Here is a 72,089-nt window from a genome sequence, read left to right as displayed (position 1 = left end):
ATCACCGAAATCAAAGAATTTGACATTGCAAAAATATACAAAAATCGTGCTTATCTCACCAAACCTAACCCAACCTACCTATACAACACCAAAATCAAAGATTTCGAGATTGTCAGATTTTCACAAAACTCGCTAACCTCACCAAACCTAACCCAACCTAACCTTACAATCATAACCTAACCTAACCTAACCTAACCTTCACCGAAATCAAAGAATTCGACATTGCATAAATATACAAAAAACTCGCTAACCTCAACAAACCTAACCCAACTTAACCTAACCATCACCGAAATCAAAAAATTCGAGATTGTAAGATTTACACAAAACTCGCTAACCTCACCAAATGTAACCCAACCTAACCTAACCTTCACAGAAATTAAAGAATTCGACATTGCATAAATATACAAAAACCCTGCTAACCCCACCAAACCTAACCCAACCTTTCCTATACAACACCGAAATTAAAGATTTCGAGATTGTCAGATTTTCACAAAACTCGCTAACCTCACCAAACCTAACCCAACCTAACCTAACAATCACCGAAATCAAAAAATTCGAGATTGTAAGATTTACACAAAACTCGCTAACCTCACCAAATGTAACCCAACCTAACCTAACCTTCACCGAAATCAAAGAATTCGACATTGCATAAATATACAAAAACCCTGCTTACCCCACCAAACCTAACCCAACCTTTCCTATACAACACCGAAATTAAAGAATTCGAGATTGTCAGATTTTCACAAAACTCGCTAAACTCACCAAATATAACCCAACCTAACCTAGCCTTCACCGAAATCAAAGAATTCGACATTGCATAAATATACAAAAAACTCGCTTACCTCAACAAACCTAACCCAACTTAACCTAACCATCACCGAAATCAAAGAATCTGACATTGTTAAAATATAAACAAATCGTGCTTACCTCACAAAACCTAACCCAACCCAACCTAACCATCACCGAAATCAAATAATTCAAGATTGTTAAATTTACACAATACTCGCTAACCTCACCAAACCTAACCCAATTTAACCTAACCATCACCGAAATCAAAAAATTCGAGATTGTAAGATTTACACAAAACTCGCTCACCTCACCAAACGTAACCCAACCTAACCTTACCTTCACCGAAATCAAAGAATTCGACATTGCATAAATATACAAAAAACTCGTTAACCTCACCAAACCTAACCCTACCTAACCTTACCATCACCGAAATCAAAGAATTCGACATTGCATAAATATACAAAAAACTCGCTTACCTCAACAAACCTAACCCAACTTAACCTAACCATCACCGAAATCAAAGAATTTGACATTGCAAAAATATAAACAAATCGTGCTTACCTCACAAAACCTAACCCAACCCAACCTAACCATCACCGAAATCAAATAATTCAAGATTGTTAGATTTACACAATACTCGCTAACCTCACCAAACCTAACCCAATTTAACCTAACCATCACCGAAATCAAAAAATTCGAGATTGTAAGATTTACACAAAACTCGCTCACCTCACCAAACGTAACCCAACCTAACCTAACCATCACCGAAATCAAAAAATTTGACATTGCAAAAATATACACAAATCGTGCTTACCTCACAAAACCTAACCCAACCCAACCTTACCTTCACCGAAATCAAAGAATTCGACATTGCATAAATATACAAAAAACTCGTTAACCTCACCAAACCTAACCCAACCTAAACTAACCATCACCGAAATCAAAGAATTCAAGATTGTTAGATTTACACAAAACTCGCTAACCTCACCAAACCTTACCCAACCTAACCTAACCATCACCGAAATCAAAAAATTTGACATTGCAAAAATATACACAAATTGTGCTTACCTCACAAAACCTAACCCAACCCAACCTTACCATCACCGAAATCAAATAATTCGAGATTGTAAGTTTTACACAAAAATCGCTAACTTCACCAAACGTAACCCAACCTAACCTTACCATCACCGAAATCAAAGAATTTGACATTGCAAAAATATACAAAAATCGTGCTTATCTCACCAAACCTAACCCAACTTACCTATACAACACCGAAATCAAAGATTTCGAGATTGTCAGATTTTCACAAAACTCGCTAACCTCACCAAACCTAACCCATCCTAACCTAACAATCACCGAAATCAAAAAATTCGAGATTGTAAGATTTACACAAAACTCGCTCATCTCACCAAATGTAACCCAACCTGACCTAACCTGTACCGAAATCAAAGAATTCGACATTGCATAAATATACAAAAAACTCGCTAACCTCAACAAACCTAACCCAACTTAACCTAACCATCACCGAAATCAAAGAATTTGACATTGCAAAAATATAAACAAATCGTGCTTACCTCAGAAAACCTAACCCAACCCAACCTAACCATCACCGAAATCAAATAATTCAAGATTGTTAGATTTACACAATTTTCGCTAACCTCACCAAACCTAACCCAATTTAACCTAACCATCACCGAAATCAAAAAATTCGAGATTGTAAGATTTACACAAAACTCGCTCACCTCACCAAACGTAACCCAACCTAACCATACCTTCACCGAAATCAAAGAATTTGACATGGCATAAATATACAAAAAACTCGTTAACCTCACCAAACCTAACCCAACCTAACCTAACCATCACCGAAATCAAAGAATTCGACATTGCAAAAATATACACAAATCGTGCTTACCTCACCAAACCTAACCCAACCTAACCTATACAACACCGAAATCAAATAATTCGACATTGCATAAATATACAAAAAACTCGCTAACCTCAACAAACCTAACCCAACTTAACCTAACCATCACCGAAATCAAAGAATTTGACATTGCAAAAATATAAACAAATCGTGCTTACCTCACAAAACCTAACCCAACCCAACCTAACCATCACCGAAATCAAATAATTCAAGATTTTTAGATTTACACAATACTCGCTAACCTCACCAAACCTAACCCAATTAAACCTAACCATCACCGAAATCAAAAAATTCGAGATTGTAAGATTTACACAAAACTCGCTCACCTCACCAAACGTAACCCAACCTAACCTTACCTTCACCGAAATCAAAGAATTCGACATTGCATAAATATACAAAAAACTCGTTAACCTCACCAAACCTAACCCAACCTAACCTAACCATCACCGAAATCAAAGAATTCAAGATTGTTAGATTTACACAAAACTCGCTAACCTCACCAAACCTTACCCAACCTAACCTAACCATCACCGAAATCAAAAAATTTGACATTGCAAAAATATACACAAATCGTGCTTACTTCACAAAACCTAACCCAACCCAACCTTACCATCACCGAAATCAAATAATTCGAGATTGTAAGTTTTACACAAAAATCGCTAACTTCACCAAATGTAACCCAACCTAACCTTACCATCACCGAAATCAAAGAATTTGACATTGCAAAAATATACAAAAATCGTGCTTATCTCACCAAACCTAACCCAACTTACCTATACAACACCGAAATCAAAGATTTCGAGATTGTCAGATTTTCACAAAACTCGCTAACCTCACCAAACCTAACCCATCCTAACCTAACAATCACCGAAATCAAAAAATTCGAGATTGTAAGATTTACACAAAACTCGCTCATCTCACCAAATGTAACCCAACCTGACCTAACCTTCACCGAAATCAAAGAATTCGACATTGCATAAATATACAAAAAACTCGCTAACCTCAACAAACCTAACCCAACTTAACCTAACCATCACCGAAATCAAAGAATTTGACATTGCAAAAATATAAACAAATCGTGCTTACCTCACAAAACCTAACCCAACCCAACCTAACCATCACCGAAATCAAATAATTCAAGATTGTTAGATTTACACAATTTTCGCTAACCTCACCAAACCTAACCCAATTTAACCTAACCATCACCGAAATCAAAAAATTCGAGATTGTAAGATTTACACAAAACTCGCTCACCTCACCAAACGTAACCCAACCTAACCTTACCTTCACCGAAATCAAAGAATTCGACATTGCATAAATATACAAAGAACTCGTTAACCTCACCAAACCTAACCCAACCTAACCTAACCATCACCGAAATCAAAGAATTCGACATTGCAAAAATATACACAAGTCGTGCTAACCTCACCAAACCTAACCCAACCTAACCTATACAACACCGAAATCAAATAATTCGACATTGCATAAATATACAAAAAACTCGCATACCTCACCAAACCTAACCCAACCTAACCTAACCATTACCGAAATCCAAGAATTCGACATTGCAAAAATATACAAAAATCCTGCTAACCTCACCAAACCTAACCCAACCTAACCTATACAACACCGAAATTAAAGAATTCGAGATTGTAAGGATTACACAAAACTCGCTTTTCTCACCAAACGTAACCCAACCTAACCTAACCAACACCGGAATCAAAGAATTCGACATTGCAAAAATATACACAAACCCAACCCAACCTAACTTAACCATCACCGAAATCAAAGAATTCGACATTGCAAAAATATACACAAATCGTGCTAACCTCACCAAACCTAACCCAACCTTACCTAACCAACATTGAAATCAAATATTTCGAGATTTTAAGATTTACAAAAAACTCGCTCACCACACTAAACGTAACCCAACCTAACCTAACCGTCACCGAAGTCAAAGAATTCGATATTGCATAAATTTACACAAATCGTGCTAACCTCACCAAACCTAACCCAACCTACCTATACAACACCGAAATCAAAGATTTCGAGATTGTCAGATTTACACAAAACTCGCTAACCTCACCAAACCTTACCCAACCCAACCTAACCATCACCGAAATCAAAAAATTCGAGATTGTAAGATTTACAAAAAACTCGCTAACCTCACCAAGTGTAACCCAACCTAACCTAACCTTCACCGAAATCAAAGAATTCGACATTGTATGAATATACAAAAAACTCGCTAACCTTAACAAACCTAACTCAACTTAACCTAACCATCACCGAAATCAAAAAATTTGACATTGCAAAAATATGCACTAATCGTGCTTTCCTCACAAAACCTAACCCAACCCAACCTAATCATCACCGAAATCAAATAATTTAAGATTGTTTGATTTACACAAAATTCGCTAACCTCACCAAACCCAACCCAACCTAACCTAACCATCACCGAAATCAAAGAATTCGACATTGCAAAAATATACACAAATCGTGCTAACCTCACAAACCTAACCCAACCTAACCTAACATCACCGAACTCAAAGAATTCGAGATTTTGAGATTTACACAAACCTCGCTAACCTCACCAAACCTAACCCAACCTAACCTAACCAACACCGAAATCATATATTTCGAGATTTTAAGATTTACAAAAAACTCGCTCACCACACTAAACGTAACCCAACCCAACCTAACCGTCACCGAAGTCAAAGAATTCGACATTGCATAAATTTACACAAATCGTGCTAACCTCGCCAAACCTACCCCAACCTAACCTAACCATCACCGAAATCAAAGAATTGGATATTTTAAGATTTACACAAAACTCGCTAACCTCACGAAACCTTACCCAACCTAACCTTACCAACACCGTAATCAAAGAATTCGAGATTGTAAGTTTTACACAAAACTCGCTAACTTTACCAAACGTAACCCAACCTAACCTAACCTTCACCGAAATCAAAGAATTTGACATTGTAAAAATATACAAAAATCGTGCTAACCTCACCAAACTTAACCCAACCACCTATACAACACCGAAATCAAAGATTTCGAGATTGTCAGATTTACACAAAACTCGCTAACCTCACCAAACCTTACCCAACCTAACCTAACCATCACCGAAATCAAAAAATTCGAGATTATAAGATTTACACAAAACTCGCTAACCTCACCAAATGTAACCCAACCTAACCTAACCTTCACCGAAATCAAAGAATTCGACATTGCATAAATATACAAAAAACTCGCTAACCTCAACAAACCTAACCCAACTTAACCTTACCATCACGAAAATCAAAAAATTTGACATTGCAAAAATATACACAAATCGTGCTTACCTCACAAAACCTAACCCAACCCAACCTTACCATCACCGAAATCAAATAATTCAAGATTGTTAGATTTACACAAAACTCGCTAACCTCACCAAACCTTACCCAACCTAACCTAACCATCACCGAAATCAAAAAATTTGACATTGCAAAAATATACACAAATCGTGCTTACCTCACAAAACCTAACCCAACCCAACCTTACCATCACCGAAATCAAATAATTCGAGATTGTAAGTTTTACACAAAACTCGCTAACTTCACCAAACGTAACCCAACCTAACCTTACCATCACCGAAATCAAAGAATTTGACATTGCAAAAATATACAAAAATCGTGCTTATCTCACCAAACCTAACCCAACCTACCTATACAACACCAAAATCAAAGATTTCGAGATTGTCAGATTTTCACAAAACTCGCTAACCTCACCAAACCTAACCCAACCTAACCTAACAATCATAACCTAACCTAACCTAACCTAACCTTCACCGAAATCAAAGAATTCGACATTGCATAAATATACAAAAAACTCGCTAACCTCAACAAACCTAACCCAACTTAACCTAACCATCACCGAAATCAAAAAATTCGAGATTGTAAGATTTACACAAAACTCGCTAACCTCACCAAATGTAACCCAACCTAACCTTACCTTCACAGAAATTAAAGAATTCGACATTGCATAAATATACAAAAACTCTGCTAACCCCACCAAACCTAACCCAACCTTTCCTATACAACACCGAAATTAAAGATTTCGAGATTGTCAGATTTTCACAAAACTCGCTAACCTCACCAAACCTAACCCAACCTAACCTAACAATCACCGAAATCAAAAAATTCGAGATTGTAAGATTTACACAAAACTCGCTAACCTCACCAAATGTAACCCAACCTAACCTAACCTTCACCGAAATCAAAGAATTCGACATTGCATAAATATACAAAAACCCTGCTAACCCCACCAAACCTAACCCAACCTTTCCTATACAACACCGAAATTAAAGAATTCGAGATTGTCAGATTTTCACAAAACTCGCTAAACTCACCAAATGTAACCCAACCTAACCTAACCTTCACCGAAATCAAAGAATTCGACATTGCATAAATATACAAAAAACTCGCTTACCTCAACAAACCTAACCCAACTTAACCTAACCATCACCGAAATCAAAGAATCTGACATTGTTAAAATATAAACAAATCGTGCTTACCTCACAAAACCTAACCCAACCCAACCTAACCATCACCGAAATCAAATAATTCAAGATTGTTAAATTTACACAATACTCGCTAACCTCACCAAACCTAACCCAATTTAACCTAACCATCACCGAAATCAAAAAATTCGAGATTGTAAGATTTACACAAAACTCGCTCACCTCACCAAACGTAACCCAACCTAACCTTACCTTCACCGAAATCAAAGAATTCGACATTGCATAAATATACAAAAAACTCGTTAACCTCACCAAACCTAACCCTACCTAACCTAACCATCACCGAAATCAAAGAATTCGACATTGCATAAATATACAAAAAACTCGCTTACCTCAACAAACCTAACCCAACTTAACCTAACCATCACCGAAATCAAAGAATTTGACATTGCAAAAATATAAACAAATCGTGCTTACCTCACAAAACCTAACCCAACCCAACCTAACCATCACCGAAATCAAATAATTCAAGATTGTTTGATTTACACAATACTCGCTAACCTCACCAAACCTAACCCAATTTAACCTAACCATCACCGAAATCAAAAAATTCGAGATTGTAAGATTTACACAAAACTCGCTCACCTCACCAAACGTAACCCAACCTAACCTAACCATCACCGAAATCAAAAAATTTGACATTGCAAAAATATACACAAATCGTGCTTACCTCACAAAACCTAACCCAACCCAACCTTACCTTCACCGAAATCAAAGAATTCGACATTGCATAAATATACAAAAAACTCGTTAACCTCACCAAACCTAACCCAACCTAAACTAACCATCACCGAAATCAAAGAATTCAAGATTGTTAGATTTACACAAAACTCGCTAACCTCACCAAACCTTACCCAACCTAACCTAACCATCACCGAAATCAAAAAATTTGACATTGCAAAAATATACACAAATCGTGCTTACCTCACAAAACCTAACCCAACCCAACCTTACCATCACCGAAATCAAATAATTCGAGATTGTAAGTTTTACACAAAAATCGCTAACTTCACCAAACGTAACCCAACCTAACCTTACCATCACCGAAATCAAAGAATTTGACATTGCAAAAATATACAAAAATCGTGCTTATCTCACCAAACCTAACCCAACTTACCTATACAACACCGAAATCAAAGATTTCGAGATTGTCAGATTTTCACAAAACTCGCTAACCTCACCAAACCTAACCCATCCTAACCTAACAATCACCGAAATCAAAAAATTCGAGATTGTAAGATTTACACAAAACTCGCTCATCTCACTAAATGTAACCCAACCTGACCTAACCTGTACCGAAATCAAAGAATTCGACATTGCATAAATATACAAAAAACTCGCTAACCTCAACAAACCTAACCCAACTTAACCTAACCATCACCGAAATCAAAGAATTTGACATTGCAAAAATATAAACAAATCGTGCTTACCTCACAAAACCTAACCCAACCCAACCTAACCATCACCGAAATCAAATAATTCAAGATTGTTAGATTTACACAATTTTCGCTAACCTCACCAAACCTAACCCAATTTAACCTAACCATCACCGAAATCAAAAAATTCGAGATTGTAAGATTTACACAAAACTCGCTCACCTCACCAAACGTAACCCAACCTAACCATACCTTCACCGAAATCAAAGAATTTGACATTGCATAAATATACAAAAAACTCGTTAACCTCACCAAACCTAACCCAACCTAACCTAACCATCACCGAAATCAAAGAATTCGACATTGCAAAAATATACACAAATCGTGCTTACCTCACCAAACCTAACCCAACCTAACCTATACAACACCGAAATCAAATAATTCGACATTGCATAAATATACAAAAAACTCGCTAACCTCAACAAACCTAACCCAACTTAACCTAACCATCACCGAAATCAAAGAATTTGACATTGCAAAAATATAAACAAATCGTGCTTACCTCACAAAACCTAACCCAACCCAACCTAACCATCACCGAAATCAAATAATTCAAGATTTTTAGATTTACACAATACTCGCTAACCTCACCAAACCTAACCCAATTAAACCTAACCATCACCGAAATCAAAAAATTCGAGATTGTAAGATTTACACAAAACTCGCTCACCTCACCAAACGTAACCCAACCTAACCTTACCTTCACCGAAATCAAAGAATTCGACATTGCATAAATATACAAAAAACTCGTTAACCTCACCAAACCTAACCCAACCTAACCTAACCATCACCGAAATCAAAGAATTCAAGATTGTTAGATTTACACAAAACTCGCTAACCTCACCAAACCTTACCCAACCTAACCTAACCATCACCGAAATCAAAAAATTTGACATTGCAAAAATATACACAAATCGTGCTTACTTCACAAAACCTAACCCAACCCAACCTTACCATCACCGAAATCAAATAATTCGAGATTGTAAGTTTTACACAAAAATCGCTAACTTCACCAAACGTAACCCAACCTAACCTTACCATCACCGAAATCAAAGAATTTGACATTGCAAAAATATACAAAAATCGTGCTTATCTCACCAAACCTAACCCAACTTACCTATACAACACCGAAATCAAAGATTTCGAGATTGTCAGATTTTCACAAAACTCGCTAACCTCACCAAACCTAACCCATCCTAACCTAACAATCACCGAAATCAAAAAATTCGAGATTGTAAGATTTACACAAAACTCGCTCATCTCACCAAATGTAACCCAACCTGACCTAACCTTCACCGAAATCAAAGAATTCGACATTGCATAAATATACAAAAAACTCGCTAACCTCAACAAACCTAACCCAACTTAACCTAACCATCACCGAAATCAAAGAATTTGACATTGCAAAAATATAAACAAATCGTGCTTACCTCACAAAACCTAACCCAACCCAACCTAACCATCACCGAAATCAAATAATTCAAGATTGTTAGATTTACACAATTTTCGCTAACCTCACCAAACCTAACCCAATTTAACCTAACCATCACCGAAATCAAAAAATTCGAGATTGTAAGATTTACACAAAACTCGCTCACCTCACCAAACGTAACCCAACCTAACCTTACCTTCACCGAAATCAAAGAATTCGACATTGCATAAATATACAAAAAACTCGTTAACCTCACCAAACCTAACCCAACCTAACCTAACCATCACCGAAATCAAAGAATTCGACATTGCAAAAATATACACAAGTCGTGCTAACCTCAACAAACCTAACCCAACCTAACCTATACAACACCGAAATCAAATAATTCGACATTGCATTAATATACAAAAAACTCGCATACCTCACCAAACCTAACCCAACCTAACCTAACCATTACCGAAATCCAAGAATTCGACATTGCAAAAATATACAAAAATCCTGCTAACCTCACCAAACCTAACCCAACCTAACCTATACAACACCGAAATTAAAGAATTCGAGATTGTAAGGATTACACAAAATTCGCTTTTCTCACCAAACGTAACCCAACCTAACCTAACCAACACCGGAATCAAAGAATTCGACATTGCAAAAATATACACAAACCCAACCCAACCTAACTTAACCATCACCGAAATCAAAGAATTCGACATTGCAAAAATATACACAAATCGTGCTAACCTCACCAAACCTAACCCAACCTAACCTAACCAACATTGAAATCAAATATTTCGAGATTTTAAGATTTACAAAAAACTCGCTCACCACACTAAACGTAACCCAACCTAACCTAACCGTCACCGAAGTCAAAGAATTCGATATTGCATAAATTTACACAAATCGTGCTAACCTCACCAAACCTAACCCAACCTACCTATACAACACCGAAATCAAAGATTTCGAGATTGTCAGATTTACACAAAACTCGCTAACCTCACCAAACCTTACCCAACCCAACCTAACCATCACCGAAATCAAAAAATTCGAGATTGTAAGATTTACAAAAAACTCGCTAACCTCACCAAGTGTAACCCAACCTAACCTAACCTTCACCGAAATCAAAGAATTCGACATTGTATGAATATACAAAAAACTCGCTAACCTTAACAAACCTAACTCAACTTAACCTAACCATCACCGAAATCAAAAAATTTGACATTGCAAAAATATGCACTAATCGTGCTTTCCTCACAAAACCTAACCCAACCCAACCTAATCATCACCGAAATCAAATAATTTAAGATTGTTTGATTTACACAAAACTCGCTAACCTCACCAAACCCAACCCAACCTAACCTAACCATCACCGAAATCAAAGAATTCGACATTGCAAAAATATACACAAATCGTGCTAACCTCACAAACCTAACCCAACCTAACCTAACATCACCGAACTCAAAGAATTCGAGATTTTGAGATTTACACAAACCTCGCTAACCTCACCAAACCTAACCCAACCTAACCTAACCAACACCGAAATCATATATTTCGAGATTTTAAGATTTACAAAAAACTCGCTCACCACACTAAACGTAACCCAACCCAACCTAACCGTCACCGAAGTCAAAGAATTCGACATTGCATAAATTTACACAAATCGTGCTAACCTCGCCAAACCTACCCCAACCTAACCTAACCATCACCGAAATCAAAGAATTGGATATTTTAAGATTTACACAAAACTCGCTAACCTCACGAAACCTTACCCAACCTAACCTTACCAACACCGTAATCAAAGAATTCGAGATTGTAAGTTTTACACAAAACTCGCTAACTTTACCAAACGTAACCCAACCTAACCTAACCTTCACCGAAATCAAAGAATTTGACATTGTAAAAATATACAAAAATCGTGCTAACCTCACCAAACCTAACCCAACCACCTATACAACACCGAAATCAAAGATTTCGAGATTGTAAGATTTACACAAAACTCGCTAACCTCACCAAATGTAACCCAACCTAACCTAACCTTCACCGAAATCAAAGAATTCGACATTGCATAAATATACAAAAAACTCGCTTACCTCAACAAACCTAACCCAACTTAACCTAACCATCACCGAAATCAAAAAATTTGACATTGCAAAAATATACACTAATCGTGCTTTCCTCACAAAACCTAACCCAACCCAACCTAACCATTACCGAAATCAAATAATTCAAGATTGTTAGATTTACACAAAACTCGCTTACCTCACCAAACCCAACCCAACCTAACCTAACCATCACCGAAATCAAAGAATTTGACATTGCAAAAATATAAACAAATCGTGCTTACCTCACAAAACCTAACCCAACCCAACCTAACCATCACCGAAATCAAATAATTCAAGATTGTTAGATTTACACAATACTCGCTAAACTCACCAAACCTAACCCAATTTAACCTAACCATCACCGAAATCAAAAAATTCGAGATTGTAAGATTTACACAAAACTCGCTAACCTCACCAAACGTAACCCAACCTAACCTTACCTTCACCGAAATCAAATAATTCGACATTGCATAAATATACAAAAAACTCGCATACCTCACCAAACCTAACCCAACCTAACCTATACAACACCGAAATTAAAGAATTCGAGATTGTAAGGATTACACAAAACTCGCTTACCTCACCAAACGTAACCCAACCTAACCTAACCAACACCGGAATCAAAGAATTCGACATTGCAAAAATATACACAAACCCAACCCAACCTAACCTAACCATCACCGAAATCAAAGAATTCGACATTGCAAAAATATACACAAATCGTGCTAACCTCACCTCACCTAACCTTACCTAACCTAACCTAACCTAACATCACCGAAATCAAAGAATTCGAGATTTTGAGATTTCCACAAAACTCGCTAACCTCACCAAACCTAACCCAACCTAACCTAACCAACATTGAATTCAAATATTTCGAGATTTTAAGATTTACAAAAAACTCGCTCACCACACTAAACGTAACCCAACCTAACCTAACCGTCACCGAAGTCAAAGAATTCGACATTGCATAAATTTACACAAATCGTGCTAACCTCACCAAACCTAACCCAAGCTACCTATACAACACCGAAATCAAAGATTTCGAGATTGTCAGATTTACACAAAACTCGCTAACCTCACCAAACCTTACCCAACCTAACCTAACCATCACCGAAATCAAAAAATTCGAGATTGTAAGATTTACACAAAACTCGCTAACCTCACCAAATGTAACCCAACCTAACCTAACCTTCACCGAAATCAAAGAATTCGACATTGCATAAATATACAAAAAACTCGCTAACCTCAACAAACCTAATCCAACTTAACCTAACCATCACCGAAATCAAAAAATTTGACATTGCAAAAATATACACAAATCGTGCTTACCTCACAAAAACTAACCCAACCCAACCTAACCATCACCGAAATCAAATAATTCAAGATTGTTAGATTTACACAAAACTCGCTAACCTTACCAAACCTAACCCAATTTAACCTAACCTTCACCGAAATCAAAAAATTCGAGATTGTAAGATTTACACAAAACTCGCTTACCTCACCAAACGTAACCCAACCTAACCTTACCTTCACCGAAATCAAAGAATTCGACATTGCATTAATATACAAAAAACTCGTTAACCTCACCAAACCTAACCCAACCTAACCTAACCATCACCGAAATCAAAGAATTCGACATTGCAAAAATATACACAAATCGTGCTAACCTCACCAAACCTAACCCAACCTAACCTTTTCAACACCGAAATTAAAGAATTCGAGATTGTAAGGATTACACAAAACTCGCTTACCTCACCAAACGTAACCCAACCTAACCTAACCAACACCGGAATCAAAGAATTCGACATTGCAAAAATATACACAAATCGTGCTAACCTCACCAAACCTAACCCAACCTAACCTAACTATCACCGAAATCAAAGAATTCGACATTGCAAAAATATACACAAATCGTGCTCACCTCACCAAACCTAACCCAACCTTACCTATACAACACCGAAATCAAAGAATGGAGATATTGTTATACGAAATACAACTTTCCAAATGCTACAAAAATGACAACCTACTTGCGCTAAATATCAAGAAAATAGAGAAAAAAAAATCACGTTGTTGAGACATCACTTTTAATGGATACCGATATTATTGACTTATGCAATAGATCAGCTACAACCATATACACAACGAAAGAATTTAAATTGCAATTACCGCTTGAGTTAGTTCGTTTAGATAAAAAAAATAATTGAGATAAAAATTAATCCTAATAAACGTGGTGAAATAAAAAAATTGCCAAATAAATGAAAAATAGCATGGAAAAAAATACTTAAAAAAATATATATTTTTGACTTTTAAAATTCGCTAGACAATTAATTAGAAGTATTTTAAAGCAATGAAATATAACAATTGATCGGAAAAATATCTGTCTATTGTTTGCAATACTCACTTTGAGCGTAACAATCCGTTATTTTGAGTTAAAAACCGCCAAAGCCAAAAAACTGTAAAAATCGAGCATTTTTTTAAACGCTTATATCTCGTAAACTCAGTATTTTTAATATAAACCGCTTAAACATGACAAAGCTTAAAGTAAACATTTAATTAAAAAAAAAAAATTTAAAAATTAAAAAAATAAATAAAAAAATAAAATAAAATAAAAAAATTAAAAAAAAATCAAAAAAAATAAAAATAATTTTTTTTTTGCCTTCTAGGGCTTTGCCCTCGGCACCCATCTGAGCCTTTGCCTTCTAGGGCTTCGCCCCTCCACGCCCCCATGAGTAATTGCCGTTTAGGGCTTCGCCCCCTTAGCTGATGCCTTTTAGGGCTTCGCCCCTCCGCGCCCCCATGATTAAATGCCGTCTAGGGCTTCGCCCCCCTTAGTTTTTGCCTTTTAGGGCTTTGCCCCTCCGCGCCCCGATGATTAAATGCTGTCTAGGGCTTCGCCCCCATGATCAGTTTCCTTTTAGGGCTTCGCCCTTCCGCGTCCCCATGATTAATTGCCGTCTAGGGCTACGCCCCTCCGCGCTCCCATGATAAATTGCTGTCTATGGCTTCGCCCCCCTTAGTTAATGCCTTTTAGGGCTTCGCCCCTCCGCGCCCCCAAGGTTAAATGCCGTCTAGGGCTTCGCCCCCATGATCAGTTGCTATTTAGGGCTTCGCCCCATGAGGCTGCGCCCCCCTGCGTCCCCTTCGGGGCCCTATGCGGCTGAGCTCCATAAGGTGGCGCCCCATAAGGCTGCGCCCCATAAGGCAGCGAGTTTTGTTGGTTCGAGATCGTTTACAAGATATGAGCGTTTAAAAAAATGCGCAATTTTTACAGGTTTTTGGCTTTGCGGTCTTTAACTCAAAATCTAGTTTTGCTGTGCTAAATGTGAATATTGGAATCAATAGTCAGATGTTTTTCCTATTCTATGTTTCATTAATACGTAATTAGAAAGACTTTCGTTGTGTACACATTTGTGACGCTGATAGCGTTAGTGCAAGCGAGATGGCATGTAGTCCACCTCGCAGAGTAAGGCGGTCGGATTACATATGTATAAGAATTTTAATAATCGATACTAAGTTTCAGTTCGATAAGCCGAACGAATCAAAAAATCCCCAAAATACACTGACACACATACTAACACACAGGCACACAGTCACACACACACTCACATTTTCATAGATCATGAAAACGTGATCAATAATTGCTTCTGAGTTCAGCCAGTCAAAATCTAGAGTTAGAATTTTCGCATGATCACAAAACATGCATTTCTTCATTCTTCTTTCTTCAAATAGGCGTCTTTCTCGACGGTTTTAATTGTTTTATAAAACTTTCAGGTCAGTTCAGTAAAGATACACCTTAAAGGACGATGCACTTTGCTGATTACAAAGATTTACTGGTAGGTAGCGTCTACTCTCTGCATAATCGTGATCAAAACAATTTGACAACAGTTTAGAAAAAAAATAGCGCTTAAATTACAGTGAATTTCTTTTCGTTTTTCGAATTATTTATATCAATCAGTGCTTCCTTAATTTTATGGCATCCACACTTTAGAGATAGAACCGCGTCTAATCTTGCAGACCATCTTGTACGGGACATACTTTTTTTACTGTCAATTTTGTGTTGCAATTGAAGCTTTTTCCAGAAAACATTCTACATATCAATGAGTCGAAGCATTAAAGGAAATTAATAAGTTTTAACCAATAAAAAACATCCAGTTGCACTAGTACAACTTTCTGCTCTAAAGTTATCAATTAGGCTCATTGGAACAAATATACATATGTCGGGCTAAGCATTTTAATGCGACTTTGCAAGCCTGTGTATCCCTAGGCATGCATACATACATATATGCTATATTGTCGTTTGACTGTCCTGTACAAAATTTGATAACAATCCACATAATTTTTAACTTTGTAAATACTTGTTCTTCTAAATATGTAGTATCGTACTTTTCAATGGGCAAAATACCTATGAATCTCTCAGGCGTCGAATCTACAATAATGATGTAAAAATTTGAGCCAAAACAGAGTCGCTAATTAGTTCTATAAACTCGTGAGATAAATAGTTGACATTTCTTCGTCCACGATTTTCATACATTTCCAAATGTAATTTTAAAAATTTATCATATTGTACTGTTGCAGTAACTTGGTGAGTACAGGGCCTAATATTCAATTTCTTCATAAATGAGTGGAATGATAGAAATACCATATATGGAGCTTTTATATATATGTTATTATTTACTACATTTACTACATTTATTTATTTTGAGAAATATTTCGCCTTACATTAAATATAATGTTTTACTTTTAACACTATGTATTTAAAAATACTGATGGCTTGTAATACGTTTATTCTGCTTTTCCGAGATTCTGGAAATATCGAGTTAAATTAAGTGATAACAATTTGTGAATTAAGTCAAACAGAAATAGTGTTTTTGGTACTGAAAATATATACATACATATGTAGTACATATTCAAATCAAAGCAATTAAGAGGATATTATATATTTATAAAGCAATTAAGAGGATAATCTAATGAATTTTTTTTGTCATGTTAGTGACATTTGTACATTTCACGATTTCAATCAATTGACAATTTTGGTATATATATAATTTATTACAATACATATGTACATATTTTATATTTAAAAAAAAAATTCTTGTCTCGACAATAAACTTTGATTATTTATACGTTTCAATATATATGTAAAGATATCTCGGAATTATGATTATTTTTATCAATGTATGAAATTAATGAGAACGATTCAGCTAATTTCCGAAAACGTAAAATAAAATGATTGAGTTATTTTTTCATAACGACATTATTTTTAAAATTAATAGGTAATTTTATGATCGTGCATAGAAATCAATAACAAGATCGAGGAAATTTAAACTACATCTTGTTAAGGGACATCTGTTGATTGTTTTAAAAATTCTGTTAGACCAACTTAGTAACATGTGTTGTTTTGAGTTAGATTACTCATGGGCTATAAGTAATCAGTGAAAAGCAGAGTTTTGTTGGGTGTGGTGCCATCGATTGTGGAAATAGCAAGATTTCATATATTTTTGGAAACGCTTAGTGTGTAATATGAACCGTATTTACTGATGGATAGGTATTTAACATTTTATATATTTCATTAATCATTTTATCATTAGCGCTCAATGTTAGCGCTTTTATACTTGTGTGACGAGTTTTGAGGTTAATTTTTTTTGTTTTCATTTGTAACGATTTTGTTACAGAAGGATGTTATTTTTTTTGTTATTTTGTATTTTTTTTTTTTTTTTTTTTTTTTTGTTACAGAATAACGCTTTTATACTTTTGATGATAATTTTTGACGAGTTTTGATGATAATTTTTAATTGTTTTCATTTGTAACGATTTTGTTACAGAATCACACCCAAGAAGGATGGAATTTTTCATCAATTATGATATTTTAATGTAATTGTTAAAAATAAAAAGAACGCAAACCAACAAAGAAAAAGAAGAAAATACATATATGTATATGAATATAGGGAATATATTACAAACAATATTATAATACATCATGAAATTCGAGAACGAACAAGTCAATCAAACAGAACATCCTCAACCATCGGGAAGTTGGCTTCCTAGAGAATTCAATGAAATACAAGACAGACTACTGGTATTTGTGGAATACTTTGTGGAAAGACTTGAAACACAATTGGATATTCTTCTTCGTCTATTAGAAGGAAAAGAAAATGACAGCAAAAAAAAGTTCGAGAAATATTCTAGCACTGCTGGAAAAACTACGAATGAAATTTTGAGTGGTGCTATGATATATTTACTGGGACCTGCATATTCAGTTCCTGCTAAATTAGTCGGAATACTGGCGGAAAAATCAACAGCGGCTTTAGCTGATTATTTCAATGAAAAGTATCAAAAGAAAGAAGCTGTTAAATTGTCAGAATTGGTGTTCGCGTTCAAAGATTATAAAGCAGCACTAAGAAAATTTTTCGTTGAAATTGCCGTTAATATATTCAGAAGTTTTGAAATTCAATTCATGGGTTTTCTGAATCCTAGAAAAGCCATGATGAAGGCAGCATACACGGCAGCTGATAGGATTCTCAGCTGTGAAAAAAATACGGATCTTATAAAAATGGCACCCGAAGGAATTTGTGACATAACAAATAAACTGCCATATATCGGTATTCGTTTCCCAAGAATTATGGGATCAAAGGTGAAATTGGACAATGGGGAATGGAATATTGCGGATATGTATGAAGAAACTGGAATATCCATTAAGAAATCTGACTCTGAAGATGACTATGAATATTATACAAAGAATGGAAAAAGTTCTGATGAATTTGGGTACCGTCGACCGTTCTATAAGGAAATTGAATCCACATTGAAAATAACACATCGATTAGTGAAAAAAAATACTAGTTATTTTTTAAAGTTTAAGTATGACATAGGCTTTGATTACGAAAAACAAATAGATGTGATTTTAAACAAGATCAATGACGAAGATGAAAGTTTATCCGAGGAACGATTAAAAAAATGTTTTAACTATATGAATAAGGATTTGCTGGATAATATTCAATTGTTGATGAGTGAAGATCTAATGACTGATGAGGAATCAAAAAATCTGAAATGCTTGTATGACATGATTAAAAATGTGTCAGTAGAAGTATTAAGTCAATTATCCGCGATTTCCGAGAAAACGACCGAGATATTAACAGTGGTTAAAACTATAGATAAGAAACTAAATAATAAATGTAGAAATGTTTCACCTAAAAAACCATTTAGGTTTGGTTTGATTCACCCAGTGAAAGCGTTTTCTGGAAGAGAAGATATGCTGAAGGAAATACATCTAATGTTAAGTAACAACATTAACAACATGACTGTTATATCTCAAATGGCGAGTGTAACTGGACTAGGAGGAATCGGTAAAACCGAACTTAGTCGAAAATATGCTATGGAATATTCAAACTTTTACCAAAACATTGCATTCATCAATAGCGAAAACAGAGAAAATATAATAAAAGATTTTAGAGAATTAGCTGACCAACTCTATATTCCCATATTCGAACCAGAATATAAATACAGACAAGACAAGGATATTTTCAAAATCATTCATGAAATTTACACACTTTTCGAAAATGATCAACAAACTTTACTAATTTTTGACAATGTAAATACGTACAACGATATTAAAGATTTTTTTCCAAAATCATCCATTAGTAACAAACCGTTCATCTTGATAACTTCGCGCTGTCAGGATTGGAATGTTGAAGACGAAGGAAAAATCGAAAAGATCTCTCTGAAAGAATTTGATCACGATGATGCTATCAAATATGTTAAAGCAGCAGTGGAAATGGAATGTGAAAATGAAGATGTAGAAAAGTTGGTGCAACTGTTGCATTTTTTCCCCTTGGCGTTGAAACAAGCCACTGGTTATGTCAATCAAAAAAACACTAATAAAGAAAAAGATCATTTTAAAATACGTGATTATTTGGATTTGTACCACGAGAAACAACAACAATTATTTAACAAAGATCAAGACAAAGATAAAGAAAAAGAAAAAGATCGATATCGTGAGACCGTTTTAACGACTTGGTCAGTTACGATGAAAAAAATCAAAGAAAATGATGATTGTGGAATGCTCGCAATGCAGTTGTTCAATTTTATGGCTTATCTATCTCCTGACAGTATAGATGTGTATACAATATTTTCGAATTTGGAGAAAAATAATGTCGGACTATCGAACTTCTTTATAATTTATATTTATATAATTTATTGTAGAGTCTATCGAACTTCTTTATAATTTCTCAATGATAAATTTCAGCGATGGTAAAGCGACTGTTCATAGATTAGTGCAAGAAGTCACAAGATTTAATCTGGCAAAAGAAAACAGGGAAGAGAAAATCCTGTCGAAGTTGTTGAAGATTTTGGAAAAAATCCGTCTCGAAGAACACATTGTCACGGTATGGGAATACGTGTGCAACTATCCAAAATTAACGAAAAAGTTCTACACGAAATATAACGGCAATACCCCATTGCATTTGCTCGCGAAATACAGAAACGATACCACAGCATTCGAAAAGATACTCGAACACGTGAATCGTCAAGAAGTATACAATATAAATTGGATACGACATAATACTTTGACTCTAGCTGCAGAGAATGGAAATATTGAAATTGTTAAATTCATACTAGGGTGCGGAGCTCACTTGAGAACAGTACATTTTTCGCCAATATATATTGCTGCTGCAAATGGCCACGAAGAGGTTGCGAAATATCTGATGGATACACCAATATTTTATAGGGGACGTGAACGAAATTTCAACATCATAAGTTATGTTGAAAGAAGACGGCAACTTATCGTAACAAATCGTAATAGGAGAATTTTGGCAGCATGTTGCAATTTACCAAATTTCAATCGAATAAAATTTGGGCCGAGACTGCGCAAACGTATGGAAAAAGACAAAAGTATATTGCATGCAGCTGCACAATATGGCGAATTAAAAAATATTGATTTTTTTATAGAGTGTAAAGTTGATAACAAACGTGAGAGTGAAGTTGATATAGTTAACAAAGGTGATTTTTTAAATAAAACACCGCTTCATTACGCCGTGTCTAAGAGTGATATTGACATTCAAAACTTTCTTTCAGCTCTAGGAGTTGTCCATTATAAAAATTATCAGTACGAAAATCCACGTACGTATTTTTTTATTGTTTGTTTTAATTCAAGAAACTTATGGGAGCCCATGAAAATGATTTTTCATAAAAAATCAAAAAGTAACGACAAAGAAAGTGATTTTAAACAAAACCAAAAAGAAGATCCAACTTTTATCATGCCAAAGATCGATGAAAACATTGAAGCAATCCGAGGATTACTGGTCAATGAAGCAGATCCAAAAGCAGTCGATGTATTTGGACGAACACCCCTTCATATAGCGGCTTCTAAGTACAAGCTCGAAGTAATGAAGTTGTTACTTGAGAAGGGTGCGAATCCTAATTCAAAAAATTGTAATGGCGAAACTGCACTACATATAGCTGCCGCTGTAAAATTTTTAGATGGAGTGATATTGCTATTAGAAAAAGGAAGTGATCCTAATTTGATCGACAAGCATGGGGAAACACCTTTACATTCTGCGGCATCAACTTTCTTCATAAATCGTGTAAATTTTATGTTGAATGAAGCGAAAACATCGGATACTTCAAAATTTTTTTATTCACCTAAAAGAAAGCATTGGATATTTAATACGAAGAATATCTATAAATTGTTAGCTTATTACAGAGAAAATATTCTAATAAATATACTGAATCGTGGTGGGAAAGTTAACGCTCTGAACAGAAAAAAAGAAACAGCATTGCACAAACTTGTAAAACAAAACAATTCCATAAATGCTTCTATCAAAATACTGTTAGATAAAGGAGCAGATAGCTTTTTGAAGGACTCTAATCATAGAACGCCATTTTCATACCTCACGAGATACAGACGTGTGAAAAACTTATTGTTGAACTATATCCCAATACTAGATGTTATGGGTTTCTGAAAGTTTAAAAAGTAATATATTTTATTACCATTTATGAATTGTATTATTTTAACAACATCTAACCTTTCATTATTTCTCATTCCAGAAAATTGAACAATATATAAACATGTATTGTATGTATGTATCGATGCAACTACATTTTGGAAAGTCTGAAAAGGTATTTTTTTTATTTCTTGTATTCAATGTTTTTATAACTACCAATATTATTTTATTTCCAGAAAATTCTAATGGAAATTCTAATGCCAAAAACATTCTGCATCATTCTTCTGAAACGCGCTTTACTATATATAGTTTAAAAAAAATTATTAATGTATGTTCATTATTCATGCATACGTACATACATATGTATGTACCTATTAAGTATATATGTAAGTTTTATTTTTAGAAATTTATCGATTGTTATAATAATGATAAATTTCAGCATCTATTTTAATTAGATATAATTTTCACAATAAACATAAATTTTAATATATAATAAGCTAATATAATACATGTATTTAAAAATAATATAAAATGATAATTACATAAATATATGGAATTTTTCCAAAAACTAAATTTAATTCAAAATTTAATGTTACATGAGATTAATTAAACCAAAAATTGAACAGGTTTCCACAAAACGCCTTTAAGTACATATGTATGTATGTACATAAGTGCGATGATTTGATACCACTTAAAATCATACTAATTTTATTACAACAGTTATGTTTGTACATAATAACATTATGGAATCCTTGCATTTGTTTAATTTTTGTGACCATTTTTTACATTTGTTATAAGTTTTTTAAAAATATGCTCATAGATGTCTTTCTAAGCATCAAGCCTCTGTTGATATGAATAATAAAGATATGTTGTTAATAAAAAGTCTGTTTCCCTTACATATTATATGTATGTATATGTCACATTTTAAACATGCTACAAATGTACATTGAAGACCTTACATTGAGCTATGAATTATCGAAATGTGATTTTCTCACGCATAAACATCTAAATTGGGAATTGTTTATTGCAATATATCGCCAAGTGCATAAGGTGAGGGCTAAGCTAATGAATATACAATATGTAAAATATTTTGTATACATTAATATGTATGTATATACAGATTTTGTGGCGGACTGGGTCTGAAATCAGTGCTTGCCAGGAATCAAAGGGGGCCCACCCAGGGTTAAAATAATTTGTCTCCCCCCCCCCCCCATATAACAAAATTTTCTTCTTTCCATCACGCTAAAAATCAAGGGTAAAATATAAATAAAATTTTCAAAAATGTTCGAATCAAAATTAAAAGTGCAATTATATTTTACAATTTTTTTTATTTTTATTAATTAGAATATACAAGTACTACGCATCTTACTGGCAATCAACAGAAATATAAAATTTATATAGGAAACAGAAATACAAACTTGTAAAAATATATCGATTAATATTAATCAAAAATCCGGCTTTTGGGGAGGGGGCCCCTATCCTATATTTCTATATATGTATGTACATGGATGTGTCTAGATTAGGAATAGATTTTATATTCGGAAACTGTTTAAAATTGTGTATTTAAATCTTGCTATATTTTCGAAGTATAATCAAATGCTATTTTGATAGTATGAAATAAATTTAAATCGCTGGTTGTTGATGAATCGTCCTATCAAAATTTACATTTCCTTGGGCTGTAAAAACGGGTATTAGTTATTTGTGTATATCGTAAGAAATTTTGTTTTGTTGAAATACTCACAGTGCAATATCCTGTAAAATTTTATACACGTAAAATGAAATAGTTATAAAGTTATTTAATTTTACTGAGAGCCAATATTTTCTAACAGATTGCGGGGCCCACTTGCCATCAGGCAATGTCGTTTGTATGGCCAGTCCGCCACTGCACAGATTCCTCTAAGAAAGTCAAATTATAGCCAATTATATTTTGAGTATTTGATATTAAGTTGAAATTTTACCTTGGGGTTTTTGCTGTTGAACCAAACTTTGATTACTTCAATTTGCAATACAGAAAGATGTCACAGAATTTCGAAAATTTTTATCCATGTTACAAAATTAATATGAACAATTTTTAGATTTGGCACAAATATTTCCAGCAATGGAAATTTTTTTTTTAAATAATTTGTTTTTTTCGAGTCGAGACTATATTTTTTACAGTTATTTAATAGTTTTGACTTTGACAGCTAATTCTTTATTTATTATAAAACACACAATTATTTATTTATTTATAGTAGTTTATTTAATTAATTATTAATTATGTCATCTTCATTAGAATCAAAAAAAGTTTATTCCATTGTGGAATCAAACAATACAAGAAGGATACACTCACTTCATAATAGTTTCATCCAGAGGCGTCTTTTCCCGGCGAAGGGGGGCGGGGCAAAAATGTTTGCATTTTGATCAGTAAGGGATGACTTTCTTGGGGAAGGGTGGGTGTATTATATTAAAAATATCCTCCTCAAATGACGCCCCTGGTTTCATCGTAGGATATATGTACATTCGCTTTTTTAAACCATTTAAAAAAAATGTTTGGATTGAAAAACGTTTATATATTTTTCTCGGGATTCAAAATAAGAATTACCGGGACACGGGACACAAAAAATTCCGCTAGTTTCTGTCCCGGGTCGAACCGAACATGAAGTGTCATGAAATTTTGCTACACTGAAACGTCGCAGAAGTGGTTCCCTTTTGATTACCGTGTAAATTACATCACAAACCTTATTTGTCTTTGTTTAAAAATATTGTTGTAATCGTAATTACGTATATTATTTTTTTATGTATTATGTTTTCAATTTGAATGCTTCCTCCCTTGACCATTTCCTGGATCCGTCAGTGATGCACGCATACACACAGATGCATACTATGAGAACGTTCTCGAAAACATTTGAGCGCTAGCGTACGGAAAATCAAACATATTGGATTTTCAGTGAGATTAAAGCTCAACTTCCAGTTGTCCGATTATATTTATAGTTTTTTTATTATTATAAAAATTATATTTACAGAATTAAGGTCTGTTCATGCTTAACAGCACTGCACGATTCCGTTTCAAATATGTCATTTTATTACATTTCTATTCATATCTACCTACACGTCGCGGTCACGTCACGTTTACAGCACTTTGGCCGAGTGCAAGGCAAAATCGGCTTACTTATACATTACAGGCCATGACGATACGGCGCAATATTGCTTACGTCGTATTGTCGAGTACTTACAATATGAATGCATACACGTGCATTCGTAGCTACGCGTCAGAATACAAGTCATCAAAAATGTTTCGGCGTTTATCGAACGAAAAATTATGTATAATCGCGTTTTTGTTGGAAGAAGAAGCTCAAGAAGGCAATAAAAAAGTAAGTTTTATTTTAAGAAATTTGTTATAATAATGATGAGTTTCATCATCTATTTTAATTAGATATAATTTTCAAAATAATAAGCTAACATAATACATGTATTTCAAAATAATATAAAATGATAATTGCATACATATGTATATGGAAACAAACAATTCAATTTAAAAAATTAAAGCTCAATGAAATGAATTAATACCAAATATTGAACAGGTTTCCACAAACGCCTTTTAGTACATATGTATGTAAGTGCAACGATCAGATACCACTAAACACTATAATAATTTTATTACAACAGATATGTTTGTACTTAATATGAAATACTTGCATTTATTTACTTTTTGTGACCATTCTTTTTAAAAATATGCTCATACATGTCTTTCTAAGCACCGAGCCTCCATTGATATGGATAATAAAGATATGTTGTTAATATAAAGTCTGTTTCTCTTACATATTATATGTATATGTCCCATTTTAAACTTGCTACAAATGTACTAAAAAGTTCATCAATGTTCCATTCCATAATAAATGAGCAAAAGGAAAGGAACACCTTACATTGAGCTACATATGTATGTATTATCGAAATATGATTTTCTCACGCATAAGCATCTAAATTGGGAATTGTTTATTACAATATATCGCCTAGTGCTTTGGTGAGGGCTAAGCTAATGAATTTACGATATGTAATATATTTTGTATACATACATATGTATGTACATATACAAAGATTCCTCTAAGAAAGTTAAATTATAGCCAATTATAATTTGAGTATTTGATATTAAGATGAAATTTTACCTTGAGGTTTTGACTTTTGCATAAACAAACTTTGATTACTTCAATTTTCAATACAAAAAGATATCACAGAATTTTGAAAAATTTTATCTACAAAAATAATATGAACAATTTAGTTTCATTTATGCAAAATTAAAAAAAAAATGTGGTTGCCATTGAATTATGTTTTCACGATCACTTAATTTTTTAATGTACAATGTTTTTTTATTAATAATATGATGATCGTGCATAGAAATCAATATTGAATTGAGAAAATGAAAATTTCAACTTATTAAGAGACATTCGTTAATCATTTTAAAAATATCATGAAATCAATTGAGAAGCTAAATGTTATTATCACTTTTTTGGGAATCTTTACTCGTTACACGTGTGTAATATGGACTACTGAGATACTGATGGATATCATATACCATAAATGTACAATATGCATATAATTAATAATTATAAATATAAAATTTGTTTATTTCAAAAAAAGTTAAGAATATACCTATTAACAGGAAAAAATGTAACTATAAAAGTAAATTTATTTGAAATTGCTTGTTAAGAATACTGAAATATTTAAATTTGAATCATATTTCTAGATTAGGCACAAATATTTTCATCGATGGAATGTTTTTTTTTAAATAATTTGTTTTTTCTCTTGCCAACAAGAATACTTTCGTTTCTTTAACTTGTTTTTAACTTTCGTTTCTAAATCTTGACCGTGCATACCTCTATTGCAAGTTTTTATTCTTTTCAGCGCAGAAAAAGAACGTTCTGCTGAAGCTCTACTGCTTGGTATCGTTAATATAAATTCTCCCAGTTTAAACACCTCTTTAAAACCAGATTCGACGTTATTTTATGTCATGAATTGTATTTATTCATGAACAGGTTTCCCTGAAAATTCAGAGCTAGAATATAGCACAATGAGTTCGTTTTTCAATCGAATATAATCAAACAGTGATCCATAAAAATCTTTTAATTTATTAATTAAAACATTTGGAAAATTTTCTTTATTGTTCATCATATTTTTCATTACAAAGAAGGTGGAAATATTCTAATTTGGAAAGTGAAGAAAATCTACATTCGACTTGTGCGATTATGCTATCAACTATTTTGAAATATAATTGACGAAATGAAGTTATATCTTCTACTTCTGAATAATTTCTTAATCTTTGTGGCCTGCGATCATGATCATCATTTTTTTCATTTAAATAATAATTCCATAACATTTCAAAATTATTATCCCTTTCGTATTTCAGTGGCTGCAAAACATCATTCATTTTTGTACAACAACAATATAAAACGTCCGAAGATTTAGATTGAAGAATGTTATACAAAACATCAGTTATTCCAAACAGTTTTTGTTATGTTAACCACTATGAACTTGGACAGTATTAGCAATTAACTGTGAGATTTTAAATCGTTAAAAATTAAATAAATAAAAATAAAACTTTGAACTGAGGTATGTATGTATGTACATATGTGTGGTTCAAAATGCCGGCCACATATTGATATGAACTATCATCCTTTTAAGGCCTTGCTCTTGGCTTCATAACATCCTGTATTATTCACATTTTTTTAAATTTTACATACTTGCGCGATTGTTTTTTATACAACCCTTAAGACGAACAAAGCTTATTCAAAATGGAAGTGACCCTTTACGGTATTATCACAGCAAATCCCCATTTTATTTTTCAAAAATGTATCAATGCAAAAAATAATTCATTTTAAATTATGCTCTAGTGCTTTTAACAACATATTTTTTACGTATTATGTTTTCAATTTGAATGCTTCCTCCCGTAACCATTTCCTGGATCCGTCAGTGATGCACACATACATACATACAGATACATACTGTGGCATACGCCACCGGATAAGAGGGCTGTACACCCGAAACCTTAATTTTGTTACCGTTCCTTTCTTCGATATATATATTGAGTGAATGCGACAATATATATCAATATATATATTGAGTGAATGCGACAGTTGCGCTTCGACCAGATAAAACGTGTTGAACGATAGCTTCAGCAGCTGTATGTGTGTGTGTGTATGGGGTGACCAGTGGCTGTGTATGTGTGTCGTCGTCTCTCGTTCAGCTCGCTCTGGAGAACGTGCTGGAACAGGGCGGGGTGGGGAATTAGACACGTCAAGTCAGTTTATCCTTTTTTATTAAGGAGTAGATGGCGAGCCGGGGAGTTTCTCGGCGCTTCTCGCCTCTCGCCTCTCGCCTGTGCCCCTTTATGGCGGGGGCTGTGGATGAGTACTGGCTGGCTGGCTGCAGCTGGTCACTGGTCACTGGTCACTGGTCAGGCAAGGTAGACCAGCCACCAGCCACCAGCCACCAGCCACGCCAGTACCGTCTCGGCCGGCGGATGGCGGGCGTCTCGTTTGACAGATGAGCGCGCCTCGTAAAATGAGTGCGCGCCCGTAAGAGCCCAAAACACGGCCATGTGGGTTTTTTGGCTCGGACACGTGTTTTAAATTGACAAAATCGAGGTTTCGTATTCTACTATTTTCTCCTCCAAAACTGGACCAATTTTAAAAAAAAAAACATCATCGGTATGAGAAAAATATTTTCTGTGCATCTATCGGCGTATTTTTTTTTAAATCGACCGTTAAATAACCACGCTAGACTCTTTTCGTGGGTGTAAAAAAGAGGCGATTTTATAGATGTTTGGCGGCTCCTAGCTCCTATAAAAAATAATTAATCAAAAAAATAAAACGATAGATGCACCCCAATGGTGGATATCCATAGCATATTAAAAAATAATTTCTCTAGTGCCATAATTGAGGTAGGGAGAAGTATAGTACGTTTGTATGGACAAGGCGCTGCTGTCCAGCCCTCTTAAGTGCAATTGGAATTATCAGGCGGCTTACGTGCTTTCGAGGGCAACAATGGAGACCCTCAGATTAGGCTGAGTAGCATCTCCGCTATTTCCCAGAATCCGGACGAGCGTGAGACGATGCGTACGTGACTATAACAATTGGTAAACAAACGTGTCGAGGAAGATGCACTGAGCGACCTGCACTGGACGGAGCACTGACTGTGCGTGTATCTCCGTAATCACCCAATAAATGCTGTGAAGCGACTTTGACCTTTCATTTGGAACCTCCACCCACCCCTACGCAACAATACTATGAGAGCATTCTCGAAAACATTAGAGCGCTAGCGTATGGAAAATCAAACATATTGGATTTTCAGTGAGACTAAAGCTCAGCTTGCGGTTATCTGATTATGTCTATATTTTTTTTATTATCATAAAAATTATATTTAAAAAATTAAAAGGAGATACGATAAATTTAAAAGGTCGAAAAAAAAACAATGTATTAAAAATAGGAGAATATATAATTGAACCGATATATATATTTGACATTTAGATAGGATAAATTTAAAAAGTCGAAATAAAATAATGTTTTAAAAATAGGAGAATATATAATTGAACCGAATATAGTTCCGAAGGTTTTTGCGAGCCACTGTATGATACCAATATTAGCTTGGCTTAGTGGAATTCATGCTATTGCAGCATTAGGAACTTTAATTTGAACTGAGCATCTGTCGTCTAAATTTGGCTTGGTGATTACTAGTCAAATGTGAACCGGTCACAGGACAACCGGTCGCTCTAGATCGGTCACACGTGATCACCCGTCACACCAAAATTGGTCACACCCTAAAGCTGGTCACGAAAAAAGTGGTCATACCCAAAAATTAAAAAATGGTCGAATTTTTGGGTGTGACCAGTTTTTTCGTGACCAATTTTCGGGTGTGACCAGTTTTCTCGTAACCAGTTTTAGGGTGTGACCAGTTTTCGTGTGACGGGTGATCACGTGTGACCGATCTAGAGTGACCGGTTGTCCTGTGACTGGTTCACATACATATGACTAGTAGTCCGTTTACCCGTCTAAATGCAGCATTATGGTCGAAAATAATCATACAACTGGCAGCACTGGTTCTCGCCGGCGAGGTTAGGGCACAAGTGTCAACTGTCAACTGTCAAAATGTACCCAGTAAGTTCGCAGAATAAATACTGGACCTTCGGCGATGAATCAGACGTTGCAAAGCTCCGAGAAAAATGCAATCGCCAAATGGTGGCCCGTCATGGCGCTCACATGGACGAGGCCCATCGCAGACAATTCTTCCTCACCCCGGACGAAGAGCGTCTCCTTCTCAAGTTCTATGAGCTACAACTTATGGACTTCTGCAAAAGGTTCGTGCCAGCAATGCCCAAGTTTGTAATAGGCACGGCCTTTCACTATTTCAAACGGTTTTACTTATACAACTCAGCCATGGACTACCATCCCAAAGAGATCCTTGCCACTTGTGTATTCCTCTCGTCCAAAGTCGAAGAGTTCATCCTATCTATCGGCCAATTCGTGTCGAACATTAAGGGAGACAGGGAAAAGGCGGCAGATATCATACTCAACAATGAACTACTCTTAATGAAGCAACTCAACTATCACTTGACCGTCCACAATCCGTACAGGCCGGTCGAAGGATTTTTGATCGACATCAAAACACGCTGCACACTCTCTAACCCGGAACGGTTGCGTCCGGGAATCGACGAGTTCTTAGAAAAGACTATTTTAACCGATGCCTGTCTTCTTTATGCACCTTCACAAATAGCGTTAGCCGCAGTTTTACATGCGGCGAGTAAGGAACAAGAAAATTTAGACAGTTACGTTACGGATACACTTTTCAAAGACGCCGGAGATGATAAGTTAGGTATACTGATCGAAGCCGTGCGGAAAATTCGTTCTATGGTGAAAGCTGTAGAAATTCCGCCCCGAGATAGAGTTAAATTACTTGAAAAGAAGTTGGAAAAGTGTCGAAATCAAGAAAATAATCCTGATAGTGAAATTTACAAACAGAGACAACGACAAGCACTTGAAGACGAGGACGATATACCTACGATAAGTTTGTCAACTCCGGAAAGCGGCATCACACATTTTACCGCACACAGAACCTGAATATTTCACATGTGAACTTACTTAACTCATTTCAATTGATCCTTTTAATTGATGATAAAATTGCATTGTGATTTTGTGTTCTATTGATGTATCAATTAAACTTTTTTTTGTAATAATTTCAATCTCATTGATTATATGTATGTATGTATGTCTGTAAAACAATTATCGGGTGATTTTGTAATGTTATTTTACGTTCTCTAGGTATGTTTTCATAAAAAAAAATTTCTGTAACTCATTCGAATACTATTCAATGATTTTCTTGTTTGTTTTTCTATCAAAATATAGTGTTTTGCAAAAGCTTTATCAATATAAATACATCTCACACGTCATTGTTGAACTTTACATAGATAACATAAATACAATTCATATATAAATTATACACTATTCAACATCTCCCCGTGAAAAATGATTACTGACCAATCAAATGTATATTCAATTGAAACAAAAAATTTAGTAATAAAATCTGTGACTCTGCGAGTCTTTCAATATTTGTATCTGCATTTTTTAAGCATATTTGTTTTTGTTGAAATTTAATTTAAAATGTTTATATTATAATATGACGTGTAAGCAATACATAAATTTAATATATCTTGTGTGGTGTTTAATACTACACATGTTAACGGGGAAAATATCAACATATGTATGTATGTATGTAGTTATAGTAGTTGCCTTAGTCAGCACATCAATTTTAGGAATCCAATGGATTCCTAATGGCACTGAAGTACTACTGAGCCATTTTTAATGTGATTTAAGTTTTAAAAACTTTTCTTCAAAAATCTTAAATATGTTGGAAATGTACATAATGGCATTATTATCTATTTTTTCTCTAAAAATTCTGTATTACATAATTTTTAAGAATTGTTTTTTGTAAAAACATTGTCTGGAATATGTAAAATATTTTTAATAATAAAACAATAAAATATTATTTATTTTTTATTTTATGATATGTATTAGCACAACTACAATTCTGCTTAGCACATTCAATAATTATTGTACACTGACTTTTTGACTTCAAATCAAACACCTTCAAACCGAACTAAAGACACTTTGGATTGAAAAATTCAAAGAGATCACTATCGAAGATAATTTTTATACATACATATGTATATATATTGCATGTAACAAAATAAACTCAAATTCTGATTCATCAATTGAAACGATGGGCCCTCTTACTAAGGTCTCAATCCGGCTGAAAAACTAGTATAATCATGTCATGCAAATGGCCGCCAATTTATATTCATATTACGTGGAAAAAATATGAAGTAGTTGATTCCAAAAAATATATAAATATGAGCTAATTCCTTTAGGTAAAATTATAGATACATATTCTTCTCTCCCGTTTTACTTAACCCTTTGAATGCTGACCAACGCCAACGGTCTGAAAACCGAAATAAGAATATTACCAGGTAAGCCTTTCCGGATAGCTTGAAAAAAAAATGCATTGATCATGGGTCGTATAATCCGTGTCATTCAATTGTCAACGTTTATAAAGATTCGTTTACACCGAAATTTCTGAATTTATAACCATAGCAGAATTACCCGTTGGAAATCCCTAATTGCTGAGTATTTTAGATTGTGGCTTGGCATTTAGATTGTGAGCATTACATTTTAACAACAATGAAGAAGATGGAACTAGTTTTGGAAAAATACATTCATTAATAGACTTCTTTTGTTTATTTTATATTGTTGCAAGATACATATATTAGAGAGTCTAAACACACCTTTATAAAACTCGAAATCCTCGGCGGTAGTTAACTAGGGTTTGTTTGGATTAACTACAATTTTTATACCTGCTTTATATTGGATTTCTAAATAATTCTAATTGGAAATGTTGGCGAAATTTTCAGCGTGGCGGGTTTTCAATAGAAAAGACGTCAGAAACTCAAAGGGTTAACACCATTGATGTATAATGTAAAGTGTATTATACATCAATGGTTAATACTGCGCAAATGAATGATCATTCCTGTTATCTGGGATCTGGTGGACGATCTGCGTCCACCAGATCGTCCACCACTCCTCACGCTAGTGGTATAACTATGAATTTTGGGCCGTCATGATGAAATAATTAGATTAGATGAAATAATTAAAATTGTTTGTTGATTCATATTTTAATTGGACCATTCGTATAATAATTATAAAAATAAATAAATTTAACTTTAACTTCTTCTTTCTCGATTTAAGGTTTGCAAAATTTTGTCATTAAGTATTTTTTTTTAATATTGGCGTTACGTGATAAATTATCCCACTTGAACCCAAATTTTTATGGTCTGCAACTATACAAAAATAAATAGTTGCTTGGATCTTTTCACATATCTGGGTCGTAAAATGTAGGTGAAGCAAAATAATAGTACATATATACGTACAAGTGTATGACTCGAGCCATTTTTCTTGCTTTCGATATTTCGATATTTTCGACAATGCTAATTAATACTGAGTGGAGAAATGTATATATGTATTATATAAATTTGGACCCCCTGTCATGTTGGGTTCGGTGATTATTCCGTAAACAGCGATCTCGCACACTAAAATCTCGATCGCTGAACATCTAGCACCCAAAAACTACATCAATCGAAAGCTACCCACGCCAAATATTGTATTATTGATAACTCGAGTGCCAGATATTCCGTATTCGCGATTAATCATACTCAAATAGTGGTGACATTAAGAGGGCTGGACACCAGCGCCTTGTCCATAAAACGTATTACACTTCTCCCTTCCTCAATTATGGCACTAGAGAAATTATTTTTTAATATGCTATAGATATCCACCATTGGGTTGCATCTATCGCTTTATTTTTTTGATTAGTTATTTTTTATAGGAACTAGGAGCCGCCAAACATCTATAAAATCGCCTCTTTTTTACACCCACGAAAAGAGTCCAGCGTGCTTATTTAACGGTCGATTTAAAAAAAAATACGCGCATAGTTGCACAGAAAATATCTTTCTAATACCGATGATGAATTTTTTTTAAAAATTGGTCCAGTTTCGGAGGAGAAAATAGGAGAATACGAAACCTCGATTTTGTCGATTTAAAATACGTATTATCCTGTCGAAGCGAAACTGTTGCATTCACTCAATATATATATTGATATATATTGTCGCATTCACTCAATATATACATTCACTCAATATATATATTGATATATATTGTCGCATTCACTCAATATATACATTCACTCAATATATATATATATATATATATATATATATATATATATATATATATATATATATATATATATATATATATATATCGAAGAAAGGAACGGCAACAAAATTAAGGTTTCGAGTGTACAGCCCTCTTAATAGCGTATATCGATGTTTGTAATTGGTTAGGAAAGCGCATTGGCGTTTAACTGTTAGGCCTTCCTGGTATATACATATATGTATGTATGTTAAAGACAGGCAGAACTGATGATGGGCTATGAAAGTTTACATGAAACACATTTTAAGGTCTAAAACACATATTTTGTTGTTGCTACGCTACAAATGACAATTTTTGATATTCATAACCACATATTGAAATACAAATTAATGGCACAACATGTCGAAAAGCGCAATTTTCATACTCGTATCAGTTTACACGACCGAAAATTGAAATATCCAACAATACAATCAGTGTGCGACAAAAGTTGTTAAGCATATGTATGTACAATGAAACTCGACAGAACCGGAACTCGGCGAACGCGTGTAATATTTCCGGCTTTTAACATTTCGAAAAAATATCGGGATATTCAACTTAAGCCACGTTCGTGCGTGACTTTCGAGCGAATCGCCATTGACCTTCAGCAGACCAGACTTGGAAGGTGACAGACTACCCTTCGGAAATCCCTGATGATTCAGACACCATCGACGATTTACGCTAAAATCAAAAATTTATAGATTGATCAACGCACTGACGATTCTTCGTACCGGATCTGACTAACAAATGCGAGGTTCTTTGCGCTGGCATTTTCAGTTTACAAATGTTTATAAGCATGTAGTTTTTATTGTATAATAATAGAAAGCCAAATTTGTCATTGACATGATTGTTCTTTCCGTTATATTTCATGTGAAATAATCGATTCAGTATTTCTGCAATTCTTCAAACAAGACCTCTCGCATAGTTATAAATGCTTCTAAAAATCGAAAACCATCCAATTGACTTTTTAATAATAGTTTTGTTTGAGTAGTTGATATAATGGATCAAGTGATGATGTATGTAGTTATAAGATTGGACAAGAGATGCTCTCGAATGGTACCAAAAGAGTGTAAAAGGATGCTAGGAAGGCCACAAGTGAGATAAGTAAGGAAAATTTTAGATCGGTGAGTGCTGCCCATAGCAAAGATAGCTGAAATGAAGAAAAGATGCAGATGATGATGATGTTGCTGCTTTATCATATCTAAGACTGGGGCTAACAGATTATAAAACATACAAATAGGTATTTAGCGTTTAGTAATTTGTCAACAGAATATTAATTTGTTGTTAATAACAATGGTACGTATAGGTAAAATATTTTTATGTTTTAAAACCAGGTATAAAAATTCAAGTAAAATTTCGAATTAGAATCTTGTTTGGACATTATATGTATAACAATGATTTGAATAATATGAGTAAATAAAGTATTTGAAATTGAGATGAAATTTCACCATTGCATTGTATGTATGTATGTACATATGTAGAAACATACAAATATGTATTGTTGCGTGGTGGTGGTTTCAGGATCCAAATCACTTCACAGCGTTTATTCGACGATTCAAGAGGTCCACACGGATCCACCGCTCACTCCAGAATAATCTGATCTACCGTGTGTACCTCCTTATAAAGGACAAGCTGCTCACCACAGCTTCCCCGATCCATGTATGTATCTATCGTCTAGGCACGTAAAGGTCTACCGTGGTCTATTTTTCTGTGATAACTCCAGCGTATCCTTTGTTCGGGCACTGAGTCCTGTTGGCCTAATCCGGGGCATCTATTGTTCACCCACGAATGCACTTAGACAGTGGATACTCTCTCTCGAGTTCCCACGGTAGAGTATATACATACATACTGTAACGGTTACCGTATATACATACGTTACATTACAGTATGTACGTCGATCAGTTCGAGTTTGAACACAAATAAAATCTGAAAACTTGTAACGAAGCTATGTATATATTCCAATGAAAGCATCGTTAACTGTGTAGCATTTTTACTCTCCTCTACATTTATTAATTTTCCCTTTCATTTAAATTTCATCTTGACCCAATTATTTTGCAGTTCTCAGAATAAATCTGCCAGCGAAAATAACTCATTATAATCTTAGTACATGAACAGATTTTATCTCATTTGTCTGTAATGAGTTCAAAGTTCCATGATTTATTGGGTCATCATATGTATAGGTAGATAAGTTGGTACGATTGAAAATGTGTACGCACTTTCCTCTATCGGGGTATTTTCGCCTTGGGGTCTTGACCGCTGAATAAACGACCATGAACTTTGATTATTTCACATTTGCGTGAAATAATCAAAGTCAATATAATAAGATATCTCAGAATTTTAGATATATTTATACATGTTACGAAATTAATAAGAACGATTAAGTTCGTCGAAACGGGACGATCGCTGACATTGACTCTTTCCGCATATCCGGCGATTTCACGGTTGAGGTATTTCCGAAAAAAATAAAATAAAATTCAGTACATATTCAGTTGTGGTTGCAAAATTAGAATAAAACGATTGAATTAAATTTTATTGCGGCATTATTTTTAATCTGTGATGAATTAATAAGTAATATGATGATCGTGCATAAAAGTCGATAATGGATTGAGAGAATGTAAATTATACACAATCCATTCTTGGAACTCTACATATGTAGCTGAAATAGTAAACTCGATAAAACGTTATTTCTTTACAAGCGTCCAGTGTTCCGTTACATTTGAACTCGTTGATTAATTACGAACGGTTCAGGTCAACGATCACAAACATTGGGCAATTGAAGCTGTGCTATGCTATGGATTGATCTGGACAAGATGCTTTCTTTAATGGACAAGAATGTCACTCGCCTTGCTGGTCTGCAGCAAGTGTGTCACGGTCGGTTGATGTGATGACTTTTCGGAATCGGCTCAAAACAAGACGCCATCAATCTACGGCATAAAGTGTTTATTTAATTGATGATTAATTATAATAATGTATGAATAATCGGCGATGAAATGCTATATGTATTTAAGTGAATAGTTACTCATCTACTATTTTATAGTATATTATTTAAAGGTAGTATGATTTTTATTACATGCGTAATTGTAGATACATATTGTGTTTGGGGATTTCCTATTTAAACGTTGTTAGTGCACTGACTAGACATGTTCATGTAATGTTTATATTACAAATTATGATAGAATGAGTATTATTTTTACAGTATTTAATGGGAGAATGACACAGGATATGCGCGTGTGTGATCCACTAAAATGCATTGACTTTTTGTTTATGAAATGCATGCTTATATTCAATTTGACGATAAATTACGACAATATATTGTATGTGTCACTTTAAAATACATAAGAAAAAGCTACCTAGTAACACTAAATATATTAATTATCTTACTCTTATGGAGGAAGATAAAAATCTCTGCTCCCTATAATAATCATAAGGTTACTTATTCCAAAGAAATCCTTTTAACCTCATACATCTTCAATCCTAGTAATATATTGTAAATCATTCGATGAACTGCAATATTATTCTCAAGCAAATAATAAATATTGTATTTTTATTTGATAGTGCAACTGGTTGGACTGGAAAATGATCTAATACTTGGCAGTTAGACGTAATATTAATATAGCAGCGTAGACATAATATTGTAAACAATTTTATATGTACATACATACTCGAACTAACATTTTTAGAAAAATAAATGAGTTCTTACAAAATTGATACAAATATGATGGACCAGTAGCGTAACTATTAGGGCGCGAACACACAGCGAGGGATGCGGTATCTTGTACGTGGGATATTTTTTTGTGGGATCACTGTCAAGCTCCGTCCGAGGGGTCGAATTGGTATATATCACCGTCAAGTTAGTGTAAACAATTCTATAGAATTTCAACGAGACCGCTCCAATGAATAGACGATCCCATGTATATACTGCACGATACCGCGTATACGACGCCGTATACGCGTGTTTTTTTTTTTTGTATGTTTAAAACAATCTAAAAAAAAATATCCCACGTACAAGATACCGCATCCCTCGCTGTGTGTTCGCGCCCTTATGATGCGGGGGTATGCGGTACGTGCAGGCCCTTGGGGTCGTTCCCCGGGAGGATTTCTAAATATTAATACTTAAACTTAATGAAATCAATTCACAATAAATGAAATTCAATAAACAAAATAAATGAAATTCAAAGCACAATTGTATGGAAAGCGAATTCTGTGAAGTGCATATTACGATTTTTTTTTCACTTTGCCAGTTACTGTCGCTAGTGTAGAATGAAGATTTAGCTAATTGAAATTAATAAAAGGCTGTAGAAGAAATTCAATCAATCCAGAATTCAGAATCCAGATTCCAGAATCTTAATGAACTTAACTTTGGAACATGAAGAAACTCAGAAACTGTCTTTAAAAGATGTAAATTGCAAAATTCGCAAATTTGGAGGCGTTGAAGGACATTTCAAATGTATATGTTAAATTATTTAATTCATAAATAATAGTTCCAATAACTTATTATGCCAATTTTTTCTAGTTACGCTACTGGGATAGACGGATACCGATGCGGAATATCAAGGTTTAAAATGTACGTAAATTAATTGAAAAGAGCAAGAGATCCTTGTTCCATGCAGCGGTCTCCAAGGAGCAATTGCTATGATGGTTGCAGTAGCGTTGCAAGGCCCGTGAGGGGAGGGTGGTTTGCACCGGGTGACACTAAATTGTTCGAATTGAAAAAAGCTAATTTGAGATATTCGTTGTATGATGGTCCTCTAGCGGCTAAACGCCTCATTGCAAATTCTGTATGTATACAGCTTTCTGTATTTATACAGCTAACGCGAAATCCTGCTGGTGCAGCTATATATAGCATCAAATATGAGCCATAATTGGCTTTTTTTCGAATTCTTGAGAAGTCAGTGTACGTACCTAAAGGTTAGAAGGTCATCTGATTCAGTCAGACGGAGACGCAATCTAGAAATAATGTGTAACCTTAGCTTCTCTTTTGACGCTTCTCTCTCGTAAGTCAGAACAATTAACAAATATTATTCTAATATATAATTTCGAAAGAGACTTTGTAACTATGTAAGGTTTGGGTGTGAAAATCGAAAACAAATCAAAGTTTCTATAACGACGATATCGATATCGTTGAATATTATTTTGTTCGATCCAAATAAATTTAATAAAAAAACAAATTAATGTTTATTATTACATTAGCCATGTTTAAGCGGTTTATATTACAAATACCGAGCGAAGCCGGGTAAAACCACTAGTAATTAATAAAAAAAATTTGAATATAAAGTATCGTTACTTTTCATTACATATTTATACTTTTTGGCTCAATTGCGTGAACTTTTTTTAACTATTTTACTTCAAGTACGTCTTAAAGATTTCCTGGAGTGGTTTATAAAGATTGTAATACATAAATTTTTGAAGAGAATATTAAAATTTTTGATGTTTTCAAATATTTTAGCTTTTTTTTTCAATTTTTGTTTTATTGCTCCGGGTGAAACCACCCCTAGCGACGCCACCGGATGGTTGCAAACCTTCATTAGATACACTAAAAGAAGAACAACTGCTATAAAGTTTCAAAAATATATCGTAGCCAATCCTCGTATAACACTACATATAACCAGTGTTGTAACTACTATGTAGTGGGGGTAAGCAATGCTTACGGGCCCACGGAGATAGGGGGCCCTACATCGAGAAAATAACTATTCAAATTAAGACACGTTTTGTGGGAATGCAGGTAGTGAAAAACTATTTCGGTTTTCTTGAACCTACGAAAATTATTAATATGCCGGAAAAATATGTATATTTCAGACCATTGTTTGAATCTCAGAAAAAAATATCCAGCAGTTTTCTCAGATCAATTCGAATCTCAATTTACACATGTACTTTTATTAATAAAGAAAGATCTTTCTGAAACTATAAGGCAATTTTCATAATTACTTATTACCGAGTTCAATTGTTTGGAGAGTGATTTTTCAGAAGTGAATACCACGTTTATTTTATTTTTTACTCTTCCGGTAACTTTGGTTAGTGTAGAGAGAACATTCAATAAATTAAAAATAATACAAGATTACAAAATAAATTCTGTCAATGAACTATATTTGCTTATAATTGAGCACAAAGAAGCAACCAAAATGGACCTCAAACAACTAATTCATGATTTTGCAAACAGTAAGGTTCGAAAGAAGAAATTTTAAAATAGGCGGGTTAAATTAAGAAAATTATATTATGTACTTACATATTAACTATAATTGTATTTATATTAATACTGATTTAAAAATTCGAGGGGGGGGCCTTGATAATTTTTTGCTTACGGGCCCAAAATTCCTAGTTACGCCACTGCATATAACATCGGTTCAATAAAAACAAAAAATTAAAATATATCAAAATGCAAACTATTCTGCATGACTTGCTTTTTTCTTTCTCCGTCTTTCTTAAATAATCTATCTGAAAGGAATAATCTGTTAGAGGGGGATTGCTGTGATTTAAATGTGTATTGTATATATGTATGTAGATATTAATACTTCCCAAAGAAGATTGAAGATGAAATTTAATAAGTACATATAGTGCAAAATCGTGTAGCATGTAGTAGCACATCAATTTAACCGCAAAGGCGCTAACCAATTAGATAAATAAATAGTAGACCCTCCCCAGAATCGTCTAGTTTTGACGTCATCGCGGTTTTGGCCGTTGCACAACTCGGAAGGCGGGAGTTTCTGGTGCACGGCCATGACTGCCGCTGATTCAGACGACTTCCATTCGACCATTCCGAAGTGCAACGCCGTATAAAAGTGTTGTGGGGGACTCACCAAGCGCCATTAACAATTTAAGTGTCGAAGGTGTTCGACGACAAAGGTCGACGAGGACTCCCCTACCTCCTTCTCATCTTCAGAAGACCGTTCGCACGGCTGCAGTGGCCAAGCGACCGCTAGGTGAATTTTTTTCTCTATTGTTACTTGTGTTTGGCACGTTGCTGTCGAAGGTCGCGTCGCTAATTTGTTCGCTCGTCCATTGAAAATGTGTGTAATTTTTTTGTCGTCTATTATTGTCCACTATCGTTCGGACGCGTCGGCGCGAAGCGTACGAATTTCGAATAATTAAATGTCAGCGCGCTGAAATATAATTTTTTTCGATATATTTAAATAATTTTAATTCCGTCGGATTTTATCGTTAAATAATGTTCTGCCGTTTTGGAAATAGCCGGGACATGATGCGTCGCGTTACGACCAAACACGTTTGACGTTTGCTGACGCGCGCCATTTTAAAAGTTCATTTATTTTCATATTTTTATGAATAATTTTAAATTTTAAATAATAATTGATTATTTTTATAATCTTACCTAAATGATGTTTAATTGTAAACACGTACATATAAATAATATAGTGCATTATTCTATTCTATGCAAATTAGTCATGAAACGATGAATGTATATAAGGGTTGTCAACTGTGTTTAAATCTGAAACATTTTTAGTGGTTTTAGTTTGTACATGAGGGTAAATTAAGTAATGTTTAAAGGTATAGTTTGATCAATGAATAGTCATGGTTTTGCGAAAATTATCCAACCAATGCGAGTCGTTTTTTGAAATAGTAACTTAATAAACTTTTTTATGTTATGAAATAAAATAATTTTGGCAATTATAGACAATGTTAAACAAAGATTATTTTTAAGGTAATTTTACAAATTTTCCTGTATGTAAAAATCATTTTATGTAAAACCAAAGAAAGGTTTTGATGATTATATTATTTTTTCTAGTGGATTAAATATTTTTGTTAGAACTTTTAATAACGAGTTCATTTAAGATTTTAAATATGTCATTTTTGATGTAAGTGCTACATTCTGTTATTATTTTTAAATACTTTCCTGTCTTACTTTTTCTTTTTCTAAAAAGAGGACATACATATGTATGTACATATATATACGTATGTACAATAGACAGAGACATACTACATAAATAGTTAAATATTAATATTTAAATATCAACTAATTTTATATCGTTTACAAGTATGTACATTGTATGTGTGTAAATAATTATCGTAAAAATACTTCAAGCTTCATACAAAATTACTATATTAAAAAAAATAGTTAGGTTACGAATATTTTAAGAATTTTCTTTCAAAAACAGTCAATATCAAAATGTTAAAAGAGAATTATTTTGTCTTTTTTTCTTTTTTTCTTTTAAGAAAAGTCTTTTTTTGTTTTATATTAATAGGTCAAATAAAAAATGAATAGATTTATAAAAAAATATTTTTTCTTAAAAAGAATTTCCAAATTTGATATATACATATATATGTAAATCAAAATGCATATTTTTTTAAAACCATAAATAATAAAGACGACCGCCACAATAGTTTGGTGACATTTTTAATCGACCAGAACACTTTTCGCACTATCGAAAAGCAATCAATTACGCACATGTAAATTTTTATCGCAATTGTGAAGGTTGGCAACCCTAATTGAAATGCACCCATTTGCACAATCGACACATAGAAATACATGAAAATACATATATTATACATTGTAACTCTCCTGAATTTATTGTATGAAATAATTTTACATGCAAATTTGCAGATTTTGTACGGAGCGATAAGTATCAAAATCGGACATAACGATTAACACATGCTGTTCGGCCAGTTCGACACTTTGGCGATCGTTTGCTAAAAAGTGTGCTGTTACTTCCTGTATTTTATTCAACTAGTCCGGGTGTGTTCGGTTGTGTGCCAAAATGCTGAAAAGACTGATCTGCTGCTCCCTGCTAGCTCTACTCTCTAGTTTTCCACTGATGAATGGACAAGGTACGTTGTTTTTTATCGGCAATAATTCTTCGGAAATTGTTTTATGACATCATTGATGGCGATATTATGGTATCGAATGTTACTATCCATTAATTTTAATAACCATCTGTATCACTAAAATCGTTATAAATAAGTACATATACATACATACATATTTTAATATCGTAGTTTTATCGTTTTTCGTAAATGAGTGTTTATATAAATGAACGTGATACAGTCTTACTTACAGGAACTGTATTTCATACAAAGAAGAAAATAAATAAATATGAAGTTCAAATATTGACTTGCAACTTATTAGTCAACTTCTAAGATTCCTGACTTCATCGGTTTATTCTTCTAGTTAGCGATATTATACGTATATATGTACATACATAGTACATACACATACTAAAAGAATTGTATTTTTTTTATCATATCTCGTATTTATATAAATCGATTATTATGTATGACAAATATAGCTGCAGTTGTTATTAGCATGACAACTGCAGCTATAATTTAAAAGGGTTTTTTAGGTTTTCAAAAGAGACCCAACCTGAATTTAATAACGATAGATATACATACATACATATTTACTTACATGATAGATTATTACTTCAGTTGTATACTGATTATTTCTATTTGTCAAAATATTACCCACATAATTTAGATTCGTTTTGTAAAACTATGTATGCCTATATATCGACCACTATTATGTATGTAGTATGTACTGAAAATATTTATATGTATATATGTATGTATATATTTAGACGGTAGTAGTGACATTGAAGTGTTGGACGTAAATAAATATGCATTGATATCTTTAGTTATTAGGGTCATATTTTTATCGGAAATATGTAATTGTGACCTATTTAGTTTCGGAAATACCAGCATCCGTTCGCGATAGCACGAAATCTAGTTGCACATTTCGGACTAAGCTTTGGGGAATGTGTTTCTGGTCGAAATTGATGATTGTCAAGTTCGAGATGAGGTGACCAAGTCAAGGTTTCGACACAACGGCATTTTTTCGACACTTCTGAGGTTGTTCATTCACCTCTGAAGATTTACCTCATTCTGGACGATCAGCCTATGTACATGTGTAATAGCGAAGAAAAAACTGAGTGTTGTTTGACCAAACACTACGAATGTATAACTGAACAGAATCCGGATGTAGCTCTTTGACAACGTATAATTAACCCACTGTTGTGTGAAATACTAAGAAAAGAGTCATATTTGGAAGATTGATTACCGTAGAAGTAACAATGACACAATAACACAAAAGAATTGAATATATTTGTAAAATCGAAAAAAATATTAACAATGTGGCGATATCCATTTTTGACCTTTGCGTCAGGTCAAATTTGAGTAGGTTATCTGATTTATCAATTCTTGGATTTACTGAAGGTTCTTCATAACATAACTCAAGATTTTGAAACTCTGAAAAATAACGTATTCAATCAACTATTTAAACCATCACCAAATGCATTCAACTATTATGTACATATTTTTGACAGTGGCGTAGCTAGAAATTTTGGGCCCTCATGTAAAATCTATTCAAGACCCCCTCACCCCCCCCCCCCCATTAACTTGATTTTTAAAAATATTAGATGAAATGACGGGCTGAAAACCAGACTGGTACAAGTGTCATTTAAAAAAAACTGGTTCAAGTGCTAAAATAATAGAATATATGAAATGCTATTATTTTAGCACTTAAAGCAGCTTTTTTTAAAAAATGTCACTTGTACCAGTCTGGTTTCCAGGCCGTCAAATAATTCAAATTGTTGATACATTAGTATAATAATTCTATAAAAAAAAAATTTAACTTAGCTCACCGATTTCGAAAATTCGTCTTTCTCGATTTGAGGTTTGCAAAATTTTGTAATGAGTCTTATGGATATATTTCCAATTGAGTATTATAATGGCGTTTCGTGATTAATTATCCCACTTGAATACAAATGGCTTTTTTACAAGGCTATTCTATATTTCACTTCGCTCATTGGTCTGACAACATATTATATTATATCCTACATTCTTCTGGTCGTTTTGAAACTTTGCCATTTTGCGCGGTCTGGTCAACGATATATATTTAAATCAATTCCGCCAATATTATGGTGAAAAAAATCGTGATAGATACGTTTTAAAATACAAACATTTTGGAAATGTTGACGTTTAGTGGTCAATAGCCCTTATACATATGTTTGACTTTCCGCCACCCTCTCGTTTTGTCAGATTTTAATTATGTTTAAGCGCCTATAATTATGGTCTGCAACTATACAAGCCAAAAAAGAGTGCAAAATAATATTATATACGTACATACAAGTGTATGAATCGAATCATTTCCATTACTCTCGATATTTCTATATTTTCGACAATGTTAAATTATATTGATGAGTGTATCAATGTATATATAAATTTAGACCACCTGTCAAGTTGGGCTCTCATGCTTTGCATGACTTTGCTATGAGGTAATTTACCTTCGTATCATACAAGAAGTAAGCGATTGATATCATTGATGTATATGTAATACACTAGATGGGCCCAGACGTGTTATTTTGCTCGGAGATCTTGTCTTCACTAACTGAGTGGTGCGGGGGGTTTAACTACCGGGGAAGTTGGTTTTTTTTCCCTACGACGCAGCGGTACCTACCTACCTACTAAGGGAAACTGTGCATGCGCCATGTATTTTGCATGCGCCAAAAGGGAGACAAGTATAACACGTGAGGGCGGATCTAGTATATTATACATCAATGATTGATATGTAAAATCTGGTATAGGATTGCCTCCGAGCAATGCCTAGTGCCCGCAACAATCATCATAATTAGAAATATATTATTAATTTGTCTACACGTACAATGTCACAGTTTTGGTGTCAATGCTATTCCATATCTGCCAAAAATCTATCTACTATTTCAACTCACCATCAATATATCAACATATGTAGATATTCTAATTGGATTTTAACCAATAATAACCTTTGATGCATTTTGTCGAAATAAAACCGAGAGCAAACAACACTTATCTGTCAAAATTGATCAGTTCACGTCCCGATTGTCAAATGGAGCGATTCTAATCTGGGTGATAGATTTAATTGACGTTTTACCTGTATTTAAACGTAGAACTCCTCACACCCGGGTTCAGTTCAGTGCTCGTTCCTTGTTCGGTTCAGTTCACTCAAATCCAGAATGACCGTGGAGAAGATATGTCTGTTGCTAAAGACCATGCAGTACATAATCGTGATAGCCCATAAGAAGCAGTTGTGTGACGATATCTGTCCCATGAAGTGTCAGTACAGACCTGTGTACGGTGGACATAGTCCAGGTCACGGCTATGGAGGATATGGTCATATGTACCACCAACCCAATAGTTTCAATGTGGATATTGAAAGCTTGGCCAGAAGTTTGGGTGTTCCCAAAGACACGTTTAACGATCTGATGCCAATTCACAATACCACTGTGGTAGTCAGTCCGCCTACTAGGAGTCCTAGAGGAAGAGCGAAGACTGCTTTGAGAAACTCCAGGCCACCCGTTGAGAAGGATGCAGTTCAATTTATAGACACAGGTGTATTCAAAGAATATTTTGAAACAGTATGGTATTATAAAGTCGAGGTACTTTGGCATTGTAATCACTGAAGTCAAATGTATAAATGATTGGATAAATGATTCAAGCAACTTGGTCTTAGGAACTTTTTTTGTATACTAGTATCTACATAGTTGTAATATTTCATTTTGTATAAAGATTAATGATATTGCGCTAGTTGAAACGGTGACCAGAAAAATGCACTCGAGATAGTTGCACTCTCGAGACATCCAAACTTTCAAAGATGCTGAAGGAGAACTAACGCAATAGAATTTCACAAAAAAGCGTCAAGGGTTTGTTATCCGAGGGTGCTAACTCTTTTTTGTGGAATTCTATTGGGTAAGTTATTTTTGAGCGCCTTTGAAAATTAGGACTTCTCGAAACTGCACTACTATTCACTGCAGTTTAGTGCATCTTTCCGGGAACCAGTTGAAACATTGCTCGTGTAGGTTGGATCCTTTATGCACGGATGCATCAAATTGGGCCTAAATTAGTATCTTTTGAATAGTAAAGCCGCGAAATACACATTCTATTCACTCGCCAAATTTCTGATAGTTTCAAGTTTCTGATATTCTGTAAAAAGACATATTTTGGGTGAAGTTAAAGCCTTCACAATAGCTGAAATTGTCAGCTAAGGCAAACCTGCTTCGAGAGCTTTAAACAACAACAACAAAAAACACATTATAAATGTGATTCGATGTGTAATTACGTTGGAACTCATCATAATCAGTCAGTGGTTTGAGTTCCATTTAAGATGAGTCAAATTTATGTGCTATATAAATGAAATAAACGCAAGAGGAAGGCTATAGAAAGTGGGGGGGTATTACTTTCCATCGCTTTTAACGAGATAGTTGAATTTTGAAATATGTATACTTTGCATGTAATTATATATGTACATACCATTAAAGTTGCACGTCGCCAAGAACACGTCTCGCACTCTGCATATGTGAGAGCACTGAGTCATCAATTTAACTATGACGTGCTATGAATTAAAAAATGAGTATTATTATAACATTAGGGTGGTATCACGCAGATTATCCGGATCAAGGTTTTCGATTCTCTTACACAGAAGACCGATGCAACACTCCCGATGGACGAGTAGGCGTGTGCTACAACATCAGAAGATGCGAGTCCTTGCTGAACATGCTGAAGAATCTAAGGTCGTCTACAGGAGCTCTCAGCTATCTTCGAGAATCCGTTTGCGGATATGATGGAGCTGACCCCATAGTGAGTACTATAATCTTAGTGAATACTGTATTAATAGTGGATAAAAAAAATGCAGTATAATGCCTACCAGATTTAACACTTGCCTTACTGTGCTAAAAAAATCCACTAGCCACTGTGCTGGACGCCAAAAGTCCAGTTTAAAATGTGAGTTTTAATCAGAAATTACCAAAATTTACCGATTCCAACTTGTACGATTTTAGTAAGGTCGTTTTTCTTGGCAAAGTGTAAAATTGTTAGTACAAAAAATAAGAGCGATTTTAAATATAAAAATTAAAGGAATTTAAAAAATCACTAAAAATTGACTGTTCGGTGATTTTTGCCCAAAAGTCACTAAAATCTCTAAACGGAACATCTGGCAGCCGAAAAGTTCATCATACTAACGATAACTATCATACTAACGAGAACACGAGTGCCAAATATTCCGTATTCGTGATTTTCATGGCAAAATTTTCTTTTGTTTGATCCGAATGTGCGTAATAATCCGATTACCGAATTTCATACACAAATAAATCAATGAGTAAAAATGAAAATAAAAAAGTATGAGACGGTGGAAACAATCAGTTTTGACCACAAAACATCAAAATAGATGTAATTCAACGATTTAATTTATTACTGGATGTACTTTAATAAAATTGGCAACTCTGGTTGACACATACTGTAATACTGCATATTAACTAAAGAAAATAATAAAAAAAAGGAGTCGAAGTTGGTTGATTTTTTACGACTCCGACTCTGATTGAAATGCTTCCATTCCACTACACGATTCGAACTCCACAGCCCTCGTTTTGAGTTGAAATAATGCAAAATCTGCGAGTTTAATTATTGTAATTAGCTATACAAACCATTTTTATCATGTATCAAACGTGGAATAATATAAAATAAGTGCAAGAAATAAAAATAAAAATAGCGGCTGAAATAGAGCCGTCATTCTAAGGCAGATATCATTTTCACACTGGCCGTTGAGGACGGCGTACTGAAATTCCCCTCTCTTTTACATCTGTTAGGCGGGCTATCCAGCTTCCCGCGAAAATAATTATTTATGTTGATATTGATCAATATTTTTATTTCATAATGACATAATTCAAATCATATAGGTTATGATGGAGAATACATAAAATATGAAGACCCTACCTTCGGTATATTTGGATGAATAAAATAAAATATAAGTCCTGGTCACTCGCTATCCATCACAGTGCGCTATGTGTTAATATATATACAGTTCCATTTACGAAGGCCCACCTTCCATCCCTTTACATAAAAAAAAACTGCATCCATGTATTTATATATATCTAAAGTGACAAACTTTTTGCAGGTGTGTTGTCCTGACCCTTTCGAACAACAAGTCACAACTGCTCCGGTCAAGCCAACTTACTCTCTACCCACTCTGGACGACAATTGTGGTATAAATAATGGATCTTTCGCCAAAAGAGTTATCGGAGGTGTACCGGCCGCTTTAGGTAGGGTCATCTGAAACGCACTACTGCTTTTATTTCAGGAAATCGTTTATTGTACGCGACAAGGTCTTTTAAATTGTTTTTTTTTCATACTATGCATAATATCAGTGGAGGTTTGACCTTAACCGACGATGTCCTTTGATCTTGCGATTCAATTGTTCATTGCGTTATCCTTGCAAGCTCGTAAAAGCAGTTTTCAATGTCGACACACGATTTATATGTGCAGTACAATTTTAAAGAGGTCGTTGCGTAGTAACATTTAATAACAAAATGGACGCATTCAAACGATACTTTTACAAAAATGCATAATTATACTGAATATTTTCTAGTCGAAAGTTTTTAGAGCAAGCTTGTATTAATAAAAATCTATCACGATGGCTTCGATAGAGGCATGAACCTCTTTTTTCTGGGTTTGGTGCAAATGATCGACAAGCGCCAGACAGACTGAACCACAGATTAACTGGATGGCTGCTTTAAACGCAATTCTCGAATGATAGATTGCACATCAGATGACGATGACATCAGATACCTTTTGATGTGCACAGATGCAATTATTAAAATGGTTATTATTAAAATTGAGTTGGATCTTTCTGGCGAGTTTAACCGCTTAGCTGCCCAAAGCGCCTTAAGGCGCAAACAGCCGTATCTATTATACGCTTAGCGCGTCGGCTGGGCGTCTAAGCGGTTAATAAGGCAAAATTCGGAAGATATTTGAAGATATTCAGAAGATAAGGGTAGGTGTATGTTGGGACTTCGGGTAGATTTCGCTTAGTTTAAGTGCGAGCAGTGCGCACGCATAAGGTACACGTGTCGTTAATCTGTGGTTCAGTCTATCTGGCGCTTGTCGATCGTTTGCACCGCATCGCTTTTTTCTACATACATGTCTTCTGAACTGACACACATCCATAGGACCTATTATACATACAATTCTGAATGTCGTTTCGTTGTAGGTGCCTGGCCATGGATAGGAGCGTTGGGTTACAGGTCTCAGAGAAATCCTGGAACAACTCTGTGGCAATGTGGTGGAACTCTCATCACCAGGAGACACGTGCTGACAGCAGCTCACTGCATCCACGGCCATGAGAATGATCTGTAAGCATACATTTACTCATAAAAGTCAATAAAACACACCTATGTAATTCCACAACTAGCACTTAAGACATGTGGGGACACGTGCAAGATCAATTATGTACAAAAGAGCATCAATAATAAAAGAGGCGTGTTTATTCACTACTAATAAATAAATATGTAGGTAATGTGGGTATCCTTGAAGCGTTCGAAGCAATTGGTAAGGTCAACGCATCGACTGTGACAATATGGTCAACGATCATCAGAAAAAGTGCCTCTTGATGTTCGACAGTGTCCGTTATGACCGATCTGATGACGTCATCAAATTTCCAGATTTATTTTAAATGCTACTGACGTTCTATTGTTCGAATCTAAATGTCCTCTAAGCTAATATATTTAGTACATGTGCTTGTGGGTTAATTTTAGGTACCTAGTAAGATTGGGAGAGTTGGATTTGGAGAGCGACACTGATGGAGCTACGCCCATAGACGTTCCAATAGAAATGCAGCTGAAACATCAGGAATACAATTCGAATCAGTACTCGAATGATATCGGTGTATTGAAGTTGTCCTATGATGTTCCGTTGACTCGTGAGTATTATTTCAATAAACATTTATTATGTGTTAGTATTATTTCAGTAAACATTTCGCTTCACTAATCGTATTAGAAGTGATTCTGTAATACCATGACATAAATATACCATATTTCAGTTATCTTGACAATAGGCAAACTCTAGATTTTTATTTATACTGTCCAGAACTCTTGGCTGACCAATTGGAATCGTATATTTTATCTTTCATTGCCAAGTTAACTTAAATGAACATAGTATGCTTTGTTTAACAAGCTGCATGTACATATATTAGTATGTATAGTAGGCCGTTAAAAGTAGACTACATACAAATCGTCTGCAATACTATACATGATAGAAAACTTTTTATACTTATTGAATCCATTCTGACTGAAGAAATTATATATAATATTCCTTTTAGCATAAAATCTTTATACCGCAGCTCTCATGTAGCAGAGTATTTTGACATGTAATGGTTACCTTTTATCCAAAATTCAATTTAAAAAAATTGTATACACAAACACATTAAATTTACTATACATATAATATAAACTGTCACTTTCAGCTCTAATCTGGCCAATCTGTTTGCCGACTTCTCCGGAACTAAGAGCAAACTCATTCGAAAGAAACATGCCTTTCATCGCTGGTTGGGGTGCCCTTTCTTTCCGTAAGTTTTCTGTTGATTTGCTGCAAGTTATGTAAAAATACAAGATGTTATAAATGAAACAATACATATTGGATTCTAATAAAATGTTTCAGAGGGTCCGACAGCTTCACGTCTCCAAGAATTGCAAATTCCAGTTGTGACGAACGACGAGTGTAAACAAGCATACACTCGTTTCAAATCTCAAGTGATCGATCAGAGAGTTTTATGCGCTGGATATGCCAAAGGTGGTAAAGATGCTTGTCAAGGTGACAGCGGAGGACCCCTTATGTGGCCATCGGTAATAAAACATTGAATTTTGTAAGTGTAATGTGATAAATAATAGGGTTTACTAATATTCGTGAACTTTTTACACTTTCAGTTCCCACCTGAACGGGATAACATCTACTTTTATTTGATTGGAGTCGTATCCTACGGATACAAATGTGCCGAAGCTGGCTATCCCGGAGTGTATACTAGGGTCACCGAGTTTATACCATGGATCGAATCTCAGTTGAATGTGTAAATTTTTACTGTGTAATGATATGTATTTAAAGTATGTACTTAGATGATCGTTGACGATCATTGTTTAACTTATTCAATGTGGGAAGCTTTAATGATTATTTATATTTTACCATCTCACATTATGTAATGTTGATTCAAGAGGCAATGAACAATTAGCTTTATAATATTAATAAAACAGGTTTATTTATTTTGTATGAAAATGTGATTTTATAGATGTTTTGTACTTATTATTGAAAATTTTAATAAAAAACTGAAATTTATTCTCAGTAATTTAAAAAAAATCAAGTTTGAAGTGAGAAAGATAATGGTGTATAAATAAAGTGAGATATACATATATTGAATTTAATTTATTCTTACAGTTATTTATGATACAATTAACATGGCAGGTATTATCGACTCGCAACACGCCATCAATTGATTTTCTATCTAAATAATCACTAGAAAGCAAATTGGCAGGAATCGAACGACCAATTCAATTTTTAATATTTACACATGGAAACATTTATCCAATCAGTCTAAGTTAGTCGAGGAACTTTGAGTTCTTTCTTACGATTATTACAAAATATTTAAATTAAATTATTCGCTCGTATTTATATTCATAGTATGAATTGATAAGTTTAAAAATAAATTCACAGTTTAACTGCCATTTGTATTAAATATGTATATATATAAATACATACAAGGTGTCTAAAAAGCTTGGAATATTGGTTGTAACAATTTAAATATCAATTATTCAATAAAGAGTTTAGTAATAATATAAGCATATCATTGTCCTTTAAGTACATTTCAAATTTTCAGCTTCTTTACCATGAAAACAAACTTCTTCCTCAAGTGGAAACTATCGCTTCATTAACATTTTTACAAAATATGCATTATTTTCCTTATATGTAGTAGATATAATATTTTCATGTAATCGAATATTAAATAGTTACAACCAGACTTTTTCTACATCTCGTATATGTACATTTGTAATAAATATCATGATATTTAATCATTTAATGAGTTTAGTGAAGAAAAATCTCTATACTTTGTAAACACCCAATATAGAGATGGTATGTACATTATGTAAAATAATTACAATAATAAAATTGAGAATAAATTTGTAATGTACCTATATGCATAACAACAATATATGGCACACTTTCAATAGTAAAAGTAAGATATGTAAATGTCTAAAATTAAATTTGCATTATTTTTTCGTTTAACTTTGGTTATTAAATAATTCAATTAAATGATGATAGTATTTTTCCTGTCGAATTCAATATTATTTAAACAATAAAATTGTCCTCTATGGAAAACAAAATACAATACAAATTTATCATGTTATATGACTTTCGAAGATTTTAAAAATTGAATGAAGTTTCTGTATGATTCTTTTAAATCAAATTAAAACATATTCAATAAATTAAAATCGCCGATCACAACAAGCATCAGAGCACGATACATCATACAATCAAGAAAGCACTTTATATGGTAAAAATTACGGAATATGTTATACGATATTCATAAATTTTTCTTAGGCACTGTTTTTTTATTCTCAATTGTCTTCTAAAGACGATCCACATTCACGTTTCGGTAAAAGAGTCCTCGAAAGAGCCAGAGCTGGATTGGCAACTGCTATTATGTGATCTCCGCTAGCTGCCACCACCCTAACTTTGCTTTCTTTTGGCGTGCCTTCGCTTTCAGTCTCAGCCCTACTATCATCCTGATCCTGGAAATTAAATCAATCAATGAAAATCTGTGTTTCATTCATAAAATTCACAAAGTTGAGTAAATATTACATGAATCGGAGGCGTGCTGGAGTTGCTGAACGAATACCTTGAATCGCCATCATCAGAATCAATTCTAGTCCAGATCCCTCTGAAGACATATATAAAATGTTTTCATTAATATTTATTGATAATATTGCTTATTACTTTTGCATTTTTCTTTACTTACGATGAAGAAGTGTATTGATGACGAGAATGATCCATGCTAAGATCTCCGTCATTTCCACGACCTCTTAAAATTCCATCCTCAGATTTTCCATCCTGAAATAAATTAAAAAATATGATGTACATGGATGTTTAATTCTATTTAATAGATTAAAATGAAATTTAAGCATTGAAGACTTGAAAGTAAAGAGTAAAAAAATTATTAAAATAAAAAAAAGCTTACCTGTTGAAGAAGTTAGTAAATTTATAATACTTGAAATGAAAAGAAAAAAATAAAATACACAATAAATCATAGGTGTTCAATTGTGTTGTTAGTAAAAAGATAAATAAAATATGTAGCTTAAATAAAATTCTCCATATGTACATAGTCATATAAACAAATCTACATAAGAGTGAAAAAAAATCATAAATGAATTTAAGTTTCAATAAATAAATTAAAATAACGTTTAATTAAACACTAAAATGAAAAAATAAGGCTCTTTTGAATTGTAAATATAATATTTTTGCAGAAAGAAATAAATTCATCTAAAAATTACATTTAAACTTAAAACGACATCCGACTTCGGACCAATCAGTACATTTTTGCATACAAAATCACTACAAAATAATTAAATTGAAAATGGTAACTCGATTATTTACACTAATCATTATGATACAAGTAATAAATATTATAATCTAATAGTTAAATAAATAAAACATGACGATCGACGTATGTTGTTAGTATGATAAAAGCGTATGAGTAAATGTGGTGTTAGGTGGATAGTAGAGGGCCCAAAGGCGAACGGGCTACTTGGGGCGAGGTCGCCTGGGGCTGACCTGACCGGGGGCTGATTCTCCGCGGCCCCCGTGCTCTCCCCTCTGCCTCTTAGCCCCTCCACTGCCCCCACTACCCCCATCAGACTCAGATCTGGAACGGCCACTGCACGTCGAAGAGATTCTGGAAAGTGAAACGTTCAACCATTATAAAATTATCTTATATATAACGATATAATTAATCTGATTATTATGTCTAATCTTACTGTGAACTTCCTTTGGCATAATTGAAGCCTGAAAGTCTGACGACTTGTCTTGCAAGCGGAAAGAGTTCATCCCGTCTCGTCAACAGTGCCGGTAACGCTCGACACATTTGAGCTGCAGCTTCATTTACTGACACCTGAAATCAACGTTTTAACAATATATTAATCAATGCAATTAGTAAACAATATGTATAAAAAATAACGCTGTACAAAAAGTGTTACTTTAGAAAATGACAAAATCTGAAAATAGCCGGCTATTGACAGAATCTATTCAAATCTTTGAGGGACTTAAATCATATTTTATTACACAAGAACACTGTTCATTGATGATAATTATTTGTTATTTGATAATGATTGTGGCGAAATGTATTTGTGGTTTGTGCAAGGGCAACTCAAATTGTTGAACATATCTATTTTGATTATGGAATGTATAAAAGCGAGTGCAATTGAAATTGTCAGAAAACTTAGAAATTTATAAACAAATCTTAAGGACGGGTGTTATAGTTAGTTAATGCCTATTTAATCCTACAAAATTTGATGACTAATATCATTCTGCATATCAACAACATATGACACATTATATTTGTGAGTGACGTAAGCCCACTTTCCTTCATATCGAGAAATATCTCGCAAACATTAAATATAATGTTTTGTATACTGTAATACTGGTGGCTTGTAATAAGTTTATTCTTCTTTTCCAAGATTCTGGACATATCGAATTAAAAATAGTGATAACAATTTGTGAATTAAGTAAAACTGAAATAGTGTTTTTGGAACTGAAAATTGGGCGTACGCCACTTTAAAATATAGCGGTTCATACAATAAATATATGTTGTAAAGTTGTATCAATACGTATACGTATGTAGATAGTTAGGTAGTGTATTTTTACGAAAAATGCAGTTGATATATACATACATACATACATATGTAGTATTTAGACTTTTGTAAATCTTTTGATTTAAATATCATTTGCTTAGATTAAATTTGAAACTGGCGGAAGTTCGATTTTCAGTTCCAAAAACATTATTTCTGTTTGACTTATGTAATTCACAAATTGTTTTCACTTCTTTCAATTCGATTTGTCCAGCATCTTGGAAAAGCAGAATAAACGTATTACAGGTTACCAGTAATTTTAAATATTGTTAAACGCAAAACATTATATACAATAGTGTTTTGCGAAATATTTCTCAAAATGAAGAAAAGTGGACTTATGCCACTTTTAATTATAACGGCTCATATGCGGATATATTTGTTTAAAGTTAAGAAAAATTATAAAAAATATATTTTTAATTTAAAATAAAAGAGTATACAAATCACATAATAAATAATTTCGTGAACATTTATTTTTGCACATTTTGCCCAATTTTCGTAGGCCAAAATACTTCTCGTGTGACTTGTATCTATTCAATACATCCACGTATATGTATATCTGTACATATATATGCATGTATGTTCATACGTAATATATCGATTTTAATTTGACTCAATCCAACATAAAAGCTCGATATTGTTTTCCACCATCGGGCGTTTCGAAAGTAATGTAGCATGAAGTAATTTTATGTATCTTTCAAGATTTATTCAAATCGGCTGCACTACACACAGCGCTTGGAAAAACATTTTCACCCGAGGAAAACGTTTTCCTCCAGAACAATTTTCATAAATCGCGTTTAGCGTCGAACGACCGGGGGAAATATATAGCCGACGCAAACTTTAATACTCGAATATATTACGTATCCGCAATAGAGAAAATATACTTATGCATTTTTATATGCACCTCATGCAGCGTCAGAGGTTTCTCGGGCTTCCTCTTGCAATCGAACCGGCCGTATATGGCCGCGTACTTCCTGATCTCCTCCATCCTCCTCGGATCGTGTTCGGGCATCATCATCACAGCCTCCAGGTCCTTGCACATCTTCTTCTTGGTGTTGTGCGGCTTCGGCTCCAATTGGGGCAAATGCTTGCTCAGTTTCTCGGCAGCAGTTGCCAATCTTTGAATCTGAGCGTCTAATAAGCTAGGTGTCACTTGAACGGGGGAGCAGTTTACCGAAGATGGACTAGAACCCGAGGAAGGGGGACAAGTGTTCATAGGCACTGGTGAGTACGATCTGGAATTGTTGGCATTGGGTGTGTTGGCCGTCGTCGATGTGGCCGTCGCGGTCGTTTTTGAATTCGCCGAATTGTTCGTTGTGTTGTGGATCGGACTAGCATTTTGAGCTGAGGAGTTTGATCCGCAACTGCTCTCTGGCACTCCTGGGGACGGGCTGTACATTGGTCTGTTGTTTTCCGGACTTGCCACTGTGGTCCTTTGCAAGACTGTCGGAGGATGAGTAGGAGTCATTGTGAGCAACCTAGGACTGCACGGTAAAAAAGGACTGTCCGTGGAGCACATGCTAGGCACGATTGGAATTTGGAATATCGTGGGATTCGTGACCCACTCTTGTAGTGCTTTCTGGAATCTGCGCACGTGCAATGGCTTGGATGCCATGCCGACTAGTGCCATTATTTCTAAAAACTCTTCCTCTCCAGCATCGCACAGTTGCTGTACATCATCACCGCCTGAAATCAACAACATAATAATTTAATAAAATTAAAAACTTAACCATTGGAAACTAGAATAACATATTCACATCGGATCGTAGTTTAAAAGATCCCAAAAGAGACCTTATAGCAACTTAATAGTGTCTATAAATCTACATATGTACTTATAAACAGTAGCGTAACTATGTACTATGAAGCGGGGGTATGCGGTGCATGCGAGCCCTTAGGACCAGAAGGGACTTTGGGAGGATCTCCAAATAAATATGTACATTTAATAAAATAAAGTTATAACTAAAAAAATATATGAAAACAATTTACACTAACTGAAAACAGTCAAAAGTACATATGTTAAAAAAAACTGACTTGATGAACTTGCAATATTAATATGAAGAAGTTCAAAAAATGTCTTTGAAAGATGTAATTTTACATATAGGCAGTGGTATCACCCCAATTTCGGAACAACGGGTTTCCAATTTTTTTTTTTTAATAAAATTATTTTGAAAATATATATGTATATACATTTTTTTTTCGTCCAAGGCACTATTACATGAAAGTTCATTAAATTTTCAAGATTTGTATAATTTTTGACAAAAATTATATGAATTTCTAGTTTAGCTAAAATATTTCCGGATTTCCGGAAACCCATGGAAACCATTAAGGTGACACCACTGCATATAGACTAGGAAGGACATTTAATATTTGTAAGTTTATTTATTTAGTTGAAAAAAAATTTTGGTAACTTTTGCATGCGGGTCAAATTTTTATAGTTATGTCACTGCTTATAAATAAGTTAATTGATTTTTGATTTTAGCAATGAGCAGATACGCTTCATCTCTAAGGGAGTATATGTAATCTTTCATGACCCAATAATGAACTTCAGAATCTTTATTGGCTTAAGCTAAGGCACACATACATATGTACGTTTCAAAAACTTTCTCCATAATAGGAAGTATGTAGAATACACTTTTACTATTCCGAAAAGCTTCTATTAAAAACTTACCCATTTCTAAAAGCGTATCATAATATGCTAGTAAGCTCGCTCTTTGAAGTACCCTATACAGTTGAAGTTCAGCTTCGTTTCCAGGGGATGCTGTCACTACCACTGCAAAAAAAAACAACAAGAAAGCCTTTGTTAATAAATTACTGAATTTAAATTTATTCTATATGTTACATTATGCACGTTTTCAATATATATAAAAAATATTGTTAACGGTTTGAATAATCCCAACGTTCGTATGCACAAATATTACATAACAATGTGCTATAAAAAAATGGCATTCGTCAACAATATCTATAGGGGTTTGGATGGAAAAAAAGGACGTTATTCTAGTATCTAGGGGGGCTGCGACCCAGCAACGGTCCTTTTCATTCGTTAAAACCCCCAACGTGAAGTTTTAAATCGACCAACCATATGGGAGATCATGTGAGTAACTCCATAGAAAAAAAACTCAGGGGTGGTGCGAACAAAAAAAGGTGGGCACCGTGAGGGTTTTGCTAAACCACACCCTAGCGATGGTAAAAAAAGTGTGGGTAGGCAATGGAGTCCCAAAATAAAGGTTACCGCCTTCAATAGATCAATACAAATCAATAACACCATTGAATATAATCGCCAAATAGTACTTGAACATTATAGACAAGTCTTTCAGTGAAAAAGTGATTTTTGCACAAAGTTTAGATGAATTTGAAAAAAATATATATATCTACATAAACATATATCTACATAAAATGCAACTGAAGCATTCAATTATAGTTAAACTTGTGAAAATCTTATAAATTTTCGAAAATTTCAGATCAATATTTTTTCACTAGTGGTTTTACCCGGCTTCGCTCAGTATTTGTAATATAAACCGCTTTAAATATTCATTTGTTTTTTATTAAATTTAACGTCACGGATTCTACCACCCTAACCTTACATACATACATACGTACATAGTTACATTACATACATAGTTACATACAAATTACATTACATTACATTACATACATAGTTACACACAAAGTCTATTTCGAAATTATATATCAAGAAGACTAGATGGTATATTTATATAATGTATTATTACAAAAAATTACAAAACATTTATTAAAAATGATAACAAGGTACGTAAGTAGACAGTATTTTAAAAATAAACAAATCATTATGTGTACTATGTATATAAATAAATAATTTAGACAAAGTTCGGTGAATATACATATGTAATAATTATTAACGAATGACCGTTTATCGAAAAAATATTTTATAGAATAGTATTTTAATCATACAAAAGGGATAGTCAATTTTAAAAATTGTATCGAAAATTCGGAACAAAAATTAAGACAGTATATAAAAAACCTAATTCAGAAATCACCAATTCTCTCCGTAAACTTTGATCATGAGTGCCATATGGCAGTCACCGTGAAGGAAGATTTAGTATTTTCAAACGTGTCTATTACCATCATTTCCACTTATATTGATGACCAAACCGAGCAAAATGACAAAGTTTGAAAACGATCGGATAAGAACCCAAACTTTGTCATACGACAAAATCGATTCTGAACTAAGAAGAGGTTAGTAATTAATAAAAATCATTGTAAATCAACCCATTGTCGTGTAACATTTCTTTATTATATAATTAAAATAAATATTCATAATGATCATACTCCAATTAATGCAAGGCATGATAATGAACATGTAATAAACACCCATACGAATATATTTACAAATGCCTGTGAATACAAATCTCAGATTAAAAAAAAAATTGAGAGCTGATGTGATGAAACATATACTATCATCACTGATTATAGTACATGTTTTAAATAGCAAATAATTAATACTGTATTAAATTCGCTCCCGGTTTTTTTATCTGCTGATACCATAGATATAGAATAATAATATAGAATAACAGCATAATAATATAGAATAATAGAATAATTTATTTATTTATTTAACGTTTTTTGACCATTGTGGCATTACAGGGAGAACCAAAAACAAAAAATAAAATAAAACATTAAAAGATACAACAAAGGCAAAAGCAAAAAAATAAGATACAAAAATTAAAAAAAAAATACAGCATTTAACATAATCATAAAAAACTTTATAGTAATTAAAATTTAAAATAAGAAAAAATACAAATACAGGAATGTCTTGCACCTGCAGCCTATTCCAATAAATAAGAACAAGCTACAGATACAAAACATCCCTGTGAGGCCCAAATGGAAGAGAGTAGATTAAGATTCCACTCATACAACACATTCAAATTAAGAAAATAATGATGAGCGCAGGTTACCAGATAAATATGTTAAAATAATATCCGATAATCTACGCTCACCAAGGTGGAAAATATCGCATTCGGGTACGGCAGCAAATAATAATAATAGAATAATAGAATAATAATATAGAATAATAGAATAATAATATAGAATAATAGAATAATAATATAGAATTACGGAATAATAATATAGAATAATAGAATAATAATATAGAATAATAGAATAATAATATAGAATTACGGAATAATAATATAGAATAATAGAATAATAATATAGAATTACGGAATAATAATATAGAATAATTCTATATCTACGGCTGATACTTAAAAAAACTGTGCGCATTTCGCCCACTTAACTGATAACTTTCTTTATTTTTACATTTTTAATTATATAAAAGTAGATATAATAAATAATAAAATTATTCTCTATATTCTCATCCTGATAACTCAATATTGAACTGACTCGTTATTTTTTGCGCAGTTCTCACGTTTTTATTTGAGTATAATTTTTCTCCTCGACAAAAACAACCGTTCATTATCCCAGAAGTTTTTTTTCGGGTCGTACGCGTACGTGAAACACTTAATACGAACGACTCCATGCACACTTACGCGCCAAAAAAAACTTTTATGAATATTAAAAAAAAGCGAGTCTAGCAAAAAACAAAAGGATCGTCCGTAAAAAAAGGTCTCGGCATCGTGAGAGACGAGATCGCAAGAATTTGAATATCAAAATAAAGCGAAACGGAGCAAAAAAAAAATCACCGGGGATCTTATGGACAACGAAGGGGGTTAACTGCTAACTAACGAGTGGAACCCACCTGTGTTTTTTCATCGACAGGTAAGAGAGCGGCCAGAGGGACAAAAAAAGCCGACGACGATACAGAAAAAACTAATTATGAATACTGGCCGACTGGTTTGTTGAAGGGCTGCTATTTGGTGGAATGAAAAAGTGGTCGAAAAAAAGTGATTGTAAATCTGGGAGGGTGCTTACGCGTCTATCTAAAATTACTGGCCTCTCTATGAGAAAGACGATTTTTTTCAAATTGATTTATAATGCATTACAATAAGAACAATAAATGAACGTGAGAACTGGAGTCGTTGGTTCTATCTTTCTGTTCATATTAAAAAAAATATCCAAAATAAATTATATCATAAAACACTACATATGTATATTAACGATTAGACAGATTTTTTTCTAAAAAAGACAATTATAAACAACACATATTTATATGAACTTCATGGAGTATTTTTAGCCAAATTAACTTTATTGAAAAAATAATATACATATTATAGAAATTAGTAAAATCAATCTTTTGTCTTTACTAGGTCCCGTTTGGGATGATACATATGTATGAGAGATTCTCAAAATAGGGACGAATTGAAGCGCGTTGATGATTAGGCTCAATAAATTGGGAAGAAAATAGTTACTATAATTGATTATCGATGTCAAATTATTATTAATCTGTTATTATTCAATGCTATTTTTTATGTTTATGTATGGATGTATTTATGTTTATGTTCAAATGTATTTTTTTTATGTATAATTGATGAGTATATTATTTTCGTTATGTATTAATTTATGTTTAATTGTTATTTTGTTTTTTTTTAGTGTTATATTTTTTGACCATTGTGGCGGAATTCCTGTTATGCCACAATGGTCTGTTTAGAATAAAATAAATAAATAAAATAAATTGACACTATACATAATAAATTAAATCCATTGCAGACTTCTGTATATTAATTAGTCCAGGGCGCCTAGGAGTTTGACTTGTGTTGAAATATATTTTGGTTGCCGTTGAGAAAAATGTATTACGGATGATTTTTAAACAAATATATACCTCCATCTAAATTGTAAAAAATATGGGAAAATGTTCAAATTAGTAACTTTAAAATCTTAGAAGTTGCTGTGCCACAGGTAAAATTTTTTTTATGGAGAACCCATTATTGTTAATTGATCGATAAAAAATACTTATTATCTACATATGTATGTATGTATGTACACATGCCCACCCCCTCTATGTGTGCCATGTGTGCAATGTGTGCAATTCACACGGGCGGCCGAATCCTATGGGCAGCCGTTCCTAAACTTGTTCCAATAATAAATCTTGCAAAAACCCTCGATTGCCTTCAATATTAATCGAATGTGAAGCAACACATTTCTGATCATTGTTGAGCCACGGCCGCCTTTATATTTTGACCTGTTTGATGTCAATCAATTATATTTATATCATTGTATTTTTAAAATGTTTCTCCAAAAATCACGACTCGTTGAAAGCTACCAATAGTTTTGTTACGACAGTTCCTATGGTCTTGCCTACAAATATTAGTTTAAAAGAGAATTATTAATCAAATTAGAGTAAATTCGGCAATTATTAAAATAAATATTTTAAAAATCTAGTTCAGTTCTTTTTATAATTTTGGTGTGCTCATTTTTCTTTATCTTCTTTTTTAATACTTCATAACGTTTTAAATCATCATATACAGCCATTCACCATCCACTGCTGGATAAACTGTGAACTCTCATCCATTTCACCCCACGCATTTTCCTGATTTCATCTACCCATCTTCCCTGCGGTCTTCCTTGTACCATTTTGCATTCTTTCAGGTACTATTCTAGCACTTCTTTTGTCCATTCTTCTAGCCAAGTAACCCGCCCAATGCCACTTAAATCTCTTCACTCTAACCACTATATCCACTAGCCTTGTCATACTTCGCACCCACGTATTCTGTTTACTGTCTTTCCTAGTTATGCCAAACATACAACATTCCATACTTCTTTGAGTGCATTGGACTTTATGCATAAACTTTGCGTTTAGTGTCAAAGTTTCACATCCACACGTCATCACCGGGAAAACACATTGATCGAAGATCTTTGATGTTTTTCTTCAGGCAACGTTTTAAAAAACGTTCTAAAATAATATAAAATAGAATTTAAATAAATTTTTTTCATATCCAGTCTTCATAATGAATATACGAAGTATACACTTTCCGAGCATATCAAAATCGGCAAATTTTTAAGCTTAATTTTTTTTCATTTTATTCTCTTTAAAGAAAATTGAATAATTACAGGAAAATATACACATACAGACATTCGGTCAATTTACAGTATAAAAATACTCATCAAAAAGTAAATATGTACAGACTGAAAACAAACAATCATTTCTTGACGGAATAACCACAACACCCTTTCGCATTAACATAACTTTACACATTTGCACAACATTATACCCCACTCCACATATGTACATACATATATGTATACATAAATAGGCGATATCACAATAAGCAAGAAAAATCCTAATCTCATATTGCAAAGACGGCGATGTCGTCTCACGATCGGCCCATTAAATTCAAATCGGATGTTGGGTTTGTTTGTCGGGCTAATTATTCGTCGACACAATGGGGGATGTTGGTTGTTTTCTGGGTGTGGTCGCGGGGCTCATCATCACGCTTATATCACATACTATATACACACCAAACAGTTCGTTCGATTCATTTGCATTGTGTAAAATGCGCACGCAGTGAATTAGCGGCATAATCAACCGCTAATATGAATGACAATAAGGCCTGGAGAACGAAAATCTGTTCTCATGACGTGTCATATATCGTAAAGTTCGAACTACATATGTACATATGTGTAAAACAACTGCTATTGATATTTTGACGAACTTGCTCAATGTCCTAATTAAAAATTTTAACAGTTTGAAAAATCTCTAAATCATATAGAACAAGATGTGAGGAAGATCTGATTTAAAGTTCAATCTCCGTAGAATTAAAATCCCAAAGTGAGGGAGATTAACAACAATAATAATTTTTAGGAAAAAGGGGGTTCTTCATATATTTTTTTAAATTTAAATTAAATTAGCGAAACAATCCAAATCAAACTTTTCAGGTATACTTCTTATGATTCAATGAATATCTATGTATATGTATATGTATAAAAAATCGTACAAAGAAAAAGTTGTTTCCAAGGCAAAAACATGAATTCAGTACCCCCTCCCCCTCCTTAAAATTGAAAAAAATATATTTTAAATAATATATGAATGTATGTAAACTATGATTAACTAAACGAATTAAAATAAAAATAATTATTATTATTCATTTTTAATACAATAAATATAGAGACACATGATTACCATAATGAATAGAATTTAAAAAATTTTATATTAAAATGTATCGACAAAGCTGTCGATAACCTTATCCAAATCAAAGAATTGCCGTTTCAATTAAAATTATACACAAATTACTCTGTCTGTCCTGAGCCACTGAAGACCTTAAATAAATGTAGGATCTGGTTGTCAGAAGACATATACATATGAAATGAGACTCGATGAGCGGCTTAAAATATATTTTACTCAGCGGAGTGCCACAACAAGATAACAACTCAATGCCCATGCGTGCCAACCTAATTATTCATGCATTTTTCTAAGCTATAAAACTAAATCCCACATAACTTTTGACTGATTTAAGTGTAATGAAAGCTTACTGGAATACTCGAATATCTTCATATTTTTTTAGTATGCTATAAAATTTATCATAATAAGAGTAATCGAAGTACTTTTAAATGGTTTATTTTTTGACAATTTTCATATAAAGATGGTAGCAATATTATTTCACTTAAAATTTGGAAATTCATTTGAAATTCCAATTCAATTTTGACACCCCCAGCTTTGCTCTCCCCTGCCCTTCGCACAACTGCACACGTATGTATATATTTTATACATACACGTATGTATGTATAAATTTATGTTCGATGTTTTTTTGCTTCATACAATTCAGAAATTATCATTATATGTAGTTTATATAAAATATTGTTTAAATCAAAAAATTGATCATTTTTTTAGGGCAATTGAAAGTCAAATTAAGTACCAATGAGTTGCATATCCATATCCATCATTAGACCATCTCTTATTTCACATCGTTAAGACAGTCATTACTCAAGCACACGGAGGGGTTGCAGTTGTAAAATGCGCATTATTTTTTTATCACTGAATATTTTTAATTTTTTGTGTCAACATTAATTTATGCCACAGTCTGTCTGCTACGTCCATAGAATGTGTAAACATCGGCAGAGGCAACACTATACTTTGCATAAATTAAGTACGCGGTCGAAAATGCACTGCGACTAAGCGAGAAAAAAAAAGATTTCAACCCTATTGATTCTTCTCACACTTCTTTTTCGCGGGGGGTGAAAGGAGCCGCTTTGCATACCATCTTCCGCTTTGTCTTGGGTTCTTCCCGTTTTTTGCGAGAGTTAATCCCGATTATGTATGCATATGAGTGTTCTCCGCATTGTCTATCACGGTGAAAAGGACGCATAATTATTATACTTTTGAGGTATGAGCTATTTTCACGAACCGGGTGAATCACACCCCGAGGCCTTTTACTCTTTCGACCTTTTTTTTCTCCCGAATTTCGCTTATGGGAAAGTGACTGTGGCGTATCTATTGTTTTTTTGGATGTTGCCCAAAATTTGCATGCGCTCTCACTGTGTACCTCTGTTTTTTTTTTTGGTTTTTTGGATTTTTTTCTTTTCGTTCGAAGGATAGTGGTACGGTGGGAAATGGCTACGTGATTGCACATATAATTAAAGTAGGTATAATGTTCCTTTTATTTTCACACACCGTATGAGAGAATATGTGACAATGTACATACAACACAGTAGTTAAAAAAAAGTGCAAGTAAGCAAAAAAGTCTAAAAGGCGAATGTTTAGCATTTTCTTGTCTTTACAATTTAGCGGTTACTAGAAAGGGTATTCCTAAAATTTTCATCCGGAAAGAACGAAACCGAAAGTGGAATTGTACAATGATTTGAGCCGTTATATTTGAAAGTGGCGTAAATCCACTTTTTCTTTATTTTGAGAAATATCTCGCAAAACATTAAATATAATGTTTTGCGTTTTACAATATTTAAAAATACTGGTGGCTTGTAATACATTTATTCTGCTTTTCCAAGATTCTGACAATTTGCGAATTAAGTCACATAGAAATAATGTTTTGGAATTGAAAATTGAACTTTCGCCACTTTCCGAAACTTATTACAAGCCACCAGTATTTTCAAATATTTTAAAACGCAAAACATTAATGTTTTTAAAAATATGTTTAATGTTTTTCTCGATATTTCTCGAAATTTGTAGAGCTTAGTAGGTGTGAATTAACTATAACATCGTTTCTTAAGATTTGTTTTTAAATTTATAAATTCATCTTTATGTCACCGGAGCCTGAGGGGGCCGTGTATTGTTCAAAGGTTGTAAATGCATTGTTAAAGGTTTGCCGAACAATGGATAGCACTGTGACTATCCTACCTCTAGTAATAAGTTTATTCTGCTTTTCCGAGATTCTAAACATATCGAATTAAAAGAAGTTCGTGTCACAAATTGTTTAACAATTTGTGAATTAAGTCACACTGAAATAGTGTTTTTGAAACTGAAAATTGGACTTCCGCCACTTTTAAATATAACGGCTCATTGTTTTGATACCGCAATTTTTTTATGATATTATCTCAAAAATCGTGATTAACACGTTTGATCATGCCGACTCAGCCTTAGAGGTATTTTACTTTATAAAAGCCCACTCCCACTCCATAGAAAAGATGCGCGCGATATGAACTTGTATTAACAGTTAATTCTGCGCACATTTTCGGCGGAGTGGGGGTGAGCCTTTAAAAATGAAATGACGAAATATGAATGAACCAAGAAACGTTATTATAATAGTGTCTACTAATTACGACAATTAATTTAAAACGAAATAAAATCCCAATTTATCGCCAACCTATACATTATTGAAGATATGACTACGGATACATCGTCATAATCAGATATAAAGAAATTTAAATGTTTTTTTTTATTAAATTTATTCTCTGACATGAGATGCAATGCGATTAAATTCGCTTCGAATTCACTACAGTTCATACGTACGAGCAGACTATGCATTTTTTTACAGTGCACCATTTATCATCACACATCTTACCTGGCGCGAAAGGGTCAGTAACCCTAAACAACCCCTCTGCTCGAGAGCACCCTTTTCGTATCTCAATAAGCGGTCAATTATTGATTTGTTTTGAAATATCTCCGATTCGACACAGACCCACTCCCTACTTTCATAATAGTATTTCAATAACTCCCTAAATAAATACATAGATTACGATATCAATACATATGTAATAATATACTGACATATTATTATGCATATAATATACTGACATTAATTTTGTACGAATAAATATGTTTGAATCATTGATTAATTGTAGCTAAGTTTCCTATACATCTGACAAATTATTGTCACTTCTTTCATTTCAATCTGCATAGTATGTATACCTACTGGAATACATATCTAGTATATTTACATACAAACAGAAAAAGCCAACAATTTTAATGTTGGCTTAATAGAATTGTATTATATATTAATTAATATTAAAGATTTAGTAGATACATATGAAGATATGAACGTTTGTTTATAAGGAATGTTGTACATAAATGTAGTATTCAAATTCTACCAAGGAATATCCTAGTTAGTATGTGTGTTAAAAGAATGAATTAGCACTTTCGTCTTCGCATTGTAACAAAGGGAAATAATAGAATTTCAATACCTTTGACTAAATGGTGAAAAAAAATAGGAATTTGTATAATAATTTCGCGTTAGTCTGTATAAAGACGAACGGGTGTAAAGGGTGCCGGCTAAAGGTCGTTAGGGGAAGTAAGCAATGGATAGAGCGATAAAGGGTTGTGAGGAGATGTTTTTTTTTACACGTGGACTTTTTAGTTAACCACACAGTGGCGCAGGTGGGTGCTATCCAGAGCCGCATTTAAAAATTGGTTGATAAAAAACATCTACATACATGAGTAATAAGCAGACAAATATATACACATGTATATATGTATATATAAAATAAGAATCCAACAAATTATATTGTATAATTTTATCAAATTTCACCCGAAAACTTGAACGTTTCGATATAATGAATTTTTATTGTTATATACATATGTATATCAGATTATTGGAGAAGTATCAGTTTAGCGTCATTTTTCTTTTCGTCTAAAGGAAAAATAACGTTCAATTTATTGGTAAGTAGAAACTATAGGTATATCAGAATTACTCTGAAAAATATAAGGATGATTTCTATATACTTTATATTCAAACAATATTTTATATAGTATTTTTAATTTTTATTAGTGTACTAATGATATTTCCAAATTACGTTTTAGACATTTGTTATATATGTAGATATCAATATACCTTTATTATGAAACGAAAGGGAAATTACGTAAATGAAAGGAAAATTCCTATAGGAAAAAATATTCTGTCTAATTTTCAGTTATTCTCTGAAGGAAAAAGAACGAAATTTTTTTCAACAAATTTGAAATGATAATAATTTGAATTCGTGAAAAACTGAGGGGGAGCATACCGATTTATTGGATCCATCATAACAATTAAGCTAGAAAAACGGTCGATCTGTGTTTTTTCGATAGCCACAAGACCTCGCCAGCAGCGTATTTGGCCAGGACTTGAACCCACGACTTATACTACAGTGCACTACGGTACAAGTGCACATAATACTATTTAGACTGTTTTTAGAGTGAGCTTAAGAAGATAGAAAAGATTACTAATAAGTACAAATAATTCAAAAACTATTCTAACGTAATCAAAAAATTACCCTGTTAAAGTTTATCAATTTATAATTTGAGTTCAACATCATACAAAATGAGAAACATTCATATTAAACACATTACGAATCAAACTGCATAGCTACACTCTAACTAGTGATAAATTGTACAAAGTACACATAGTAATTTACCCCTTTTGGGTCAACTTTTTATGAAGTATGATTAAAATAAAAAATAGATATATGAGAATAGGACCCTGGCCAGGTTCCCACTTGCGAGTACAACAAACCAGGAAGAAGAATAACCTATCTTCCGCGTTTTATTGCCGCTATGGAAAAAAAACACACACACACTAAAGGGTTGAAATATAGTGTTCCCTATTTTTATTACCTCGCGACTGCAGGGGAAAATGGGTTCTATTACAATGTGGAACAAAACCCAAAGTTGCCCTACGCCAGATGTCCTAAGACAAGAGAGCTTTTATTATACTTTTTTTCCACACACAGAACGTTCACGGGTCATTCAAAACAGAACAAATATCTGACCCGAGTCCATATAAATTATATAGATAACGTGTATTAAAATTTATATATATGTATATATATATATATATATATATATATATATATATATATATATATATATATATATATATATATATATATATATATATATATGTATAAAATTTAAGTTTGAATAGCGCTTTTATTATAAAACAAATAAACACATTTGTACGACTCGCCTCACCGGTACTTATTACACGCTATTATTATTTTAGGGATGGTTTTTTTTACTATAGGTAGGTCACGTTAAAGGGGTAGATAATATCGGTCATATGGAGTCCGAAATAAATTATATTTGAATAATCATGACCCACGAAATATGTACGAAGAAGACCCACGGTCAAAAAAAGATGATAAATGTGAACGTTATCACTTGCGTGGGCACTTTTGATAGGTACAGAATGTTTTAGAAGTTTATATTCAATTTTGGTCTAATTTATTTTTTTATAAATATGTTGCAGCATACAAATGACATGCGTACATACATATTTTAGAGTGGGTATATGTAGTTTTAATATATCATAATATGAAATTTGTGCAATATGTGTGTATGTACATTTGTTTAATATAATATCGCTATTCTGTCTGTGTGTCTGTGTATCTTTCTGTCGTTTCGTATAATAGTCGTTTCGATTCGACATACATATGTATGTATGTAAGTCACAGCCAAAACGTATACGAAGATATAATATCAAAAGAAAAACAGTTATACATATATATACTGATCGCTACTAATGTTTTCGATTGACAAATACAACGAAATAATTTACCGCCATTTATTGATAAATTAATTAATTTTTATTCTATTGTTGTTTTATATTGTTTACGTGTAGGTAGGTAGGTAGTTAGTTTTTACCTTTTTTTTCGTATGAAACAATTTTAAATATAAATATTAAATTAAATATATTTAAAAGGTATTGGAAAAAAAATCGTGGGGATCGAACTCATGACCGATGACACATTTGTTTTAATTTTTTTTATTTAATAGCCTAACGTGCCAACACCCATGCGATTATATGTCATCGGGTACAACACTAGTGTTTAATAGTGTCGCAAAAAGTTTTGCACAACCCCACAAATATAACTGAATTATGCAAATTACATCAAACCAACCCCCTTCCTCTCAGACAGTAGAATTCTTATCTTAGTGGAAGTTGAAAAATATTTCTTTCTTAGTAAGTAGTTTTCAATGAATACATTTCTATCTAGCGAATATCTCTAATTGCTTCACAGGTTTGGGTTCACTTTATAACAAACAGCAACTAAATTTTGCAAATTTTCAAGATCCGAGTCAATTGAACCTTTCAATAAAATTAACGAGAAAAAAATATTAAATTTAATGACGAACAGACACCTGTAAGATCGTACTCGTACACTTACAAGCCTTTCGAAGGAAATGTAGCTGTCAAAGTGATGATAAAATCAATAGAAGAGAATCTTATCCGACGGTCCGGTCAGTGCGGGGTCTAACTAACCAGGACGTATCATCCTCTACAAAAATATATCGTAAAAAATCCGTATAAAAAAGTAGGAAGGGTCGTCAAGGTGCATACAAAAGTCGAACGAAGGGCCATGGGAACCTGCGTGGTCAGTTTCAACGATGACTACGTCCACAAGTATACTATTATATTATTATTTATCTACTACGTGTACTCGTATGGATGTGAGGTTGATCGGAGTTTTTTGTCCATCCCAAAAAAGGGCCATTGCTCTTTGTTTGGCGATGGAAGAAGGGGTGAATTTCCATACGGCTGACGAGCTGTGGGAAGCAGGACCACGAGGATGGACGAAAACGGACACCGATAAAAAAAATAATAAACAAATAGAATAAAAACCAAACGCTGCACAGGAACAAAAACAGAACCAGCACAGATATTACCAACAGGAAGGGGAAATAATCATTTGAATAAATAATAAAAAAAAAGCTCATCAAA

At 33.5% G+C, this 72,089-nt stretch overlaps 4 protein-coding genes across 7 annotated transcripts; 3 read left to right on the top strand and 1 right to left on the bottom strand.

Annotated features, from left to right (window-relative positions):
- Window positions 1–17,655: 17,655 nt before the first annotated feature.
- Window positions 17,656–21,455, top strand: LOC143916851 (uncharacterized). The gene is made up of 2 exons (XM_077438100.1): window positions 17,656–17,786; window positions 18,063–21,455. Exon 2 carries the CDS (start codon window positions 18,218–18,220, stop codon window positions 20,456–20,458), a length of 2,241 nt encoding a protein of 746 aa, XP_077294226.1. The 5' UTR covers window positions 17,656–17,786; window positions 18,063–18,217; the 3' UTR covers window positions 20,459–21,455.
- Window positions 21,456–30,176: 8,721 nt separating this feature from the next.
- CycH (cyclin H) lies at window positions 30,177–32,161 on the top strand. The gene has a single exon (XM_077438112.1). The coding sequence runs from the start codon at window positions 30,293–30,295 to the stop codon at window positions 31,259–31,261; it is 969 nt and encodes a 322-aa protein (XP_077294238.1). The 5' UTR covers window positions 30,177–30,292; the 3' UTR covers window positions 31,262–32,161.
- An 8,917-nt stretch (window positions 32,162–41,078) lies between these two features.
- On the top strand, window positions 41,079–52,635 carry LOC143916855 (venom protease). Of its 4 annotated transcripts, none has more exons than XM_077438111.1 (9): window positions 41,079–41,358; window positions 42,996–43,219; window positions 47,841–47,998; window positions 49,311–49,455; window positions 50,403–50,544; window positions 50,947–51,110; window positions 51,654–51,755; window positions 51,848–52,032; window positions 52,114–52,633. In XM_077438111.1, exons 2-9 carry the CDS (start codon window positions 43,150–43,152, stop codon window positions 52,255–52,257), a joined length of 1,110 nt encoding a protein of 369 aa, XP_077294237.1. In that variant the 5' UTR covers window positions 41,079–41,358; window positions 42,996–43,149; the 3' UTR covers window positions 52,258–52,633. The 4 variants fall into 4 exon arrangements, with proteins under 4 accessions (XP_077294237.1, XP_077294235.1, XP_077294234.1 ...); XM_077438109.1 differs by having other exon boundaries at window positions 41,123–41,358; window positions 47,805–47,998; window positions 52,114–52,635; XM_077438108.1 differs by having other exon boundaries at window positions 41,348–41,445; window positions 47,805–47,998; window positions 52,114–52,635.
- On the bottom strand, window positions 52,587–58,840 carry nab (NGFI-A-binding protein homolog). Its single transcript, XM_077438105.1, has 7 exons — window positions 58,745–58,840; window positions 56,981–57,762; window positions 55,210–55,343; window positions 55,007–55,127; window positions 54,195–54,286; window positions 54,038–54,116; window positions 52,587–53,967 (listed from the first exon to the last, which is right to left on the bottom strand). The coding sequence occupies exons 1-7, from the start codon at window positions 58,746–58,748 to the stop codon at window positions 53,794–53,796; spliced, it is 1,386 nt and encodes a 461-aa protein (XP_077294231.1). The 5' UTR covers window positions 58,749–58,840; the 3' UTR covers window positions 52,587–53,793.
- Window positions 58,841–72,089: the final 13,249 nt, after the last annotated feature.

This window comes from Arctopsyche grandis, chromosome 9 (assembly GCF_051622035.1).
Source record: "Arctopsyche grandis isolate Sample6627 chromosome 9, ASM5162203v2, whole genome shotgun sequence".
NCBI lineage: Eukaryota > Metazoa > Arthropoda > Insecta > Trichoptera > Hydropsychidae > Arctopsyche > Arctopsyche grandis.
The sequence above is the reverse complement of the archived record's forward strand: the minus strand, read 5'-3'. Positions and strand labels throughout refer to the sequence as shown.

Excerpts from the sequence above, each read along its gene's own strand:
- LOC143916851 (XM_077438100.1), top strand. The coding sequence starts at position 18,218 with ATGAAATTCGAGAACGAACAAGTCAATCAAACAGAACATCCTCAACCA.
- CycH (XM_077438112.1), top strand. The coding sequence starts at position 30,293 with ATGTACCCAGTAAGTTCGCAGAATAAATACTGGACCTTCGGCGATGAA.
- LOC143916855 (XM_077438109.1), top strand. The coding sequence starts at position 43,150 with ATGCTGAAAAGACTGATCTGCTGCTCCCTGCTAGCTCTACTCTCTAGT. Across the intron at positions 43,220-47,804 it reads TCCACTGATGAATGGACAAG|ATTATCCGGATCAAGGTTTT; the intron begins GTACGTTGTTTT and ends GGTATCACGCAG. Across the intron at positions 51,111-51,653 it reads CTATGATGTTCCGTTGACTC|CTCTAATCTGGCCAATCTGT; the intron begins GTGAGTATTATT and ends TGTCACTTTCAG.
- nab (XM_077438105.1), bottom strand. Across the intron at positions 54,287-55,006 it reads GAGAATCAGCCCCCGGTCAG|GATGGAAAATCTGAGGATGG; the intron begins GTCAGCCCCAGG and ends AATTTATTTCAG. Across the intron at positions 54,117-54,194 it reads CATCAATACACTTCTTCATC|AGGGATCTGGACTAGAATTG; the intron begins GTAAGTAAAGAA and ends ATATGTCTTCAG.